The sequence below is a fragment of the Phocoena sinus genome, chromosome 10 (genome assembly GCF_008692025.1).
Source record: "Phocoena sinus isolate mPhoSin1 chromosome 10, mPhoSin1.pri, whole genome shotgun sequence".
In the NCBI taxonomy this organism is placed as follows: Eukaryota; Metazoa; Chordata; class Mammalia; order Artiodactyla; family Phocoenidae; genus Phocoena; species Phocoena sinus.
The window spans coordinates 77685110-77757198 of NC_045772.1; the positions used below are offsets into that span (position 1 = coordinate 77685110).

The 72089-nt window shown below is 41.0% G+C and overlaps 1 protein-coding gene across 1 annotated transcript; it reads left to right on the forward strand.

The window, feature by feature from the left end:
* Positions 1 to 23909: 23909 nt before the first annotated feature.
* Positions 23910 to 47367, forward strand: LOC116761205 (histone-lysine N-methyltransferase SETD2-like). Its single transcript, XM_032646960.1, is given in 4 exon segments — positions 23910 to 23917; positions 42094 to 42177; positions 42179 to 44857; positions 44859 to 47367. Coding segments are annotated over 4 exon segments (5280 nt in total).
* Positions 47368 to 72089: the final 24722 nt, after the last annotated feature.

The following is a 72089-nucleotide window of genomic DNA, read 5'->3' on the forward strand; positions in this document are numbered from 1 at the left end:
TGGCTCACACCTGGCTCTGTCTCTAGCCCCTGACTCTCCAGCTCCACCTCCCACCAACATGATAGATGCCAGCACACCCCAGGGGAAGATGTGACCCATAGTCATTTCAGATTCAGCTATCCCAACAAAGCCACTGGGGACATGAAGACTTCATAGGGATGCTCCCACACAGGACACCCCTTCAAGACTGGGATAGGTAAGTGTTTCACCTAATTTCATAGAGAGAGAGAAAGATAAACAGAGAAGACAGAGGAATATGTTTCAAATGAAAGAACAAGAACCACACCCCCCTCCCTGGAAGAATGCTTAATGAAAGAGATGTAAATAATTTACCAGATAAAGAATTCAAAGCATTAGTAATAAGAATGCTAATTGGAGCAGAGTTAAGATGGTGGTGTGGGAAGATGCAGAGTTATCGTCTCCCCACAACTAGGGTGCCTGCCAGCCGCTGGTGGGGGACTCTGACGCCCAAGGAGACAGGAGGAACCTCAAAGTGAACCGGTAGGATGTAGGGGGATTGAGGAGGGAGGAGAAGCAGACACCAGACAGGATCTGCGCCCCTGAAGCCGGGAGATCAGGAGAGGCAGGAGGGAGGGACTCTCTGGGAAGAGCGGGAGAGGGGCAGAGGGCGATCGCCTGGCCCAATGGGCCGGGGAGCCTGCTGAGCTCCCAGGCCAGTCCCCTGCCCTCCAAGGCCCCCTCCAGGCTGCATGGGTCCTTGAGGGCATTGGAGAGATGCTGGGGAGATCAGGAGAAGCATGTGGGAGGAGCCATCCAGGAAGAGCGGGAGAGGAACGGAGGGCGATTGCCCCACCCACTCGGGCCTGGGGAGACTGCTGAGATCCCAGGCTGATTCCCTGCTCTCCAAGGACCCCTCCAGGCTGCGTGGGTCCATGAGGGCATAGGAGGAAGGCTGGGGAGATCAAGAGAGGCAGGCAGGAGGGGCCATCCAGGAGGAGAGGGAGAGGAGCAGAGGGCTATTACCCTACCCACTCAGGCATGGGGAGCTTGCTGAGCTCAAGGCTGGTCCTCTGCCCTCCAAAGACCCCTCCAGGCCACGTAGGTCTTTGGAGGCATAGGAGGGAAACCAGGGAGATCAGGAGAGGCAGGTGGGAGGGGCCCTCCCAGACTGGAGGAGCAGAAGAGGAGAGGAGGGAGTTTGCTCTGCCCACTTGGGCCCAGGAAGCCTGCTGGGCTCCCAGCTGAGGTCCCCTGCCCTCTGAGACCCGGGGTGGGGGGCACGCCTAGGCCCTTTCTGTTCCTTGAGCCTAAGCCCCACCTCCCCAGCCTCCAGAGCCTTTTCCAGCTCTGTGGATCCTGGACATTGATCCACCACCCAAACTTTGCCCCTGCTTAGGACCCTCCCTCCACAGCCGGCCTTACCCCCCCTTTTTTCTTTTCTTTTCCCTCCTCCTCTTTTTGTTATTGTGGTACTGATGTACCTTCCAGTTGTTGATTCATCTATATTTTTGTTTTTATATTCTTCCTAACATATCTGTTAGTTTCCTAGTCTAATTTTATTTTTACTTTATTATTTTATTTTTCACTGCCTCAGGCGGCTTGTGAGATCTTGGTTCACAAGCCCAGGGTCAGGCTGAAGTTCCTGTGGTGGGAGCTCCAAGTCTGAACCACTGGACTAACAGAGAACCTCAGACCCCAGGGAATATTCAGCAGAGTGAGGTCTCACAGAGTTCCTCATCTCAGTACCAAGACCCAGCTCTACCCAATAGCCTATGAACTCCAATTTTGGAAGACTCAGGCCAAACAACTAGTAAAACAGGAACACAATCCCACTCATTAAAAAAAAAAAAAAAAAAAGAGACAGCAAAAACCTTTGTCACAGATGAAGGAGCATGGAAAAAACCTCCAAGACCAAATAAATGAAGGGGAAATAGGCAATCTACCTGAAAAAGAATTCAGAGTAATGATAGTAAAGATGATCCAGAATCTCGGAAATAGAATGGAAGCACAGGTTGAGAAAATACAAGAAATGTTTAACTAAGATCTAGAAGAACTAAAGAACAAACAAACAGAGATGAACAACACAATAACTGAAATGAAAAATACACTAGAAGGAATCAATAACAGAATAACTGAGGCAGAAGAACAAATAAGTGATCTGGAAGGCAAAATGGTGGAAATAACTGCTGAGGAGTGGAATAAAGAAAAAAGAATGAAAAGAGTTGAAGACAATCTCAGAGACCTCTGGGACAACACTAAATGCACAAACATTCAAATTATAGGGGTCTCAGAAAAAGAAGAGAAAAAGAAAGGGTCTGAGAAAATATTTGAGGAGATTATAATTGAAAACTTCCCTAACATGGGAAAGGAAATATTCACCCAAGGAAGCACAGAGAGTCCCATACAGGATAAACCCTAGGAAAAACACACTGAGACACATATTAATCAAACTCACAAAAATTAAATTCAAAGAAAAAGTATTAAAAGCAGCAAGTGAAAAACAAAATGTAACATACAAAGGAATCCCCATAAGGTTATCAGCTGATTTTTCAGCAGAAACTCTGCAGACCAGAAGGGAGTGGCAGAATAAAGTAATGAAAGAGAAAAACCTACAACCAAGATTACTCTACCCAGCAAGGATCTCCGTCAGATTTGATGGAGAAGTCAAAAGATTTTCAGACAAGCAAAAGCTAAGAGAATTCACCACCACCAAACCAGCTTTACAAGAAATGCTAAAGAAATTTCTCTAGGTGGGAAACACAAGAGAAGAAAAAGACCCACAAAAGAAACCCAAACAAAACAATTAAGAAAATGGTAATAGGAACATACATATTGATTATAATCTCGAATGTAAATGGATTAAATGCCCCAACCAAAAGACATAGACTGACTGAATGGATACAAAAACAAGACCCATATATATGCTGTCTACAAGAGACCCACTTCAGACCTAGGGACACATACAGACTGAAAATGAAAGGATAGAAAAAGATATTCCATGCAAATGGAAATCAAAAGAAAGCTGGAGTAGCAATACTTCTATCAGATAAAGTAGACTTTAAAATAAAGACTGTTACAAGAGATAAGGAGGGAAACTACATAATGATCAAAGGATGAATCCAAGAAGAAGATATAACAATTATAAATGTTTATGCACACAACATAGGAGCACCTCAATACATAAGGTAAATGCTAACAACAAGGAAAGGAGAAATTGACAGTGACACAATAATAGTAGGAGACGTTAACACCCCACTTACAGCAATGGACAGATCATCCAAACAGAAAATAAATAAGGAAACACAAGCTTTAAATGACACAAGAGACCAGATAGATCTAACTGATATTTATAGAACATACCACCCAAAATTGGCAGAATACACTTTCTTCTCAAGTGCACATGGAACATTCTCCAGGATAGATCACATCTTGGGTCACAAATCAAGGCTTGGTAAATTTAAGAAAATTGAAATCATACCAAGCATCTTTTCTGACCACAATGCTATGAGATTGGAAATCAGTTACAGGAAAAAAAACCTGTAAAAAACAGAAATAAATGGAGGCTAAACAGTGTGCTATTAAATAACCAAGATATCACTGAAGAAATCAAAGAAGAAATAAAAAAATACATAGAAACAAGTCACAATGAAAACACAACCACCCAAAACCTATGGGACACAGCAAAAGCAGTTCTAAGAGGGAAGTTTATAGCAATAAAATCTCATCTCAAAAAACAAGAAAAATCTCAAATAAACAATCTAACCCTACACTTAAAACAACTAGAGAAAGAAGAACAAAGAAAACCAAAATCAGTAGAAGGAAAGAAATAATAAAGATCAGAGCAGAAATAAATGAAATAGAAATGAAGAAAATGATAGCAAAGATCAATAAACCTAAAAGGTGATTATTTGACAAGATAAACTAAATTGATAAACCCTTAGCCAGATTCATCAAGAAAAAAAGGTTGAGGATGCAAATCAATAAAATTAGAAATGAAAAAGGAGAAATCACAACTGACACTGCAGAAATACAAAGGATTATAAGAGACTACTACCAACAATTATATGCCAATAAAATGGACAACCTGGAAGAAATGGACAAATTCTTGGAAAGGTACAACTTTCCAAGACTGAACCAGGAAGAATTAGAAAATATAAACAGACCTATCACAAATATTGAAATTGAAACCATAATTAAAAATCTTCCAGCAAACAAAAGTCCGGGACCAGATGGCTTCACAGGTGAATTCTATCAAACATTTAGAGCAAAGCTAACACTGATCCTTCTCAAACTCTTCCAAAAAATCGAAGAGGGATAGACACTCCCAAATTTATTCTACGAAGCCACTATCACCCTGATACTAAAACCAGAAAAATATATCACAAGAAAAGAAAATTAAAGACTAATATCACTGATGAACATAGATGCAAAAATCCTGAACAAAATACTAGCAAACAGAATCCAGTAGCACATTAAAAGGATCATAAACCATGATCAAGTGGGAGTATCCCAGGGATGCAAGGATTCCTCAATATACACAATACAATCAATGTGATACACCACATTAACAAATTAAGTAATAAAAACCATATGATCATCTTGATAGATGCAGAAAAAGCTTTTGACAAAATTAAACACAAATTTATGATAAAAACTCTCCAGAAAATGGGCATAGAGGGAACCTACCTCAACATAATAAAGGCCATATATGACAAATCGACAGCAAGCCTCAGACTCAATGGTGAAAAACTGAAAGCATTTCCACTAGGATCAGAATGAGACAAGGACGTCCACTCTCACCACTCTTTTTTTTTTTTTTAACATCTTTATTGGGGTATAATTGCTTTACAATGGTGTGTTAGCTTCTGCTTTACAACAAAGTGAATCAGCTATACATATACATATGTTCCCATATGTCTTCCCTCTTGCGTCTCCCTCCCTCCCACTCTCCCCATCCCACCCCTCCAGGCCGTCACAAAGCACCGAGCTAATATCCCTGTGCCTTGCGGCTGCTTCCCCCCAGCTATCTACCTTACTACGTTTGTTAGTGTGTATATGTCCATGACTCTCTCTCGCCCTGTCAAAACTCACCCTTCCCCCTCCCCATATCCTCAAGTCCGTTCTCCAGTAGGTCTGCGTCTTTATTCCTGTTTTACCTCTAGGTTCTTCATGACATTTTTTTCCCCTTAAATTCCATATATATGTGTTAGCATACGGTATTTGTCTTTTTCTTTCTGACTTACTTCACTCTGTATGACAGACTCTAGGTCTATCCATCTCATTACAAATAGCTCAATTTCATTTCTTTTTAAGGCTGAGTAATATTCCATTGTGTATATGTGCCACATCTTCTTTATCCATTCATCCGATGATGGGCGCTTAGGTTGTTTCCATCTCCGGGCTATTGTAAATAAAGCTGCAATGAACATTTTGGTACATGACTCTTTTTGAATTTTGGTTTTCTCAGGGTATATGCCCAGTAGTGGGATTGCTGGATCATATGGTAATTCTATTTGTAGCTTTTTAAGGAACCTCCATACTGTTCTCCATAGTGGCTGAACCAATTCACATTCCCACCAGCAGTGCAAGAGTGTCCCCTTTTCTCCACACCCTCTCCAGCATTTATTGTTTCTAGATTTTTTGATGATGGCCATTCTGACAGGTGTGAGATGATATCTCATTGTAGTTTTGATTTGCATTTCTCTAATGATTAATGATGTTGAGCATTCTTTCATGTGTGTGTTGGCATTCTGTATATCTTCTTTGGAGAAATGTCTATTTAGGTCTTCTGCCCATTTTTGGATGGGGTTGTTTGTTTTTTTGTTATTGAGCTGCATGAGCTGCTTGTAAATTTTGGAGATTAATCCTTTGTCAGTTGCTTCATTTGCAAATGTTTTCTCCCATTCTGAGGGTTGTCTTTTGGTCTTGGTTATGGTTTCCTTTGCTGTGCAAAAGCTTTGAAGTTTCATTAGGTCCCATTTGTTTATTTTGTTTTTATTTCCATTACTCTAGGAGGTGGGTCAGAAAGGATCTTGCTGTGATTTATGTCATAGAATGTTCTTCCTATGTTTTCCTCTAAGAGTTTGATAGTTTCTGGCCTTACATTTAGGTCTTTAATCCATTTTGAGCTTATTTTTGTGTATGGTGTTAGGGAGTGATCTAATCTCATACTTTTACATGTAACTGTCCAGTTTTCCCAGCACCATTTATTGAAGAGGCTGTCCTTTCTCCACTGTACATTCCTGCCTCCTTTATCAAAGATAAGGTGTCCGTATGTGCGTGGGTTTATCTCTGGGCTTTCTATCCTGTTCCACTGATCTATCTTTCTGTTTTTGTGCCAGTACCATACTGTCTTGATTACTGTTGCTTTGTAATATAGTCTGAAGTCAGGGAGCCTGATTCCTCCAGCTCCTTTTTTCGTTCTCAAGATTGCTTTGGCTATTCGGGGTCTTTTGTGTTTCCATACAAATTGCGAAATTTTTTGTTCTAGTTCTGTGAAAAATGCCAGTGGTAGTTTGATAGGGATTGCATTGAATCTGTAGATTGCTTTGGGTAGTAGAGTCATTTTCACAATGTTGATTCTTCCTATCCAAGAACATGGTATATCTCTCCATCTATTTGTATCATCTTTAATTTCTTTCATCAGTGTCTTATAATTTTCTGCATACAGGTCTTTCGTCTCCTTAGGTAGGTTTATTCCTAGATATTTTATTCTTTTTGTTGCAATGGTAAATGGGAGTGCTTTCTTGATTTCACTTTCAGATTTTTCATCATTAGTATACAGGAATGCCAGAGATTTCTGTGCATTCATTTTGTATCCTGCTACTTTACGAAATTCATTGATTAGCTCTAGTAGTTTTCTGGTAGCATCTTTAGGATTCTCTATGTACAGTATCATGTCATCTGCAAACAGTGACAGCTTTACTTCTTCTTGTCTGATTTGGATTCCTTTTATTTCCTTTTCTTCTCTGATTGCTGTAGCTAAAACTTCCAAAACTATGTTGAATAAGAGTGGTGAGAGTGGGCAACCTTGTCTTGTTCCTGATCTTAGTGGAAATGCTTTCAGTTTTTCCCCATTGAGGATGATGTTTGCTGTGGGCTTCTCATATATGGCCCTTATTATGTTTAGGAAAGTTCCCTCTATGCCTACTTTCTGGAGGGTTTTTATCATAAATGGGTGTTGAATTTTGTCAAAAGCTTTCTCTGCATCTATTGAGATGACCATATGGTTTTTCTCCTTCAATTTGTTAATATGGTTTATCACATTGATAGATTTGCGTATATTGAAGAATCCTTGCATTCCTGGAATAAACCCCACTTGATCATGGTGTATGATCCTTTTAATGTGCTGTTGGATTCTGTTTGCTAGTATTTTGTTGAGGATTTTGCATCTATGTTCATCAGTGATATTGGCCTGTAGTTTTCTTTCTTTGTGACATCCTTGTCTGGTTTTGGTATCAAGGTTATGGTGGCCTCGTAGAAGGAATTTGGGAGTGTTCCTCCCTCTGCTATATTTTGGAAGAGTTCGAGAAGGATAGGTGTTAGCTCTTCTCTAAATGTTTGATAGAATTCACCTGTGAAGCCATCTGGTCCTGGGCTTTTGTTTGTTGGAAGATTTTTAATCACAGTTTCAATTTCAGTGCTTGTGATTGGTCTGTTCATATTTTCTATTTCTTCCTGATTCAGTCTTGGCAGGTTATGCATTTCTAAGAATTTGTCCATTTCTTCCAGATTGTCCATTTTATTGGCATAGAGTTGCTTGTAGTAATCTCTCATGATTTTTTTTATTTCTGCCGTGTCAGTTGTTACTTCTCCTTTTTCATTTCTAATTCTATTGATTTGAGTCTTCTCCCTTTTTTTCTTGATGAGTCTGGCTAGTGGTTTATCTATTTTGTTTATCTTCTCAAAGAACCAGCTTTTAGTTTTATTGATCTTTGCAATCGTTTCCTTCATTTCTTTTTCATTTATTTCTGATCTGATTTTTATGATTTCTTTCCTTCTGCTAGCTTTGGGGTATTTTTGTTCTTCTTTCTCTAATTGCTTGAGGTGCAAGGTTAGGTTGTTTATTCGAGATGTTTCCTGCTTCTTAAGGTGGGCTTGTATTGCTATAAACTTCCCCCTTAGAACTGCTTTTGCTGCATCCCATAGGTTTTGGGTCGTTGTGTCTCCATTGTCATTTGTTTCTAGGTATTTTTTTATTTCCTCTTTGATTTCTTCAGTGATCACTTCATTATTAAGTAGTGTATTGTTTAGCCTCCATGTGTTTGTATTTTTTAAAGATCTTTTCCTGTAATTGATATCTAGTCTCATGGCGTTGTGGTCAGAAAAGATACTTGATACAATTTCAGTTTTCTTAAATTTACCAAGGCTTGATTTGTGACCCAAGATATGATCTATCCTGGAGAATGTTCCATGAGCACTTGAGAAAAATGTGTATTCTGTTGTTTTTGGATGGAGTGTCCTATAAATATCAATTAAGTCCATCTTGTTTAATGTATCATTTAAAGCTTGTGTTTCCTTATTTATTTTCATTTTGGATGATCTGTCCATTGGTGAAAGTGGGGTGTTAAAGTCCCCTACTATGAATGTGTTACTGTCGATCTCCCCTTTTATGGCTGTTAGTATTTGCCTTATGTATTGAGGTGCTCCTATGTTGGGTGCATAAATATTTACAATTGTTATATCTTGTTCTTGGATCGATCCCTTGATCATTATGTAGTGTCCTTCTTTGTCCCTTTTAATAGTCCTTATTTTAAAGTCTATTTTGTCTGATATGAGAATTGCTACTCCAGCTTTCTTTTGGTTTCCATTTGCATGGAATATCTTTTTCCATCCCCTTACTTTCAGTCTGTATGTGTCTCTAGGTCTGAAGTGGGTCTCTTGTAGACAGCATATATAAGGGTCTTGTTTTTGTATCCATTCAGCCAATCTGTGTCTTTTGGTGGGAGCATTTAGTCCATTTACATTTAAGGTAATTATCGATATGTATGTTCCTATTGCCATTTTCTATATTGTTTTGGGTTCGGTACTATAGGTCGTTTCCTTCTCTTGTGTTTCTTGTCTAGAGAAGTTCCTTTAGCATTTGTTGTAAAGCTGGTTTGGTGGTGCTGAACTCTCTCAGCTTTTGCTTGTCTGTAAAGGTTTTAATTTCTCCTTCAAATCTGAATGAGATCCTTGCTGGGTAGAGTAGTCTTGGCTGCAGGTTCTTCTCCTTCATCACTTTCAGTATGTCCTGCCACTCCTTTCTGGCTTGTAGGGTTTCTGCTGAGAGATCAGCTGTTAACCTTATGGGGATTCCCTTGTGTGTTATTTGTTGTTTTTCCCTTGCTGCTTTTAATATGCTTTCTTTGTATTTAATTTTTGACAGTTTGATTAATATGTGTCTTGGCATATTTCTCCTTGTATTTATCCTGTATGGGACTCTCTGTGCTTCCTGGACTTGATTAACTATTTCCTTTCCCATATTAGGGAAGTTTTCAACTATAATCTCTTCAAATATTTTCTCAATCCCTTTCTTTCTTTCTTCTTCTTCTGGAACCCCTATAATTCGAATGTTGGTGCGTTTCATGTTGTCCCAGAGGCCTCTGAGACTGTCCTCAGTTCTTTTCATTCTTTTATCTTTATTCTGCTCTGCAGTAGTTATTTCCACTACTTTATCTTCCAGGTCACTTATCCGTTCTTCTGCCTCAGTTATTCTGCTATTGATCCTATCTAGAGTACTTTTTATTTCATTTATTGCATTGTTCATCGTTGCTTGTTTCATCTTTAGTTCTTGTAGGTCCTTGTTAACTGTTTCTTGCATTTTGTCCATTCTACTTCCAAGATTTCTGATCATCCTTACTATCATTATTCTGAATTCTTTTTCAGGTAGATTGCCTATTTCCTCTTCATTTGTTAGGTCTGGTGGGTTTTTATCTTGCTCCTTCATCTGCTGTGTGTTTTTCTGTCTTCTCATTTTGTTTATCTTACTGTGTTTGGGGTCTCCTTTTTGCAGGCTGCACGTTCGTAGTTCCCGTTGTTTTTGATGTCTGTCTCCAGTGGCTAAGGTTGTTTCAGTGGGTTGTGTAGGCTTCCTGGTGGAGGGGACTAGTGCCTGTGTTGTGCTGGATGCGGCTGGATCTTGTCTCTCTAATGGGCAGGTTCACGTCTGGTGGTGTGTTTTGGGATGTCTGTGGCCTTATTATGATTTTAGGCAGCCTCTTTGCTAATGGGTGGGGTTGTGTTCCTGTTTTGCTAGTTGTTTGGCATAGGTTGTCCGCACTGTGGCTTGCTGGTCGTTGAGTGAAGCTGGATGCTGGTGTTAAGATGGAGGTCTCTGGGAGATTTCCACCATTTAATATTATGTGGAGCTGGGAGGTCTCTTGTTGACCAGTGTCCTGAAGTTGGCTCTCCTACCTCAGGGGCAGAGCCCTGACTCCTGGGCTGGAGCACCAAGAGCCTTTCATCCACACAGCTCAGAATAAAAGGGAGAAAAAGTAGAGAGAATTGGTAGAAGTATGAGGAAAGAAAGAGGGAAAGGAGGAAAGGAAGGAAGGAAGAAAGAAGCAAAGAAGGAAAGAAAGGGAGGGAGGGAGGAAGGAAGGAAGGAGGGAAAGAAGGAAAAAAGACAGAAAGAAAGAAGATATAGTAAAAATAAAATAAAGTATAATATAGTTATTGAATTAAAAAATATTTAGAAAAAAAAAAAGGGACGGATAGAACCTTAGGACAAATGTTGGGAGCAAAGCTATACAGAGAAAATCTTACACAGAAGCATACACATACACCTTCACAAAAAGAGGTAAAGGGGGAAAAATCATAAATCTTGCTCTCAGAGACCACCTCCTCAATTTGGGGTGATTCGTTGTCTAAAGGAGGGAAGGAAGGAAGGAAAGAAAGAAAGAAAGAACGAAGGTAAAGTATAATAAATTTATTACAATTAAAATTAATTATTAAGAAAAAAATAAAAAAAAAAACCATGGCCGGATAGAGCCCTAGGACAAATGGTGGAAGCAAGAGTATACAGACAAGATCTCACACAGAAGCATACACGTGCACATTCACAAAAAGAGGAAAAGGGGAAAAAATCATAGATCTTGCTCCTAAATTCCCCCTCTTCAATTTGGATTCATTCCTTGTCTATTCAGGTATTCCACAGATGCAAGGTATATCAAGTTGATTGTGGAGCTTTAATCCGCTGCTCCTGAGGCTGCTGGGAGAGATTTCCCTTCCTCTTCTTTGTTCTCACAGCTCACAGGAGCCCAGCCTTGGATTTGGCCCTGCCCCTGTGTGTAGGTCGCTGGAGGGCGTCTGTTTTTTGCTCCGACAGGACGGGGTTAAAGGAGCTGCTGATTCGGGGGCTCCGCCTCACTCAGGCCGGGGGTTGGGGGATGGGGGAAGGAGGGGCACTGCGTGCGGGGCGGGCCTGCGGCGGCAGAGGCGGCGTAACGTTGCAGCAGAGGCTGGCGTGACGTTGCACCAGCCTGAGGCCCGCCGTGCGCTGTCCCGGGGAAGTTGTCCCTGGATCCCGGGAACCTGGCAGTGGCGGGCTGCACAGGCTCCGCGGAAGAGGGGTGTGGAGAGTGACCTGTGCTCGCACACAGGCCCCTTGGTGGCGGCAGCAGCAGCCCCAGCGTCTCCCGCCCGTCTCTGGGGTCCGCGGTCTCAGCCGCGGCTCGCACCCGTCTCTGGGGTTTGTGTTTTCAGCCGCGGCTCGCGCCCGTCTCTGGGGTTCGCGCTTTTAGCCGCGGCTCGCGCCCGTCTCTGGAGATCCTTTAAGCAGCGCTCTTAAACCCCTCTCCTCGCGCACCAGGAAACAAAGAGGGAAGAAAAAGTCTCTTGCCTCTTCGGCAGGTGCAGGCTTTTCCCCGAACTCCCTCCCGGCTAGTCGTGGTGCACTAACCCCTTCAGGCTATGTTCAAGCCGCCAACCCCAATCCTCTCCCTGAGCTCTGTCCAAAACCGAAACCCGAGCCTCAGCTCGCAGCCCCGCCCGCCCCGGCGGGTGAGCAGACAAGCCTCTTGGGTTGGTGAGTGCCGGTCAGCACCGATCTTCTGTGCAGGAATCTCCCCGCTTTGCCCTCCGCACCCGTCGCTGTGCACTGCTCTGCGGTCCCGAAACTGCCCCCTCCGCCTCCCGCAGTCTCCGCCCGCGGAGGGGCTTCCTAGTGTGTGGAAACTTTTCCTCCTTCACAGCTCCCTCCCACTGGTGCAGGTGCCGCCCTTATTCTTTTGTCTCTGTTTTTTCTTTTGCCCTACCCAAGTACGTGGGGAGTTTCTTGCCTTTTGGGAGGTCTGAGGTCTTCCGCCAGCCTTCAGTAGGTGTTCTGTAGGAGTTGTTCCACGTGTGGATGTATTTCTGGTGTATCCGTGGGGAGGAAGGCGATCTCCACGTCTTACTCTTCCGCCATCTTCAAGGTCCCCCCCCCACTTTCACCACTCTTAATCAACATAGTACTGGAAGTCCAAGCCACAGCAATCAGAGAAGAAAAAGAAATAAAAGGAATACAAATTGGAAAAGAAGAAGTAAAATTGTCACTGTTTGCCAAAGACATGACACTATACATAGAAAATCCTAAAGATGCCACCATAAAACTATTAGAACTAATCAATGAATTTGGTAAGGTTGCAGGATACAAAATTAATGCACAGAAATCTCTTGCATTCCTATACACCAACAATGAAAGATCAGAAAGGGAAATTAAGGAACACTCCCACTTACACTGCAACAAAAAGAATAAAATACCTAGGAATAAACCTACCTAAGGAGGCAAAAGACCTGTACTCAGAAAACTATAAAACACTGATGAAAGAAATCAAAGATGGCATAAACAGATGGAGAAATATACCATTTTCTTGGACTGGAAGAACCAATATTGTGAAAATGACTAAACTACCCAAAGCAATCTACAGATTCAGTACAATCCCTATCAAACTACCAATGACATTTTTCACAGAGTTAAAACAAAAAATCTTATAATTCATATGGGAACACAAAAGACTCCGAATAGCCAAAGCAATCTTGAGAAAGAAAAACGGAGTTGGAGGAATCAGGCTCCCTGACTTCCAAACTATACCACAAAGCTAAAGTAATCAATACATTATGGTACTGGCACAAAAACAGAAATATAGATCAATGGTACAAGATAGAATACCCAGAGATAAACCCACACTCATATGGGGACCTAATTTTTGACAAAGGAGGCAAGAACATACAATGGAGAAAAGAGAGCCTCTTCAACAAGTGGTGCTGGGAAAACTGGACAGCTACATGTAAAAGAATGAAATTAGAACACTACCTAACACCATACAGAAAAAACTCCAAATGGATTAAAGAATTTAATGTAAGACTAGACACTATAAAACTCTTAGAGGAAAACATAGGAAAAACACTCTTTGACATAAACCACAACAAGATCTTTTTTGACCCACCTTCCATAGTAACAGAAATAAAAACAAAAATAAACAAATGGGACTTAATGAAACTTAAAAGCTTTTGCACAGCAAAGGAAACCATAAACAAGACAAAAAGACAATCTTCAGAATGGGAGAATATATTTGCAGATGAAACAACAGACAAAGGATTAATCTCCAAAATATATATACAAATAGCTCATGGAGTTCAATATCAAAAAAGCAAACAATCCAGTTAAAAAATGGATGGAAGACCTAAACAGACATTTCACCAAGGAGGACATACAGATGGCCAAGAGGCCCATGAAAAGATGCTCAACATCACATCATGATTATTAGAGAAATGCAAATCAAAACTACAATGAGGTATCACCTCTTGCCGGGCAGAATGGCCATTATCAAAAAATCTAGAAACAAATGCTGGAAAGGGTATGGTGAAAAGGGAACCCTCTTGCAGTGTTGGTAGGAATGTAAATTGATACAACCACTATGGAAATCAGTATGAAGTTTCCTTAACAATCTAAAAATAGAACTACTATATGACCCAGAAATCCCACTACTGGGCATATACCCTGAGAAAACCATAATTCAAAAAGAGTCATGTACCACAGTGTTCATTGCAGCACTATTTACAATATCCAGGACATGAAAGGAATGTAAATGTCCATTGACAGATGAATGGATAAAGAAGATGTGGCACATATATACAATAGAATATTACTCAGCCATAAAAGGAAATGAAATTGAGTTATTTGCAGTGAGGTGGATGGACTAGAATCTGTCATACAGAATAAAGTAAGTCAGAAAGAGAAAAACAAATACTGTATGCTAACTCATATATATGGAATCTAAAACACAAAAATGGTACTGATGATCCTAGCTGCAGGGCAGGAATAAAGAGGTAGACATAGAAAATGGACATTAGGACATGGGGTGGAAGGGCGAAGCTGGGGCAAAGAGAGAGTAGCCTTGACATATATACACTATGGAATATAAAATAGTTGGCTGGTGGGAAGCAGCAGCATAGCACAGGGAGATCGGCTTGGGGCTTTGCAATGACCTAGAGGGGTGGGGTAGGGAGGATGGGAGGGAGGCTCAAGAGGGAGGGGATATGGGGACATGTGTATGCATATGGCTGATATTCTTTGTTGTGCAACAGAAACTAACACAGTATGTGAAGCAATTATACTCCAATAAAGATCTATTAAAAAAAAAGAATGCTAATTGAACTTGGGAAAATAATAGAGGAATACAGTGAGAATTTTAACAAGGAACTAGAAAATATAAAAAGTACTGGGCCTCCCTGGTGGCACAGTGGTTGAGAGTCCGCCTGCCGATGCAGGTGACATGGGTTCGTGCCCCGGTCTGGGAAGATCCCCCATGCCGCGGAGTGGCTGGGCCCATGAGCCATGGACGCTGAGCTTGCGCGTACGGAGTCTGTGCTTCGCAACGGGAGAGGCCGCAACAATGAGAGGCCTGCGTACCGCAAAACTAAAACAAAAACAAAAAAAAACAACAAAAAAGAGTACTAATGAGGGCTGAAGAATACAATAACTGAAATGAAAAACACACTAGAAGGAATTAATCGTAGACCAGGTGATACAGAAAAACGCATATGTGATCTGGAAGGTGGAATAATGGAAATCACCCAATCACAACAGTGAAAATAAAAACAAATTAAAAAAATGACAGTTTAAGAGACCTCTGGGACAACATCAAGAGTACTAACATTTGCATTATAGAGGTCTCAGAAGGAAAAGACAGAGAGAAAGGGGTCGGAAATGTATTCATGAAATTATGGCTGAAAACTTACTGTTCCTGTAGAAGGAAACAAATTTCCAGCTACAGGAAGTACAAAAGAAGTCCCAAAGAAGATGAACACAAAGAGACCCACACCAAGACATATCATAATTAAAATGGCAAAGTTAAAGATAAAGAGAGAATTCTAAAGGCAGCAAGAGAAAAACAGAGTCACATACAAGGGAAACCAAATAAGGCTATCAGCTGATATTTCTGCAGAAACTTTGCAGGCCCGAAGGGAGTGTAATGATATATTTAAAGTGCTGAAAAGGAGACCCCCACAACCCAGGATACTCTACTCAGCAAGGTTTTCATTCAGAATGGAAGGAGAGGTAAAGAACTTCTCAGACAAACAAAAACTAAAAGGGTTAATCAAACTGAACCGACCCTATAAGCAGTGTTTAAAGAGTCTTCTCTAAGTGGAAAAGAAAAGGCTGCAATGAGAAGTAAGAATTTATAGGAAATGAAAAATCCCACTAGTAAAGGCAAATATATAGTAAATGCTGTGGATCAACCACTTAAATAAGCTAGTATGAAGATTAAAAAACAAAAATTGTAAAATCAACTGTAACTACAATAAACAGTTAAGGGATAAACATGAAGATGTAAAATATGACATCAAAATCACAAAATGTGGAAGAGGGGAGTAGAAAATGTAGATCTTTCGGAATGTACTTGAACTTAGACTTCTATCAGTTTATGGTTTTTCTCTATCTAATGGTTAGGATTTGTGAATTATATGAGATACTAAACATGCTTATATGGAAAATGATGAAGAAGGCAGGTGTGCGTATTTGATTTATTTATTTATTTTTGCTGTGTTGGGTCTTCGTTTCTGTGCGAGGGCTATCTCTAGTTGTGGCAAGCGGGGGTCACTCTTCATCGTGGTGCACGGGTCTCTCACTATCGTGGCCTCTCTTGTTGCGGAGCATAGACTCCAGACGTGCAGGCTCAGTAGTTGTGGCTCACGGGCCTAGTTGCTCCGCGGCATGTGGGATCCTCCCAGACCAGGGCTCAAACCCATGTCCCCTGACTTAGCAGGCAGACTCTCAACCACTGTGCCACCAGGGAAGCCCCAGGTGTGTGTATTTGAACAAACATGTTACCTGCATATGAACAAAATGCCCTTAGCACATACTTAAGGGTTTGTATGTGCCAGAGACACACCTGGAGCCCGAGCACAGCTCTGTCATCTCACCTGAGGCATCTCTGGGAGCACAGCAGGGCCCATCATGCATCCTGAGGGCACATCACACAACCAGGGAATCATACAGCTCTGAATTATCAGGCCAGTCTGGCTTTCCTAATTTAGGGTGCAGTGGGCAGAAGGTGAGGTGAGGTGACACTGGGGCTCCTGCAAAGCTACATGCTGCAGAGGACAATGACAGGCACTCATCCTGCTAGGGGAGCCAGCATTAAGTAAACCCTTTCTTTCTTTCATGTCTATCCATCTACAAGGGGAAGGCTTTTTAATCACAGAGATTTGATGAAATAGCCTAAGTTGATCTTTGTGAGCATGATAAAGAACCAAAGAAAGAGATTAGTGATTTTCATAAAAGGAGAATAACCCATAACCACAACCTCCTCTACAAAGCGTGAGACGAAGCACACTGTGGTGCCCCTTTATTCTCTGCCTCTTCCTTTTAGTCTTTCCCACCAGTCTCATTTCCTTCAGTGTGGGAAACCATGCAGCCGACTTGTGTCTAAGACTCTCTCCCATCCCCTTCCAGCCTGCAAAATCACTGCTTCCTCCTTCCTCTGCACAGTTCTCTTAGGTGCCTGTTGGAAGAAAGACACATTCCAGACCCAGGGGTGTGCATGGGGACTTGGAAAGCTCCTGGATTACTCCACAATGGTGGGTAGTAAAGTCCACTTGCTTGAGAGAATTATCATACGACTGGTCTGGCCAACAAGGCAATCAGTTCCGAGTGAATGGAAGGAGAGGAAAAGGTCGAGGTCTGTGCAGACCAGAGCAGAATCATGAACAGGGGGATATCTCAGAAGTGAGAAGGTCCTGGACAAATTAATTTTCAAGCATTTGAAAATCTGAGTAGTTCACTATATATGCGGGGCCTGCTATGTGCCAAGAACTGTGCTAGGTGCTGGGAACAGAGTTCCCATCCTCAATGAGCTTACAGGAGGTCAGGAAATCTGGGTAATTACAAAACAGCTTGTTACAGTGGTGATCAAAGTGCATGGGAGCACAGAAGAGGAGGCTTATCTCAGATGTGGGGACAAGGGAGAAGTTCCCAGAGGCAGTGATAACTAAGCTGAGAATTTAAGAGTGTATAACAATTAGTTTCCAGAGCAGAAGGGAGATCTGGGAAGGGGCAGAATGTCCTAAGCAGAGGATCTAGAGAAAAGAGAATGTGGGGCTTCTGACAGACTACAAGAATTCAGGGTGGCTGGATCTTAGAGGGCTGAGTCAGGGAGTGCAGAGACCATGAGGGGCTTTGGGGGTCCCATTTAGGCTTTATTTGAAGCAGTGGGGGTCAGTGGAATTGTTGCTGAATGGAATTTGTGTCTGCTCACCCATGTGCAGTAAAACCAATCTACTGACACCAGGTTGTGGCGAAGGCAAGTGTAGTGTTTACTGCAGGTGCCAAACAAGGAATTCTGGTGGCTAATGCTCAGAGGGGCCGAATTCCTTGTTTGGCACCTGCAGTAAATGCTGCACTTTCCTTCACCACAACCCAGTGTCAATAGATTGGCTTCACTGAACGCAGATGAGTGGACCAAAGTTTGGCTCGGTAACAGAATGTTTTAAACAGAGAAGTGAGACCAACAGTTTAATATTTTAGAAAGATTTCTCTGGGAGTTGTTTCAGTAGGGGAGTAGAGAGAGAAGGCTAGGGGCCAGAACTACAGCAGCGGCTAGAGAGAGAAGTGGAAGGATTCAGGAAATATTCAGGAATCAGAAGTGACAAGATTTGCTGATAGATGATTCCTTAGAGAAAAACCCTGTATGTTCACTCAGCTCTCTCCTACCCCTTCCCCCTTTTTCTTTCTTTCTTCCTTCCTTCCTTCTTCCCTCCCCTCCCTCCCTCCTTCCCTCCCCTCCCTCCCTCCTTCCCTCCTTCCTTCCTTTCTTATTAAACTTAGGTTTGGGCTTTAAAGTTGATATAAAGTGACTTTAAAATAAAAATGACTAGGACTAGGTTTTTCATTTAAAGAGATTAAAATTTTTGACTTTACAATAAAATAAGAATAGCAGCTAGCACTCATGAATAGCTACTATGTGTCAGAGGCTGTTCTAAGCACTTTACATATATTAATTCCTTTAATCCTTATAACTTTATTACCCCCAAATTACACATGGGAAACCGATGAACAGAGAGGTTGAGTAACTTGCCCAAGGTCACACAGCTGATAAGTGGCAAAGCTGGGATTTCAACCCAAGTACTTTGGTTCAGTCCCTGCTTTCCCACTTAACTATGGGAATGACCATGGGGAAAAAATTTAAAAAGATTGCCTGAGATCTGTTTGGGATAAGATTGCCTGCACCCCCTGTTGATTAGATAGGAGATGAGTGATCAAATAGGAAGCTGGAAAGAGCTAGAAGAAGAAATTACTGATGATGGTCTAGTTTCTGGGCAGCTGTAATTTCTCCAGGATAACATGTTTTCACTTAATATTTGTAGTGGATTGAATGGTGGCCTCCCAAAAGATAAGTCTACCCAGAAACTGTGAATATGACCTTATTTGGAAAAAAGAGTCTTTGTAGATAGATGTAATTAAGTCATCTTGAAATGAGATCACCCAGGATTATCCAAGTGAGTCCTAATTCAATGAGAAGTGTCCTTACAAGAGAGGAGACACAGTGGAGAAGGCCACGTGGAGATGAAGGCCGATTTGCAGTTACACAGCTGCAAACAAAAAAACCACAAGGACTGTCAGCAGCCACCAGAAGGTAGTAGAAATGTATGAAATGAATGGTCCCTCAGAGCCTCCAGAAGGAATCAAACCTGCTCCTGCTTGATTTCAGACTCCTGGTCTCCAGAACTGTGAAAGAAAAAAATTTCTGTTGTTTTCTAGCCAGAAAAATTCTATCTATCTAAATGTAAAGAGTGCTTGGTAAGATGTAGGTTGAAAAGACAGCATAGGCTAGAAGACCATCTTCTTCTTAAAGTGTTAAGCATTTCAATTACTGCACTGATATGGATACCTTCTTATTGGAATTGATCCTTTACTTCTCATTCAGTTAGCATAGTTACTCTGATTTATGTTTCAAATGAGGAATACACAAATGGTTCTGTGGAAGTGTGACAAGATCGGATCATTGGTCTGTGATGGCAAGAGGCAGTGATATTTATAATAGCCAAGTAAAGGTGGGTGGAGTTAACCCCAAGAACACTGCTTTTCCATCGTATTCTACTGTAAGCTCCTTCTGTAACATTTTCTGCTACTCTTTTCCCATCTTCAGTTTTACAATGAACAAGAAGAATATAAAAATGAGATAAATGCAAAACATTCCATATATCTGCAGCTTCCAAGATTGCTTCTCTCTCCAGAGTCAGGCTTCTGTGTTTGCTTTCTTAATGCCCTAAGTTAGTACTTGTAAGTATTTTAATTGAAATATGCAGTTATCGGCATATTTTTTCCACAAGGAACTGTAAAGATCATAAATTATTTTGGTAGATCCAAAATTGTTAGTATAATTACAGCAAGTCAAGATTACAGTTAAAGCCTTCCTTTTAACTTAGAATCTTCATTCCCATATTTCTTACAACACTTTGTTGTAGAACCGTAAAGATGACAGAAAGACAAGTTCTGTCAACTGTATCTTCAAGTTTTAAAAATATTAAGCTATTCTTTCAACATTACTGGACAGTGGAGCAGGAGGACATCCCTGAGAAAGTAAACATAAATTTTAAAAAATTAAATTAAAACAAAGTAATGTTCAGCTAGAGGCTGAAATGCATTAATTTGTTTCTCTCTAAAATCTGGGTCCTCTTTGACCTGACTTCTAGTTTTGACAATGACTACACTTAAAAGAGCTAGTTCTTAGACAGTACTTACTTATAAATCAAGCTCTGGGCTAAACATAACTTCTCCATGGATTCACTTGTTCAATTCTATCAATGACCCTGTCAAGTGAGCGCTATCATTGTCATCTTCATTTTAAAGATAAAGAATCTGAAGCACAGAGAAGTAAAGCTTTTTTTCCCAAGGTCACAAAGCTAGGAAGTAGCTAGCTGAGTAGGAATTTGAACAAAGCTTCAAGGTTTTAAGACATTAATCTCCTATACTTGAGCAAAATCAGTCTTGAGTTTCTGAGCCAATGCATGATGTGAAGGAAGCACCCCGGGGAAACCAGCTGATTAGGACTTTGCTCTTGCAGGGCTTATATTCACTGTGGTAGGTCTGCTGCTCTCCCTGGCTCAGGAATTCAGAGAACAGCAAAGAGGAGTGTGCTGCCTGTAGAGGGAGAGGATAATTTAGCAAGGGATTGGAAAACTTTATATAAAGGGCCAGAGAGTAAAAGTTTTTGGCTCTGCAGGTCATATGCTCTCTGTCACTCAACTCAGCCATTATAGCATGAAAGCCGCCGTAGAGAAAATATCAGCAAAGGGGCATGGGTGTGTTCGCATAAAACTTCACTTACAAAAGTAGGTGGGGGACTGGATTTGACCCAAAGATGGTAGTTTGCCAACTCCTGGTTTGAAGTGCTATTTGTTGCCCTTAAGCTATAGTGAGATCAACTACCTCAGAAGCCCATCAACTTTCTCCTAACGAAAAATAACCAGGCCTCCAATGTGGCAGAGACATGGCCCCAGTTCTAGTCTCTCCTCCTGATCAAGACCATGGGTTCTTAACCTGTGGTCCGTGGACACTCATAAGCAAGTTTCAGAGAGGCCACAAACTGGATTTAAGAGAAAAGATATTTTATTTTATGTCTTTCTTGGTATTTTGAAGACTGTGGAGGAAAATTTGATCAGTTTGAGTTATTTCAGTGTAGTAAGTCCCCTACATTTGAACGAGTTCCATTCTGAGAGTGTGTTCATAAGTCTTATTTGTTGGTAAGTCCAACAAAGTTAGCCTAGGTACCCAACTTACACAATCGGCTATATAGTACTGTACTGTAATAGGTTTATAATTTTTTTACACAACTACTACATAAAAAGCAAACAAGGGCTTCCCTGGTGGTGCAGTGGTTGAGAGCCCGCCTGCCGATGCAGGGGACACGGGTTCGTGCTCCAGTCTGGGAAGATACCACATGCCATGGAGCGGCCGGGCCCGTGAACCATGGTCGCTGAGCCTGTGCGTCTGGAGCCTGTGCTCCGCAACGGGAGAGGTCACAACAGTGAGAGGCCCGTGTACCACAAAAACAAAAAACCCCCCAAAAAATCAAAACAAAACAACAAACAACCCCCCCCAAAATATAAAGAAATCATTTTTAATCTTATAATATAATACCTTGAAAAGTACAGTAGTACAGTACAACAGCTGGCATACAGGGGCAGGTAGCGAGTGAACAGGCAAGAACAGTTACTGACTGGAGGAGGGATGGGAGATGGGAGATGGTAGAGCTGAAGGATCATCAGCAATAGGAGATGGAGGGCAAGCTGCAAGTTCACTCACGTTAATGGCACAGGGCCTGGTTCCTTGCTCGATTCAACTCCATTTACCATCTTGAAAAAAATGATCCAGTGATGTCTGGGTAGTAGCTCTTTTTTTCTCATTATAGATGACATGGTAGCACTGGATTGCATTCTGAACGGCTGCTGTAGCCTTCGTGTACCATCCTATGTTCAGGTCCTGTGCCTCAAAAACTAACAGTGCCTCCTCAAATAAAGAAAATCCCCTTGCCATTTTCTGTGTCATGAATCTCTTCGTTTCTTCAGTTACTTCTTCTTCCACTTGTCTCTCTTCATCCTTTCTCTGGGCCTCCAATTCCATCAGGTCTTCATTAGTAAGCTCCTCATGTTGCACAGCAAGGAGTTCAATGAAGTCGTCCTCTTGCAGATCTAGCTCCAGCTTCTCACTGAGGGTCTCTAAGTTGCTGAAGACCTCTTTGGACTCCTCATTTACTTTCTCAAATCCATGAAAATTTTGAACAAACTGTGGGCAAAGATTCTTTCAAACAGGAAGAGAGCCCTTGGCTAGGTTTTTGAGGCATCTTGGGTTCTCTGAATGATAAACTAAGAAAGGCTTCAGCTTCATATCGCCAGAAGCATTGCCATGAAACAACAGAGTTACCTTATCTTTTGCTGCTTTATAGCCTGGCATCACCTTTCCCTCCTTACTGATGTAACTTTGGTCTGGCATCCTCTTCCAGTAGAGTCCTGTCTCATGCACATTAAAAACCTGCTCAGGTAAATATGTGCCTTCATCAATAATTTCTCTGTTTCAGGAAATTCCCAGGCAGCTACCACATCTGTACTCGCTCCCTCACCACTTACTTTTACATTGTGAAGGCTGGCTCTAGCCTTGAACCGATGAAACCAGCCATGGCTGGCATTAAAAGATGCACCCTCTGATTCTTAGCCATGTTCCTTCTTCAAGTCTTCATAAAGCCTTTTAGCTCTCTCTTGAATCAGCATTAAGCTGAGTGAAACTCGATGCTGATCCTGCACCCACACACTGAGAAGTTTCTCCATTTCCTCCATTACTTTTCCACGCTTCTTCAATATTATGGTTGACATCAACGGCACAGCAGACGTCACATGTTCCATGATCTTGTCCTCATTCTTTAGAATTGTGCCGGTGGTTGAATGGCTTATGTTATAAGAACGAGTGACGTCTACCATCTTTTCGCCTGACTCCACTCTCTCAATTATTTTCACTTTTGTTTCCATCATTATCGCTTGGTGCTTCTTTAGCAGTACAGCTACATCGTCACTGCTTTTATGCTTGCTTCTGGACATCCTGGGCTTGAAATAAAGACACTGTACTGCTTTACTCTATACAGTACTGCACAGTAAAGTACACAAAAGCACAACCACTTTAGAGGATGCACGCATGTGACAATGTACGCCAGACACGTGAACTAACGCTTGATTGGTCATGCTAAGGCACGTTCACATCTTTGAAAGTCCGCAACTTGAAGGTTCGGATGTAGGGGACTTACTGTAATTAAAACTCTTGTTTTAATCCAGACAAGAGTATGGTAGCATGGGCTGTAACTACAACCAGGTGAAGATGTGTAGTCATTACCCTCCCCAGGTTTAGACATCAGATGATTTCTTGTTAATAGGAATTAAAGAAAATTCCTTCTAACAGGATTATGAATATTTCTCTTTGCTTACACTGGGTCTAGTTTAGGTGTTGGGAACATAAAAACAAGTGTTTATGTATTCTTTGGCTTTAAAATCAGATGTGTGCTCAAATCCTGGCTCCCTTCCTGCTAGCTGGGTCATTTTGTGCAGGTTACTCACTCTCACTGAGCCTCGAATTTCTCAGTGTAAAACGGAATTATAAAGACTGAGTTAAAATTTGTCAACCATTGAGCACAGCATCCCAATAAATGGAAGCCCTCATCAGCTGCGTTGTGAAACATGGTGCTGGGTATTTGTACTTCTTGTGTGTAAGGTTTTTGCCAATGGAAACTGTGGGGGAACCTGTCATCCTGAAATGCACTGGACACTGGGATCTCTTTAGAGCAAAGAAGCTCTTTTGAGAAAGGCTGGAACTTGATCAGAATTTGAATTTTCTCCAAGACAAAGGCCTATATAAGGTATTCTGTAAGGCTGCTTTTGTACCGCCAAGCAAAACCACCCCATATAATTAGGCCTCAGTGAAGCCAGATGTCCTAGGAATGGTCGAGTAAGTTTATAGTTTCAAACTGAGGACAGGGTCTCTGTCAAAACATTATCGTCACCCAAACTGTTGACATTTCTTCTAATTTGCTGAAGTAGATTATGATGAAATTGGCAGTTAGGCCTTTGACACGCAAGTAAATGAAATCACTGACTTAGCGCAGATCTTCCTTGATTTACCATGGGGTTACATCCCAATAGAGCCATTATTAGTTGAAAATATCATACTTTGAAAATGCATTTAAGACACCTAACCCACCGAACATCGTAGCCTACAATTACATGTGCTCAGAACACTTACATTAGGTTACAATTGGCAAAATCATCTGACAAAGAGCCTATTTTATAACAAAGTGTTGAATCTCTCATGTAATTTATGGAATACTGTACTGGAAGTGAAAAGCAGAACGGTTGTCTGGGTACAGATCAGTTGTAGGTGTATCAGTTGTGTACCCTTGTGATCATGTGGCTGGATTTTGCCCATTATGGCCAATTAGGGACTTACTTATTTTTTTGAAGCGTGATGTGGGTCCAAAAGAAAAGCATCTTTGGAGGCCTAGCTTTGTCCTCTGACTGTACAGTCCCTATGCAGACATCACTGGGTTCAGGGGTCTGTACCACCTTCTGCAGCCCCTCTAGGGCAGGACCAGTCTCGCTGTCTCTGTACCTCAGTCCTTAGGTCATAGAAACGATATAACAGCTTGCATGTTTTGTCTTATTTCATCCTTATACCCAATTTACAGATGAGGAAATGGAAGCCAGAATGGTTAGGTATATAATTCTGACACAACTTCAACATGTGTCTGATACCACCAAGCAATTCTCTGACACCAGCTGAATGTCCTATCAGATCCCACAGGTTAAGGGCTCAGTTCTACCATATTGCTCCCTCACCCATTTCAGATGCCAATTGCAAGTCCAGGTTATTAACTGTGCTTCTGACCTACCATAAATCGGAGGTTCCCACTACCCCCTCCTTGGGTTTTATTTATTTGCTAGGATGGCTCACAGAACTTGGGAAACATTCTATATATGAGATTATCAGTTTAATATAAAAGGGTATAACTTAGGAATAGCCAGATGGAAAGATGCATAGTGCAGGGTATGGGGAAATGGTGTAGAGTTTCCATGCCTTCTGCAGTGGTGCATTCTCCCTGAATCTCCATGTGTTCACCAACCTGGAGGCTCTCTGAACACCAACTTTTTTTTTTTTTTTAATGTAGGCTTCATTACACAGGCACAATTGATTAAATCATTGGCCATTGGTGATTGAACTCAATCTCTAGCCCCTTTTCCTACCTGGGAGGTTGTGGGGAGTGGGTAGAAGTGAAAGTTGCAACTATTCTATCACATGGTTGGTTCCCCTGGCAACTAGCTCCCATTCTTAAGTTACCTAGGGGCTTTTTGAAAGTCACCTCATTGACAACAAAAGACAGCTTTATCCCTCTCAACACTTAGGAAACTTCAAGTGTTTTAGGAGCTTTGTGCCTGGACCAGGGATGAAGACCAAATATATATATTTCTTATCATAAATCACAATATCACAGGTAACTTGTCCAAAGTCACCTGCTTAGTAAATGGTAAATGCAGGAGAAGGACTGGAGAAGTGTGGTTTTATGCAGATCCTACATAAGCCAAAGCACTGTGCTGACTCATAGCAGTGACTGTTAAACTCATCCAAACATTATTCAGCATTGACAAATTTATAAACACATCTGGACTTGAGGAAATAAGTATAAACTTAAAGTCTTAGATTCTTAAATGTTCTTTCAGTATAAGGAAAAAAAAGATGATCTCATGGTTTCTAAAAGTAGTGATAGTTTTTCTTAGCATAGAACAAAATTCTTTCAGATGTTCTCCCTTGGCCTCTCAGATTACATAGTGTCTTCCTTCACACAGATGTGATGGTTGTGTTTCAATAATCGAATCTTGACTTACTACACACTCTCTCAGAAGAAGAGTGTCTTTCTAGATGCAAGGTGAAGGAGCTTTCTTTGAATTACTGCCATCTGCTGTTGTTATCGTATCGAACTTGGGTCTGCTCACCCACCACAAAGCAAAGCCAACTTACTGACACTGGGTTGTGGTGAAGGAAAGTACATCATTTATTGCAGGGCCCAGCAAGGAGTATTGGCAGCTCATGCTCAAAAGACTTGAACTCCTTGACGGTTTTCAGGGGAGCATTTTTAAAGGCAACATTTGGAGTGAGGGCTGCAGGATTCATGATTTTCTTCTGATTGGTTGGTGGTGAGGTAACAGGGTGGTGCTTTGGGAATCTCAGTCATCAACCTTCTGGTTCCAACCAGTCTGTGGTCTATGTGTTTGTGGTCACCATGTAATCACTATCCTCCACCTGGGGGGCGGGTGGCAGTGAGTGTCTTAGTTCCTGAAGAATAACTCAAATATATAAGATTTTTATATATATCCATTGAGGAGGAACTAGGACTCTGTTTTATTCAGTGATTTTGTCATTACTTTTTTATTTAATTGTTTTTCCTTTGTTTCTTCATTCCCTCACTTCTCTAATTAGTAACTGCCTGTGCCTGATCTTTGGAACTCAGGGAAGGCCTAGGAGACTAAAGCCTTTTTATACAAACAAGAAACAGGGGACATGGAAGGGCTTTGGTACCTGAGAGTGTTAGGGGAAACACTGACTGAAACTGCTCACCATGGCCAGGCACAAAGGTAACCATTTGCATGAGTTATTTTGTGACAGGAGGCCCTGGTAAGGAACACGAAAAACAAGCCATCACCAACCAGAAGAATTCAGGAAAGATCAAAAGGAGACACCAGTCCATATGTCCTACCAACCTCCCAGAATCCTCCTCACTGGAATCCATCTTGGCTGAGTGATATGTGTGCCACCAGGAAGGACCCTGAGTCAGAATACTTGTCCAGAGACAACCTGGAAACTAATCCCATCACTATAAAACCTGAGACTGTGAGCCATGTGGCAGAGCAGTCCTCCTGGGTTCCATTACCTTCCTGCTCTCCACCCAGGTGCCCCTTCCCAATAAAGTCTCTTGCTTTGTCAGCATGTGTGTCTCCTCAGACAATTCATTTCTGAGTGTTAGACAGGAGCCCACTTTTGGGACCTGGAAGGGGTCCCCCTTCCTGCAACAGGAGAGCCCCATAGGGTACTGTTTGGTTTTAATCCCCCCTTTTCTTTCATACTTCTTAATATTCGGGGGAACAAGTGTGGGACAAGAAAAGTAATAAAGTTTTGGATAGAGAGGTTAATCATACACTCAGCAGAGGAACTCAGTTTCAGGGGCACTTGGTTTCCATGTGAGGGTTTGAACTCCAGCTTGTTATCCTTGGAATAAACTGCTGTCTTTCCAAAGATCCACTACCCAAGGTCACTTAGATGAAGACACAGCTGCTGTTCAGGCAAAGGTTTAATAAAGGGCAGAACTCGAAGTTCTTTATAAAAGTTCTGACAACTGAAATGTGAAAAGAATATTTTGAAGAAAAAAAAGACTTAAAAAAGGACATTACATTACTGGATGTTAAAGTCTGTTTTTACAGAAAGACTTGGCCCTGGGTGGTTAGAGAGAACAGGTCCAGCATGATCTGTGACAATGAAGCCAACCATGTCCTCCTTCCCTGCGTTCTGAAGGGCAGGTTCAAACAGTTGTTAATCAGGGAAGGGAGGGGATGCAGAGACAAGGGAAGAGCAGTCAAGAAACAATAGTGCAGCCTTGGGGCAGGGTCCTGTTTCTGCCTCAAGGGATACACATAACGATATCTTTACGCTCTTCTACAGAACTAAAACTCCCACCAAATGGAAGATGTTCCAGAGAGAAAGTCACAGTTCAATAACCTCAAGAACCACAGATCACAAGACCACCTGACGCCAGAAGATCTCTAGATTGAAGAAATACAGGCCCTGCACGCACACTGATCCTTATCAGCAATCATGCCCCTTGACTACAAAACTACTCACAACCACCCCACCCCACCCAGGTTGGGACACACAGTTTTTGAGGGCACAAGCCCACTCTGTCTCCCTTTGCCTGGCAAAGCAATAAAGCGATTCTTTCCTACTTCACACAAAACTCTGTCTCTGAGACTCGATTCAGCACCAGTGCACAGAGGTTGAGTTTCCAGCAACAGTCATGATGCTGAAGGCAGACTGGTTTGATGGAGATGGAATGAAACTCAAAAGCAAAGGTTGATTTCATTTCATATTTAAAATTTTCACATTTAAAAAACAGAAAGCGTGCATGCAAAACTGAATTTTTATTTTCTATCAAAAAAGTAAAATGGTCATTACAAAATCAGATGAATTTATTTAAAAATGGTTTATCAGAAGCAGAATATTTGTCACTTTTTGGGCATCCCAGCATCTACCCTTAGCCACACCTGGATTTCCTACTGGAAAGTCCCTCTCTACCAGCCATGTACAATTTTGTTGAGATTCAAAGTTTTCTGCTCTCTGCATCAGTCCTCTGATGACTTTGGACAAGCCAGTCATCTCACTAACCTAGGGGGGATGAGGGTACATGACCTTAATCTAAACTCCGCTAATAGGATTCTCTCTACCAAGGACTTTGATGTTGAGACAAAAACAGTGGAAGTTTATCATTTATTCCAGTGACGATTCTCAGATCTTACTGTCAAAACCCCATATTAGTTTGCTCAGGCTGCTATAACAAAAATATCACAGACTAGGTGATTTACACAACAGAAATGTATTTTCTCACAGTTCTGGAAGCTAGAAGTCCATGATCAAGGTGTTGGCAGGTCTGGTTTTCTCTGAGGTCTCTCTCCCAGGCTTGCAGATGGCTGCCTTCTCCTTGGGTTCTCACGTGCTCTTTCCTCTGTGAATGCATCCCTGGTGTCTCTGTGTCCTAATCTCTTCTTCTTATAAGGACACTGGTCAAATTGGATTAGACAACATCCACCCCCCCCACCCCCCCCCCCCCCCCCCGCCCCGCCAATGGCCTTATTTAACTTAATCACCTCTTTAAAGGCCAAAATACAGTCACATTCTGAGGTACTGGGGATTAGGGCTTCAACATTTGAATTTCAAATTCAGCCCATAACATCTCCCATTTCTTGTTTACTAAAAGCCAGCTTCCTCCACATTCCTTTCAATTCTGTGAGCTCCCCCTACCCTCACTGTATAGTCTTCTTATTTAAGTTACCTAAAGTCACTTTTTGTTCTTTTGCTAATGCACACCCAGTGTCGAGCAGACTGACAGACGTTACCATGGGATTATGTAAACCCTGACATGGTGGAGCAGTTTGACATAGAAAGGGTCATTCTGTAGGAACTTCTTTTTTGTTTTTTTTTTGTCTAAAATTTGTTGAATCTTGCAGTCAAAAGGTACAAACTTCGAGTTATAAGATAAATAAGCACTGGGGATGTAACGTGCAACATTAACACTGCTGTATGTTACATGTGACAGTGTGAAGAGGGTAAGTCCTAAGAGTTCTCATCACAAGGAAAAAGGTTTTTAAAAAATATTTCTTTAATTTTTTTTACTTACATGAGATGATGGATGTTCACTAAACATTGTGATAATCACTTTATGATGTATGTAAGTCAAATCATTGTGCTTAATTATCATTAAACTTCTACTGTGCTATATGTCAATTATTTCTCAGTAAAACCGGAAGAAAAAAAAACCAACGTAATTCACACACACAAAGCTGTTGAATCAAAATCTTCTCTCAGAAGCAGCTGGTAAGAGAGACACTGATGAGGCTGGAATGATTAGGATGAGCTAATGAGATGCTGTGATGGGAATTACCGATAAAATTTTATTCTCCAGCATTTGCACTTATGAATTAATTTTGTCATTTATGTGTGTGAATGATAAAAGTTACCTTTTCAGAAACATCCACTGACATTTTACACCATTCATAATAGACACAACTCTTCCTCTGAGACAATAAGAAGGAGGAAGATGAAAAGAAAGTTTGTGAACTAGAGAGCGTCTGAGAGCAGTCACTCCACAGGACCTCACCCTCTCAGCAGAGCGAAGGTGCACCTGTGAACTCTCCTCACAGACTTCAGACACCTCACGTACTTTGATTTCATTTAAAGCTCACAACCAAACTGTGGGAGGAATGAAGGTCACCCACAGGTGCGGTGAAGGGAAATGAGGAACAACTTTGCAACAAGAGCTGGGAAATAAGGACATATCTGGAGCCATCAACTAGAGATGAGCAAATTTCCATTGCAGCACAGCTGAGGACAAAGAAAACACATGTGGGGGAGCAGCCCACTTTAAAGACATTTACCAGCAAAACTTGTGGTTTTTTAACAGGAGAAGGAACATAGATTAGAGGATTTTTTTTGGTAGGATGCCCCATTATTATGTTTTTCTCCTGATAGGACTTGAGTTAAGGGTTTTTGGGAGGAAGACCACAAAGGTAAGGTGTCATAGAGAGTACACACTATCAGCAGATGGTTTATGAATACCAATGCTGACCTTGCTCACCTGGCTGAGGTAGTCGTTGTCAGGTTTCTCCATTGCAAAGTTACTCTTTTTTTCCCTGTACAGTTCTCTTTAGAAGGATGTCACTAGGCACAGCCTGTACCTAAGGAAGGGGGAGAGGATTCTTTTCAAGGTGGAGGATTAGTAAATTAAGCACAAGGGAAATCAAGGGAGGGAGGTAAGGGGTAACATATGGAATGATGGGTGCATGTCTAATAGGACAAACCACTGGCTGAAGAAGGGGAGCAAGAAGAAACAGGCTGACAGAATTGAGGACAGACAGCTAATTTAGCAGGAATAAATAACTGAAATAGAGTATAGACTGGCAGTCTGTTGGAGTTGGGGCATTTAAAAATGGTGTTGAGATATAAACAGAAGCCAGGTGAGGGTCCTTTTTGCTGGAGCAGAAACCCCTGTTCACACAGCATGGTGAGCAATGGCCCCAAAGAGTGTTTATACTTTACTACAAGTATTGGGCTATGAATTAACACTGTTATATTCTACCACGTAAAAGCCTATCAGGATATGAAAGAGTTTTTCACTTCCTTATGAAACAATAAGACTACAGACCACAATTTAATATCCTAGAATATTCTAAAATTCCTTGACTGAACGATGACATCAGGCTTACCAGTTTTTTGTTTACAGTTGATTTTACAGCCCAGCTCATCATTTATACAGTTTCCATCTGAATTCATAGACGAGAAACTTTCCTATGAGCCATCTCTTCATAAATTCACTTTAGAACCATCCCACGTTAGATTTCATATAATATCATTTGAAAAAACTAAAGTAAGACATCAAATAAATTATACCTCCCAGAGACCTTCAAGATGGCGGAAGATTAAGATGCGGAGATCACCTTCCTCCCCACAAATACACCAGAAATACATCTACACGTGGAACAACTCCTACAGAACACCTACTGAAGGCTGGCAGAAGACCTCAGACCTCCCAAAAGGCAAGAAACTCCCCACGTACCTGGGTAGGGCAAAAGAAAAAAGAAAAACAGAGACAAAAGAATAGTGACGGGACCTGCACCAGTGGGAGGGAGCTGTGAAGGAGGAAAGGTTTCCACACACTAGGAAGCCCCTTCATGGGCGGGGACTGCAGGTGGCAGAGTCGGGGGAGCTTTGCAGCCGCGGAGGAGAGCGCAGCAATAGGGGTGCGGAGGGCAAAGCAGAGAGATGCCTGCACAGAGGATCGGTGCCGACCAGCACTCACCAGCACGAGAGTCTTGTCTGCTCACCCTCCGGGACGGGTGGGGGCTGGGAGCTGAGGCTCAGGCTTTGGTTGGAGCCCAGGGAGAGGACTGGGGTTGGCGGAGGAAACACAACCTGCAGGGGTTAGTGCACCACGGCTATCCAAGAGGGAGTCCAGGGAAAAGTCTGGACCTGCCGAAGAGGCAAGAGACTTTTTCTTCCCTCTTTGTTTCCTGGTGCGTGAGGAGAGGGGATTAAGAGCGCTGCTTAAAGGAACTCCACAGACGGGCACGAGCCGCAGCTAAAAGCACGGACCCCAGAGATGAGCATGAGACGCTAAGGCTGCTGCTGCCGCCACAAAGAAGCCTGTGTGTGAGCACAGGTCACTATCCCCAACTCCCCGCCCGGGATCCTGTGCAGTCCGCCACTGCCAGGGTTCCGTGATGCAGGGACAACTTCCCCGGGAGAACACACGGCGTGCCTCAGACTGGTACAATGTAACACTGGCCTCTGCCGCTTCAGGCTCACCCCGAAACCATGCCCCTCCCTCTCCCCGGCCTGAGTGAGCCAGAGCCCCCGAATCAGCGGCTCCTTTAACCCCGTCCTGTCTTGAGTGGGAACAGACGGCCTCAGGCAACATACACGCAGAGGCGGGTCCAAATCCAAAGCTGAACCCCGGGAGCTGTGAGAACAAAGAAGAGAAAGGGAAATCTCTCCCAGCAGCCTCAGGAGCAGCAGATTAAATCTCCACAATGAACATGATGTACCCTGCGTCTGTGGAATACCTGAATAGACAACGAATCATCCCAAATTGAGGCAGTGGACTTTGGGAGAAATGATATATATATTTTTTTCCTTTTTCTCTTTTTGTGTGTATGTGTATGCTTTTGTATGTGATTTTGTCTCTATAGCTTTACTTTTACCATCTGTCCTAGGGATCTGACTGTGTGTGTGTGTGTGTTTTTTTTTTTCTATAGTTTTTAGCACTTGTTGTCCTTGGTGGATTTGTTTTTTGGTTTGGTTGCTCTCTTCTTTATTTCTTTCTTTTTTCTTTTATTACTCTTTATTATTTTCTAATTTTTAATAATTATTTTTTACTTTTTATTTTAACACCTGTCCTTTCGTTCTTTCTTTCTACTCCTACTAATTATTTCTTTCCACTTTTTCTCCCTTTTATTCTGAGCCATGTGGATGAAAGGCTCTTGGTGCTGCAGCCAGGAGTCAGTGCTGTGCCTCTGAGGTGGAAGAGCCAACTTCAGGACACTGGTCCACGAGAGACCTCCCAGCTCCACATAATATCAAGTGGCGAAAACCTCCCAGAGATCTCCATCTTAACACCAAGACCCAGCTTCACTCAACGACCAGCAAGCTACAGTGCTGGACACCCTATGCCAGATTACTAGCAAGACAAGAACACAGCCCCATACATTACCAGAGAGGCTGCCTAAAATCATAATAAGACCACAGACACCCCAAAACACACCACCAGATGAGGACCTGCCCACCAGAAAGACAATATCCAGCCTCATCCACCAGAACACAGGCACTAGTCCCCTCCACCAGGAAGCCTACACAACTCACTGAACCAACCTTAGCCACTGGGGACAGACACCAAAAACAACGGGAACTACAAACCACCAGCCTGCAAAAAGGAGACCCCAAACACAGTAAGATAAGCAAAATGAGAAGACAGAGAAACACAGCAGATGAAGGAGCAAGGTAAAAACCCACCAGACAAAACAAATGAAGAGGAAATAGTCTACCTGAAAACGAATTCAGAATAATGATAGTAAAGATGATCCAAAATCTTGGAAATAGAATAGACAAAATGCAAGAAACATTTAACAAGGACGTAGAAGAACTAAAGAGGAAACAAGCAATGATGAACAACACAATAAATGAAATTAAAAATACTCTAGAAGGGATCAATAGCAGAGTAACTGAGGCAGAAGAACGGATAAGTGACCTGGAAGATAAAATAGTGGAAGCAGAGCAGAATAAAGAAAAAAGAATGAAAAGAACAGAGGACAGTCTCAGAGACCTCTGGGACAACATTAAATGCAACAACATTCGAAGTATAGGGGTTCCAGAAGAAGAAGAGAAAAAGAAAGGGACTGAGAAGATATTTGAAGAGATTATAGTTGAAAACTATCCTAATATGGGAAAGGAAATAGTTAATCAAGTCCAAGAAGCACAGAGAGTCCCATACAGGATAAATCCAAGGAGAAACATGCCAAGACACATGTTAATCAAACTATCAAAAATTAAATACAAAGAAAACATATTAAAAGCAGCAAGGGAAAAACAACAAATAACACACAAGGGAATCCTCATAAGGTTAACAGCTGATCTTTCAGCAGAAACTCTACAAGCCAGAAGGGAGTGGCAGGACATATTTTTTTTTTTTTTTTTTTTTTTTTGCGGTATGCGGGCCTCTAACTGCTGTGGCCTGTCCGTTGCGGAGCACAGGCTCCGGACGCGCAGGCTCAGCAGCCATGGCTCACGGGCCCAGCTGCTCCGCGGCACATGGGATCTTCCCAGACCGGGGCACGAACCCCTGTCCCCTGCATCGGCAGGCAGACTCCCAATCACTGCGCCACCAGGGAAGGCCAGCAGGACATATTTAAAGTGGTGAAGGAGAAAAACCTACAACCAAGATTCCTCTAATCAGTAAGGATCTCATTCAGATTTGAAGGAGAAATTAAAACCTTTACAGACAAGGAAAACCTGAGAGGGTTCAGGACCACCAAACCAGCTTTACAACAAATGCTAAAGGAACTTTTCTAGGCAAGAAACACAAGAGAAGGAAAAGACCTACAATAACAAACCCAAAACAATTAAGAAAATGGGAATAGGAACATACATATCAATAATTACCTTAAATGTAAATGGATTAAATGCTCCCACCAAAAGACACAGATTGGTTGAATGGATACAATAACAAGGCCCATATATATGCTGTCTACAAGAGACCCACTTCAGACCTAGGGACACATACAGACTGAAAGTAAGGGGATGGAAAAAGATATTCCATGCAAATGGAAACCAAAAGAAAACTGGAGTAGCAATTCTCATATTAGACAAAATAGGCTTTAAAATAAAGACTATTACAAGAGACAAAGAAGGACACTACATAATGACCAAGGGATTGATCCAAGAAGAAGATATAACAATTGTAAATATTTATGCACCCAACATAGGAGCACCTCAATACATAAGGCAAATACTAACAGCCATAAAAGGGGAGATCGACAGTAACACATTCATAGTAGGGGACTTTAACACCCCACTTTCACCAATGGACAGATCATCCAAAATGAAAATAAATAAGGAAACACAAGCTTTAAATGATACGTTAAACAAGATGGACTTAATTGATATTTATAGGACATTCCACCAAAAAACAACAGAATACACATTCTTCTCAAGTGCTTATGGAATATTCTCCAGGATAGATCATATCTTGGATCACAAATCAAGCCTTGGTAAATTTAAGAAAACTGAAATTGTATCAAGTATCTTTTCTGACCACAACGCTATGAGTCTAGATATCAATTACAAGAAAAGATATGTAAAAAATACAAACACATGGAGGCTAAACAATACACTACTTAATAACGAAGTGATCACTGAAGAAATCAAAGAGAGGAAATCAAAAAATACCTAGAAACAAATGACAATGGAGACACAACGACCCAAAACCTATGGGATGCAGAAAAAGCAGTTCTAAGAGGGAAGTTTATAGCAATACAAGCCCACCTTAAGAAACAGGAAACATCTTGAATAAACAACCTAACCTTGAACCTAAAGCAACTAGAGAAAGAAGAGCAAAAAAAACCCAAAGTTAGCAGAAGGAAAGAAATCATAAAGATCGGATGAGAAATAAATGAAAAAGAAATGAAGGAAACGATTGCAAAGATCAATAAAACTAAAAGCTGGTTCTTTGAGAATATAAACAAAATTGAAAAACCATCAGCCAGATTCATCAAGAAAAAAAGAGAGAAGACTCAAATCAATAGAATTAGAAATGAAAGAGGAGAAGTAACAACTGACACTGCAGAAATACAGAAGATCACGAGAGATTACTACAAGCAACTCTATGCCAATAAGATGGACAACCTGGAAGAAATGGACAAATTTTTAGAAATGCACAACCTGCCAAGACTGAATCAGGAAGAAATAGAAACTATGAACAGAGCAATCACAAGCACTGAAATTGAAACTGTGATTCAAAATCTTCCAAAAAACAAAAGCCCAGGACCAGATGGCTTCACAGGCGAATCTATCAAACATTTAGAGAAGAGCTAACACCTATCCTTCTCAAACTCTTCCAAAATATAGCAGAAGGAAGAACACTCCCAAATTCATTCTATGAGGCCACCATAACCTTGATACCAAAACCAGACAAGGATGTCAAAAAGAAAGAAAACTACAAGCCAATATCACTGGTGAACATACATGCAAAAATCCTCAACAAAATACTAGCAAACAGAATCCAACAGCACATTAAAAGGATCATACACCATGATCAAGTGGCATTTATTCCAGGAATGCAAGGATTCTTAAAAATATGCAAATCAATCAACGTGATACACCATATTAACAAATTGAAGGAGAAAAACCATATGATTATCTCAATAGATGCAGAGAAAGCTTTTGACAAAATTCAACACCCATTTATGATAAAAACACTGCAGAAAGTAGGCATAGAGGGAACATTCCTCAACATAATAAAGGCCATATATGACAAGCCCACAGCCAACATCATCCTCAATGGGGAAAAACTGAAAGCATTTCCACTAAGATCAGGAACAAGACAAGGTTGCCCACTCTCACCACTCTTATTCAACATAGTTTTGGAAGTTTTAGCTACAGCAATCAGAGAAGAAAAGGAAATAAAAGGAAGCCAAATCGGAAAAGAAGAAGTAAAGCTGTCACTGTTTGCAGATGACATGATATTATACATAGAGAATCCTAAAGATGCTACCAGAAAACTAGTAGAGCTAATCAATGAATTTGGTAAAATAGCAGGATACAAAATTAATGCACAGAAATCTCTTGCATTCCTATACACTAATGATGAAAAATCTGGAAGTGAAATTAAGAAACACTCCCATTTACCATTGCAACAAAAAGAATAAAATACCTAGGAATAAACCTACCTAAGGAGAAAAAATACCTGTATGCATAAAATTATAAGACACTGTTGAAATAAATTAAAATTGATACAAATAGATGGAGAGATATATCATGTTCTTGGATTGGAAGAATCAACATTGTGAAAATGACTCTACTACCCAAAGCAATCTACAGATTCAATGCAATCCCTATCAAACTACCACTGGCATTTTTCACAGAACTAGAACAAAAATTTTCACAATTTGTATCAAAACACAAAAGACCCCGAATAGCCAAAGCAATCTTGAGAAAGAAAAACGGAGCTGGAAGAATCAGGCTGCCTGACTTCAGACTATACAACAAAGCTACAGTAATCAAGACAGTATGGTACTGGCACAAAAACAGAAATATAGATTAATGGAACAGGATAGAAAGTCCAGAGGTAAGCCCACACACATATCGTCACCTTATCTTTAATAAAGCAGGCAGGAATATACAGTGGAGACAGGACAGCCTCTTCAATAAGTGGTGCTGGGTAAACTGGACAGTTACATGTAAAAGTATGAGATTAGAACTCTCCCTAAAAATAAGGTGAAAATGGATGAAAGACCTAAATGTAAGGCCAGAATCTATCAAACTCTTAGAGGAAAACATAGAACACTCTGTGACATAAATCACAGCAAGGTCCTTTTTGACCCACCTCCTAGAGAAATGGAAATAAAAACAAAAATAAACAAATGGGACCTAATGAAACTTCAGAGCTTTTGCACAGCAAAGGAATCCATAAACAATACCAAAAGACAACCCTAAGAATGGGAGAAAATATTTGCAAATGAAGCAACTGACAAAGGATTAAACTCCAAAATTTATAAGCAGCTCATGCAGCTGAATATCAAAATAACGAACAACCCAACCCAAAAATGGGTGGAAGATCTAAATACACATTTCTCCGAAGAAGTTATACAGATTGCCAACAAACACATGAAAGGATGCTCAACATCGCTAATCATTAGAGAAAATGCAAATCAAAACGACAATGTGGTGTCACCTCACACCAGTCACCACAGCCATCATCAAAAAATCTACAAACAATAAATCCGGAGAGGGCGTGGAGAAAAGGGAACACTCTTGCACTTCTTTTGGAAATGTAAATTGATAGAGCCACTATGGAGAACAGTATGGAGGTTTCTTAAAAAAACTACAAATAGAACTTCCATATGACCCAGCAATCCCACTACTGGGCATATACTCTGAGAAAACCATAATTCAAAAAGAGTCATGTACCAAAATGTTCATTGCATCTCTATTTACAATAGCCAGGACATGGAAGCAACCTAAGTGTCCATCACCGGATGAATGGATAAAGAAGATGTGGCACATATATACAATGGAATATTACTCAGCCATAAAAAGAAATGAAATTGAGTTATTTGTAGTGAGGTGGATGGACCTAGAGTCTGTCATACAGAGTGAAGTAAGTCAGAAAGAGAAAGACAAATACCATATGTTAACACATATATATGGAACCTAGGGGGGGAATATGTCATGAAGAACCTAGGGGTAAGACTGGAATAAAGACACAGACCTACTAGAGAATGGACTTGAGGATCTGGGGAGGGGGAAGGGTAAACTGTGACAAAGTGAGAGAGTGGCGTGGACATATATACCCTACCAAACTTTAAATAGATAGCTAGTGGGAAGCAGCCACAGAGCACAGGGAGATCAGCTCGGTGCTTTGTGACAACCTAGAGGGGTGGGATAGGGAGGGGAGGGAGGCTCAAGAGGGAAGAGATATGGGGATATATGTATACATATAGCTAGTTCACTTTGTTATACAGCAGAAACTAAAGCAACATTGTAAAGCCATTATACTCCAATAAAGATGTAAAAATTAAAAAATGTATGTAGCTCATAGGATTCAATGGATTAATTCAAGTAAAGTTCTTAGCACAGTTCCTGGGCCAATAGACATTAGCAGGAGCCAGATCTTATAGGCCATGATGAGGGCTTAAGATTGTATGAGAGACAGTTCTAGTGGTAGTATGGAGAATCAAGTAGAAGACAGGCAAGAAGCAGGGATATTAGCTAGAGAGCTTTCGCAAATATTTGATCAAGAACTTGTGATAGAGCGTGGACCTGGTTAACGGAGTTTGAGGTAGTTCAACTTTGGAGGAAACTAGAGCAGTGTTCATGGAGGGAAAATATTTAAGCTGAGCCTTGAAGGAAGATATTTCCAAGGGAACCTTGGAAAAAAGCACAGATGACATGTCTTGAGCAGTGAATAGTCAATGTGGTAATGGAACAAGAAATGGAAGAGGAAGTTGAAAGACTGAGACCAGAAAGATGAGTACTTTCAGAGCCTTACTTAACCTGCTTATTTGATGCATAAAAGAGCAGTGAGAGAAATTAATAGAACAGAAAGACATGGCTATGTCTTAGGAGTGACAGAGGAAGACCAATCAGATAAGAGGATCAAAGAAAAAGGGGTTACCAACCATGTAAATATTTTGGTAGGATGAAGATTAATGCCACTGATAACTTGAGGCAGATTCAAATTGTAGCGGCTGAAGACAGATTGCAAGCAACTAAGCAGGTGGGGAAAACTACAAGTCTTCATTTCACTACAGGCTCTTGGATTTCAGCAGATAAAGGTAAAGAACTTTAGCTTGAAAAAAGTACTAGGAGTCTAGGAGGGAGTGGAAGTGGCGGAGGCTGACAAAGGGAAAACCAGAACATGACTATAGGAGAATGCTTGAAGATTAAGATGCAGGGCAAGAGAAAAAGAAAAAAAAAAAACCTCTGGAGCTCTGTACCAGAGAATGAACATAAAGTACAGTGTGATCCAAGACAATGATGGAAACCATGCTTTGTGAAAAGGCTATCAAGCTTCAATATATGTTTTTGCCATGGCAATTTTAGAGACTCATGTTTTTATATAAACACCACACTAAAGAAGGAATATCAGGGCTTCCTTGGTGGCGCAGTGGTTGCGAGTCCGCCTGCCGATGCAGGGGACACGGGTTCGTGCCCCGGTCCGGGAGGATCCCACATGCCGCGGAGCGGCTGGGCCCGTGAGCCATGGCCGCTGCCCCTGCGCGTCCGGAGCCTGTGCTCCGCAACGGGAGAGGCCACAGCAGTGAGAGGCCCGCGTACTGCAAAAAAAAAAAAAGAAGGAATATCACAAGTGACTTCATGAATCATCAGAATGAGAATTTGCTCTTGAATGTGAGCACTTTACTGAATATAAAATCCTCTAGATAAAGTTTCACTTTTGTAGCAAGGTCTCCTTGATTATAAGCTCACTTATAGAAATTAAATCATTTCACATTATTTTACCTTTTTATTTTCTAAAAATGTGTTAGGTAACATGAAGAAAATATGTGAATTTTGGGGTTACCTAAAGTCTTAAATTTCTTTGAGTAAATAGGAAATAGACTCTGGAAGTACCTATAATGAATACCTGTTATATGGCTGCCCAGTATCTATTTTTCTTCCTTCTTGGAGTAATAGCCTGAATTTCTTTTCAGTACCTACCCAGTCCCTCCATTCTCACTGTTGTGATTTACATGGAAAATGGGCCTCACCTGCACCAGAGAAAGGCCCTGATTCAGAGGCAATCTGAATGTTTTGGAATTGGCACGATTACCTAATTTGGTCCAATCAGTGACTCTTAAATACTTTTGCTGAATATATGATATAGATTCTCTTTGTTTCACAAAAAGGATTCATGTAATTCTTAGAGTTTCTCAAAGTCAGTTTAGGATTATGAACTGGGGTGTGGGGGGAGGGAGTAAGTTTGTCCAAAAACAGTCAACACCAGGGAAGTGACAGTTAAAAACTGAAAGAAACTAGGTTCTAAGTCACATTATGTGAGCTTCTAGTCTCACTCCTAGCAATATGTATCTCTGTAGTTTCAAAGGAAGTTAATTGGTTCACTCTATGTAAGCCATTCTCAGTTGGGTTTTTCTATTACTTGCTGTACTTGAAAGCTTCCTAGGTGACAGAATCTGTGATCTAGACACTAAAGCCCATGTGTCACTTTTCCATCAGCTGTCTGGATGTTAGTGAACTCGTCTATGGAAATAGATGTCATTTTTATGAAAAGTGAGCATTTTGGGACCCTTATGTATGTTGTATAAGTTCTTTAAAATGTTTAGTTTTACAGAGAAGCTTTTTTTTATAATAAAGATATTCAACTCACCATGAAAAGCATAAGAGACTTAGAAAAATAAATAAAATCTGCTTATAGCTGAAGGCCCAACTACACAAAAGTTGGATTTGAAGGTTGTCCCTTATCTATTTTCTGACAGCAAATATTGCAGGATCGTTTGCTTATATTAATGTAAGTTTCAATATATGTTAATTATGAATAGAACAAGCCTAGAAAGTGATAAAACCAATTCACACTCAACTTGTCAAAAGAAATAGTAATAAGCTTCTTCCCTTAAGTGAAGCATGTTAACCTCTTCTCCACCCAGGTTCTAAAGTAATTCATAAGTAGACAAGAGGTATGTGGAACATGATATATTATCTTTATTACTAATAACCCTCAATCTCTAATTTCAGCCTTATATCTGTGTAAAAGAGGGCTTCCTTACACTGAGCCCCATAATGATACAGACATACGCATCCAGCCGCAGACAGCACCGGACCCAGACTATTTTGCCGCCTGCCCTTGTAAGACTTATGGAGAAATTGGGCCCAACGCATGCTTTCTGTGAGCAGCTTATTCCCAAAGAGGGGGGAGAAAGTGCTAGTTATGCTCACTTCTTTGTCCCAAACTCAAGCAAGTCATCACACCTCTACCAATCTAGGTCCAACCAGGAGACAGAACACGGTAAATTTAACCAGAATTGTTAAGCTATAATAGAGTGAAATAAATACAATTACCCCTCTGTATCCACGGGTTCTGCACCCCGGATTCAACCAGCTGTAAACTGAATTGAAGTAGATTGAATCTTCGGATGCAGAATCCTCCAATGTGGAGCCCCGGGGTACTGAGGGCAGACTGTACTACTCCATTTTATATAAGAGACTTCAGCAATCGCAGGGGACTGGGGGTGCAGGGGGAGCCTTAGAACCAATTCTTTGCTCATGCTGAGAGATGACTGCGTGTTGAGAACTCTTAACAGTACCCTAGGGCAGAGGGAGAGTACCCAAGGAAAGGCAAGCTTGGAAGAGGATCCCCCGCTGGCATTCATACCTCTGATGGAATAAAATTTAAAGGCAGGACAAAAAAAGTTAAACACAGAATTCTGTTTGGACCTTCTCCCTCCCTAATGTCCAGTGTGCATCTGCATTACACATTAAGCAGAGGTCCTCACATCTTCACGATCTAAAACAGAGAGAGATGATAAGTATTTTAGCTACTCAAAATTTGAAAGAGATACTCCTTACATATCTCCTTGCTGTAGATCAGAGAGAGCGCGAAGGCGGAGCAGGTCTCGTTTATTCAAGATTTCTTCAAATAGCTTTATGAATGTGCATTTGAAATCAAAAAGTTATATGTGATAATGGAAGTCTGACAGATCAGCACTCAAAATTTGCATGTGGAGAATATAAGCAGAGTGTTGGTAGTACTAGTTCAGCTTCTGTTAATCATTTTGATGATTTATATCCACCTACAGGGAGCTCATGTATTGCTTCATCTCTTCAGAGTCTTCCACCAGGGACAAAAGTAGACAGTTTAACTCTCTTGCAATGTGGAGAGAATACATCTCCAGTTTTGGATGCTGTGCTGAAGAGTAAAAGCTCAGAGTTTTTAAAGCATGCAGAGAAAGAAATAATAGAAGTAGCTAGTGGCCTTCCTGATTCAGGAAGAGGATTTTCTTCCTGGGAAAACAGGCATAATAATGGACTATCTGGGAAATGTGTGCAAGAGGCTCAAGAAGAAGGGAATTCCATACTGCCTGATAGAAGAGGAAGACCAGAAATCTCTTTAGATGAAGAAGGTAGAAGAGGACATACACATACTTCTGATGACTCAGAACTTGTATTTTCTTCTTGTGATTTGAATTTAATCATGGAGGACAGTGATGGTGTAACATATACCTTAAAATGTGACAATAGTGGTCATGCCTCAGAGATTGTATCCACTGTCCATGAAGATTATTCTGGTTCTTCCGAAAGTTCAAGTGATGAAAGTGATTCAGAAGATACAGATTCTGATGATAGCAGTATTCCAAGAAACCGTCTTCAGTCTGTTGTGGTTGTGCCAAAGAATTCTACTTTGCCCATGGAAGAAACAAGTCCTTGTTCTTCTCGGAGCAGTCAAAGTTACAGACACTATTCTGACCACTGGGAAGATGAGCGATTGGAGCCAAGGAGGCATTCATATGAGGAAAAATTTGAGAGTATAGCAAGTAAAGCCTGTCCTCAAACCGAGAAGTTCTTCTTTCATAAAGCAACAGAAGAATTCAGAAATCTCTTTTATACAGCCCAGACAAAAACAGATAATCACCTGTCTGAAATTGCTCATCCTCAGAGTGCTGGGGTTGATAGTACAAGTCATACAGACATAAAATCTGACCCTCTAGGTCATCCAAATTCTGAGGAAGCAGTGAAGGCCAAAATAACTTCTAGGCAGCAAGAAGAGCTGCCAGTTTATTCTTCTGATGATTTTGAAGATGTCTCAAGTAAGTCTCGGCAACAGACCACTTTCCCTAACAGGCCAGATAGTAGACTGGGTAAAACAGAGTCAAATTTTTCTTCTTGTGAGATCTCCCAAGTGGATGGTTTCCGTTCATCATCAGAAGAGCTCAGAAATCTAGGGTGGGACTTCTCTCAACAAAAGCCTACTACCACATATCAGCAACCTGACAGCAGCTATGGAGCCTGTGGTGGACACAAGTATCAGCAAAGTGCAGAACAACATAGTGGAACATGTAAATACTGGCAAGGCAATGGCTACTGGGATCCAAGATCAGCAGGTAGACTGCCTGGAACTGGGGTTGTGTATGATCGAATTCAAGGGCAGGTACCAGATTCCTTAACAGATGACCATGAAGAGGAGGAGAATTGGGATCAACGTGGAGGATCTCACTTTTCAGGCCAGTCCAATAATTTTTTTCTGTCCCTTCAGAAGGAGAAGGGGTCAGTGCAAGCACCTGAAATAAGCAGCAATTCCATTAAGGACTCTTTAGCTGTGAATGAGGAGAAAGATCTTTTGAAAAACTTAGAAAAAAATGATATGAAAGATAAAGGGCCTCTTTAAAAAAGGAGACAGGAATTGGAGAGTGATTCTGAAAGTGATGGTGAGCTTCAGGACAGAAAGAAAGTTAGAGTGGAGGTAGAGCAGGGAGAGACAGCAGTGCCTCTAAGCTCAGCATTGGTTGGGTCTTCGTGTGTCATGGAGGACTTCAGGGACCCAGAGCGGTAGAAGGAATGTACCAAACAAGGGAAGATGCCTTGTTACTTTGATCTGATTGAAGAAAATGTTTATTTAACAGAAAGAAAGAAGAATAAATCCCATCAGGATATTAAGCGAATGCAGTGTGAGTGTACACCTCTTTCTAAAGATGAAAGAGCTCAAGGTGAAATAGCATGTGGGGAAGACTGTCTTAATCGTCTCCTCATGATTGAATGTTCTTCTCATTGTCCAAATGGGAATTATTGTTCCAATAGACGGTTTCAAAGAAAACAGCATGCAGATGTGGAAGTCATATTCACAGAAAAGAAAGGCTGGGGCTTGAGAGCTGCTAAAGACCTTCCTTCAAACACATTTGTCCTGGAATATTGTGGAGAGGTACTTGATCATAAAGAGTTTAAAGCCCAGGTAAAGGAGTATGCACGAAACAAAAACATCCCCTACTATTTCATGGCCCTGAAGAATGATGAGATAATAGATGCCACTCAGAAAGGAAATTGCTCCCGGTTCATGAATCACAGCTGTGAACCAAACTGTGAGACTCAAAAATGGACTGTGAACGGACAACTGCGAGTTGGGATTTTTACCACCAAACTGGTTCCTTCAGGCTCAGAGTTAACATTTGACTATCAGTTCCAAAGATATGGGAAGGAAGGACAGAAATGTTTCTGTGGGTCGGCTAATTGCAGGGGTTACCTGGGAGGAGAGAACAGAGTCAGCCTCAGAGCAGCAGGAGGGAAAATGAAGAAAGAACGATCTCGGAAGAAGGATTCGGTGGATGGAGAGCTAGAAGCTCTGTTGGAGAATGGTGAGTGTCTCTGATAAAAACCAGGTGCTCAGCTTATCCTGGCTAATGGTTAGAATTGAAACTTTGGAAAAGAAACTTACCTGTCTCAAGCTCATACAGAACACACATTCACAGTCTTGCCTGAAGTCCTTTCTGGAACGTCATGGGCTGCCTTTGTTGTGGATCTGGATGGCAGAACTACGTGATGGCCATGAAAGTAACCAGAAGCTTCAGGAAGAGATTATAAAGACTTTGGAACGTTTACCCATTCCTACTAAAAATATGTTGGAGGAAAGCAAAGTACTTCCGATTATTCAATGTTGGTCTCAAACTAAGACTGCTGTCCCTCAGCTGAGCGAAGGAGATGGGTATTCTAGCAAGAATGCATTATGTGCTTACACACTGCTCAACACACCTGATCCTTCCACCAAGCTGAGCATAGAAGCTGACACAGACACCCCCAAGGAGCTAATGTTTCGCAGACTTAAAATTATAAGTGAAAATGGCATGGACAGTGTGATCTCTGATGCTACCAGTGAGCTAGAAGGCAAAGATGGCAAAGAGGACCTTGACCAGTTAGAAAATGTCCCTCTAGAAGAAGAGGAAGAGTCACAGTCACAACAGCTACTCACACAACAGCTGCCTGAATCTAAAGTTGATAGTGAAATTGCTGTGGAGGCCATTAAGGTACCCACATCTGAACCAGAGGCTGACACTGAAATAGAGCTTAAAAAGAGCAATGGCACAAAACTAGACGAACCTATTGCTGAGGAAACACCATCCCAAGATGAAGAGGAGGGTGTATCTGATGTGGAGAGTGAGAGGAGCCAGGAATAGCCACATAAAACAGTAGATATAAGTGATTTGGCCACCAAGCTCCTGGACAGTTGGAAAGACCTAAAGGAGGTATATCGAATTCCAAAGAAAAGGTAAACTGAAAAGGAGAGCACAATAAACGAACAAGGAAGGGATGCTGTTGGCTTCAGAGATCAAACAGTTGCCCCAAAGACTCCTGACAGGTCAAGAGAAAGAGACCCAGACAAACAAACTCAAAATAAAGAGAAAAGGAAATGAAGGGGCTCCCTCTCACCACCTTCTTCTGCCTATGAGTGGGGAACAAAAAGGCCAGGTGGCAGATATGATACACCAACTTCTAAAAAGAAAGTACGAATTAAAGATCACAATCAACTTTCTACAGAGGAGTGCCGAAAGTTGTTTGAGCAGGAGGTAGCTCAGCGGGAGGCTCAAAAACAACAGCAGCAGATGCAGAACCTGGGAATGACGTCTCCACTGTCCTATGACTCTCTTGGCTACCATGCCCCTCATCACCCCTTTGCTGACTACCCACCAGGTTACCCCATGCAGGCCTATGTGGATCCCAGCAATCCTAATGCTGGAAAGGTGCTCCTCCCCACACCCAGCATGGATCCTGTGTGTTCTCCTTCTCCTTATGATTATTCTCAGCCCTTGGTGGGACATTCTACAGAACCCCTTGCTGCCCCTCCACCTGTGCCAGTGGTCCCACATGTGGCAGCCCCTGTGGAAGTTTCCAGTTCACAGTATGTGGCCCAAAGTGATGGTGTGGTACACCAAGACTCCAGTGTCACCGCCCTGCCAGTGCCAGCCCCAGGCCCAGTCCAGGGACAGAATTATGGCGTTTGGGATTCAAACCAACAGTCTGTGAGTGTACAGCAGCAGTACTCTCCTGCACAGTCTCAAGCAACCATATATTATCAAGGACAGGCTGCTCCAACTCTCTATGGTGTGACGTCACCCTATTCACAGACAACTCCACCAATTGTACAGAGTTATGCCCAGCCAAGTCTTCAGTACATCCAGGGACAACAGATTTTCACAGCTCACCCACAAGGAGTGGTGGTATAGCCAGCCACAGCCGTGACTACAATAGTTGCACCAGGGCAGCCTCAGCCCTTACAGCCACCTGAAATGGTTGTGACAAATAACCTCTTGGATTTACCACCCCCATCTCCTCCCAAACCAAAAACCATTGTCTTACCTCCCAACTGGAAGACAGCCCGAGACCCAGAAGGGAAGATTTACTACTACCATGTGATCACAAGGCAGACTCAGTGGGATCCTCCTACTTGGGAAAGCCCAGGAGATGATGCCAGCCTTGAGCATGAAGCTGAGATGGACCTGGGAACCCCAACATATGATGAAAATCCCATGAAGACCTCAAAAAAGCCTAAGACAGCAGAAGCAGACGCCTCCAGTGAGCTGGCTAAGGAAAGCAAAGAAGTATTCAGAAAAGAGATGTCCCAGTTCATTGCCCAGTGCCTGAACCCTTACTGGAAAACTGACTGCAAAGTGGGAAGAATTACCACAACTGAAGATTTCAAACACCTAGCTCGCAGGCTGACTCATGGCGTTATGAATAAGGAGCTGAAGTACTAGAACCCCGAGGACCTGGAGTGCAATGAGAATGTGAGACACAAAACCAAGGAGTACATTAAGAAGTACATGCAGAAGTTTGGGGCTGTTTACAAACCCAAACGGGACACTGAATTAGAGTGACCTTCAGGGCCAGTGTGGGAGGACGGGCAAGCTGGTAGGAGAGACTCTGGGGAGAAGAAATCCCGTGGGCCCTCTCTCCCCACCCCATTGTCAGGGCTGTGCTACTGATGGCACATCACCCTGGGGAATTCAAACCTGCAGAATGAGCTCACATAAATGAGCTCCATCTACAGCAAGTGGTCCCTGGTTGTGAGCTGTTGGTAGAGGCCATCTGAGGCAAGGGTTTAGGCCCTTGAGACCTTACCTTCTGAGACCCCGGCCAGGCCTGACCCCACTCTCAAGGCTGTGTCTCCTCCTTGGCGGTGCTGTCAGCACACAGACTCATGTGCATCCACACCCACGACCCCTTACCCTGACGATCGGTATTATATTTTAATGTATATGTGAATATATTGAAAATAATTTGTCTTTCCTGGTTTTTGGCTTTTGTTTTGCTTTTAAGCCTCTGCATGCTAGGATCACAGAAGACTTTGTAAGGATGGTTTAAGTTCTCCTGCAAGGTTTAATGTGTTATCATGTAAATATTCCAGAGCAGCCTGCCTTGTGGTTTCGGCCAGCCTTGTGCTATGTAGATAAGATTGATTTACTGCTTAAAATCACTTTACTTGGGCTTCCCTGGTGGCACAGTGGTTGAGAGTCCACCTGCGGATGCAGGGGACGCAGGTTCGTGCCCCGGTCCGGGAGGATCCCACATGTCACGGAGCGGCTGTGCCCATGAGCCATGGCCGCTGAGCCTGCGCATCCAGAGCCTATGCTTCGCAACGGGAGAGACCACAACAGTGAGAGGCCCGCGTACCGAAAAAAAAAAAAATCACTTTACTTTATCCAATTTTTACTGAACTTTTTATGTAAAAAATAGAATCAATTAAAGAAAAAAAAAAAGGATAAGTCTATGCCTTCAACTTCTAACACGTGGAAGAGTTCTCAGTGCTTTCTGAGAATCTGCTTCCCAGGTTATAATACTCAGTTTGGCTCCAACCGAATTCCCTTTTTCTTAACTTGATGGTTAATTGAATTTTGGAGAAGGTGCGGTTGCAGACAACCACTGGCTGGTGAGAAAGTTTGCTAGGTTAGGGTCATCTGATAAACAGGAAACAATCACCTAGGGCACAGACAAGCCAAGGCATGTAAGCAGGCTGCTGAGGAAGCTGGGATGTTTCTGCAGGTACCAAGCCAGAGCGAACATCGCCCACCTTGGAAAGGTCTCAGGAACATCCCTGCAGGGGGCAGGAAAGTCAGGCCTGGTCATGCTTGGGAGTGTGCGTGGTGAGGGTTGTGGGTTGCTACAGCATGAAGCCAGAAGCATGCGGTGTGCCTCTTAAGACAGCAGCAAGGTGATCACCAAGGCTCCTGGGCTGGGGCTACAAGGTAGTCAAAGGACTGAGCACTCTGGGTGTGCAATTGGAGAATGAATTTGGAGCTGGGAAGCAATAAGTTCATAAGCAGCTCAGTCGACCCCTTTGACTTCTCAGCTTTCATATGCACCATTCTACACACATTTCAATGCCTGCCCAGCAAAGAAACTACATTTTAGCAAGAAACAGCTAACCCTCTGATAAGTGAAGTTCTTGCCCTTCCCCCAGGTAAACCACAAAGCCCCAATAGTCATTGAATCCATTGCTGCCTATATTAATTAGGCCTCAATTTCAGTCTTAGGTCCTACTAAAGACTACATTGTAAAGTTGACCTCCACCTAGTGTTATATAAAATTAAAATGGGAAGGAGAATTTAGAATAAACACATACATATAACAGAAAATATGCAAAGCTACCAGTCCTGGTTTCTGTAGTTATTCACAAGGTCAGAGTTGACATCTATAGCTTCCACCTTCACCCACTTATTCCCTGTTTTCCTTGCCCATAGCCAGAACCCACAGCTCCATCCAGATTCTTTACTGGTAGAATGATTCAATCCTTCCCTTCTGAATGGTCTGAATCCTCAATTGTCCTGCCTTTTTCCAGTTCCTGTAGCTTTCCATTGATCTTTACTGTTGGCATGGAAGTATTGAAGGGAACCTCAGAAAATCTCCTGGGTTCCAGAAAAAATCCTCCTTGCTTCCATTAAAAAGGCAAACAATTTCCTGCAGTAACTGAGATCATAACACCAGTAGATTAACCTTTTTCACCTGCTGGTTCAGTGGTATAAGGAGTGTAAGGTGGCCAGGGAGCAGTCTGTGGTAGGCAGAATTCTAAGATGGATCCCACAATTCCTGCCCCCTGGGGTAAACACCAGTGTAATTTCCTTTGAGCATTGTACAGACCTGTAAATACAATTGGATATCACCTTCATGATTATACAACAATATGGCACAAGGAATTTTGCAGATGAAATTAGGGTCCCTAATCAGTTGACTATAATTCAAAGGGAGATTATCCTGGGTGGGTCCAACCTGTCTAATCAGGCAAGTCTTTTAAAAGCAAAAGTTCTATTCTCCAGGATAGATCACATGCTAGGCCACAAGACAAGTCTCAGTAAATTGAGGATTAAAATCATATGTTGGGCTGCACCACACAGGCCTGCGAGGCTTGTAGTTGCCAGCCTCAAGACTGAAGAAAGAGCCTAGAGACAGCAACAGAGACATCAGTGACTTATTGGACAAGGGATCTTACACACTTGAAACAAGGTCCTGGAGCAACACCTCACTGTTTGTGGCAGGCAGCAAGCAGGACATGGCAGCAGTCTGCTACCCGGGGGAAGAGGAGGCTACCATTTATAGGGGGAATTAACGGTCAGGTTGGCTCATAAATCACCAGAGAGACCAGCAGCTGGGGCAGGAAACAAGCACATAGGCAGTTACTAATTAAGCCCTATAATTAAGAGATTGGATAGTCATGTGAGTGAAGCAGGCACTGGCTGAACAGGGGATATACAGAGCAAGAGGACAGTCATCTTGAATGGCGTGGTCAAACACTCCACCCTTACGTACCCTGTACGACCTCTATAATCTTGGCCCATACTTCTTCTGCTATATCCCCGAGGACAGGTAGGTAGAAGTGCAACTGCAACCAAATACCACAAAAGCAGTAGAGACAGTCCAACAGGTGGGCAAGCTTTGGAACCAGGAGCTTATCAAGTCAATTTTTCATGGACTCTCAGAGGTTGACAGTGGCATTTGCCAGCAATCAAACTCATTTCTCAGTGAGGCCACCATCGTCACCCAGTCCACAAACAGATTCCCTTCACTCAGAGTAGGACAAGCTGCAAGATGTCTAACAGGCACAATATAGGGAAGGTCATGACCATTAAGCAAAATACAAGCAGTAACGTCATTCTGAGGTAATGTCACCCCTGTCTATGCGTTTTGTCCTGGCCTGCAATACCATACCACCTGCCCACCCTCAGTCTCCATAGCCAGTGCCGAATACTGGAGAGGTGGTGTAACAGTACACAGGGTTAGTATAATGGTGCCTTTCTACAGTAGAGGCCTGGATTAATTACCTTAGTAATCTGAGGTGGGGCTGGGTAGAAGACAGGTGAAATCTGTAAATCCCTTTCTGATCCTATTCCCCAATGGACAGCAAACCCAAACCACTGAGGACTTACCTGCCAGTCCTAAGGGCTATTTATAATATGTTCCCCCGGGGATAGATCCTGTGAAGGGCAAAAATGAGTTGCTGTCCTGACCTGTAGTTGGCAACAGTCCTTCGGTGGTCAACAGTTGAACTCGAATGGTGTTGACTAGTTACCTCCAGGTTAACATGGCTTTGGCACTGGGATAACTGCTCCTGGGATGTGTCCACGTGTTAAGAGTGAGTTTCCCACCTCAACTGTTGTTTAAGTAGTCTCTTCGTAGCCCGGTAACAGTGGGGTTGTAAGGCAGGTGGAAATGCCCCTGTATATCCTTTGTATCGGCCCATTCCTGAACTTCATGGCCAATAAAGTAGATTCCTTGGTCACTATTGATGTCCACGGGGATCCTATATGTTGCATACAAATGAATAGTGGTTTTTTGCATGCTCAAAGAATCGGGTAGGTTTTTTTGTAATGTCTTCCACCTGTTGTAATGTATCGTAGACTGCATATAGCTGTTGTTCTATCACACTCTATCATTGCTCTGCCCCCTTCCATAGTCGGGACCAGAAGCCCAAGGGCACTCATTATTTTGCTGTTGCCACAGACCTCAACCAGACACTCCCGGGTAACGGGTCATGTTAATTCACAAGTCTGTCTCTGAATTCATATCCCTAAAGCCTGTATCTCTAATTGTTTAGGGGTGGTAGGTCAGGGGTATGCTTGTATTTTATAGCTAATCCAGGTCCTTGAGTTTTGTCTCTATTCACCAGCCACCCCCGTGCAGTCAGATGAATGAGGAGCACTGGGCTGCTACTTTTAAACAGGGAAAAGACTGAGGTTAACAGGATATCATCAACATAATGGAAGAAAAAGGCATCTCTCATGGTACACAGCTACCACAAGGCCCCACATGTTAGTAGACGGCCTCCTCCTGATCACCTCCACAACTTTCTGTTTCCCGTCCTTATGTCCTGACATCTCAGTTCCCAGGAGTTTTCTCACCCAGAGACAGCAAGAGAGACATCAGGGATTTATTGGACAAGAGAAACTTACACATGAAGCAAGGTCCTGGAGCAACACCTCACTGTGTGTGGCAGACAGCAGGCAGGACATGGCAGCAATCTTCACCACTCCGGGGAGAAGGCAGCTACCATTTATAGGGTAAATTGATGCCAGATTAGCTCATCAATTACCAGGGAAACCAGCAACTGGGGCAGGGGGCAAGTAGGTAGGCAGTTACTAATTAAGCCCTATAATTAAGAGGATTAGAGAGTCATGTGAGTAAAGGAGGGACTGGTTGATCAGGGGAGGTACGGAGAGCAAGAGAACAGCTGTCTTGAGGGCCTGACCATACATCATAGCAAGCATCTTTTCTGACCACAGCAAGCATCTTTTCTGACCACATTTCTAGCAAGCTATGAGACTAGAAATCAACTACAAGGAAAAAACTATCCAAAACACAAACACGTGGAAGCTAAACAATATGCTACTAAACAACCAATCAGCCATTGAAGACATCAAAGAGGAAATAAGAAAATACCTGGAGACAAATGAAAATGAAAACACAATCCAAAATCTATGAAATGCAGCAAAAGCTGTTCTAAGAGAGAATTTTATAGTGATACAAGTCTACCTCAGAAAGCAAGAAAAATATCAAATCAACAATCTAACCTTACATCTAAAGGAACAACAAACAATACCCAAAGTTAGTTAAGGAAAGATATCAAGATCAGAGCAGAAATAAATGAAATAGTGACTAAAAAAAAAATAGAAAAGATCAATGAAATTAAGACCTGGTTCTTTGAAAAGATAAACAAAATCAATAAACCTTTAGCCAGACTCATCAAGAAAAAAAGAGAAGACCCCCCAAAATAAAATCATAAACAAAAAGGGGCAGTTACAACAAACACTACAGAAGTACAAAGGATCATAAGAGATTACAATGAGCAACTATATGTCAATAAAGTGGACAAACTAGAAGAAGAAAAATTCCAATAAAGGTACAATCTCCTGACTGAATCAGGAAGAAGTAGAAAATATGAACAGATGAATGACCAGGAATGAAATTGAGTCTGTAGTAAAAAATCTCCCAACAAACAAAAAATCCCAGGCCAGATGGCTTCACAGGTGAATTCTACCAAACATTTAAAGAAGAGTTAACATCTATCCTTCTCAAACTAGTTCCAAAAATTGCAGAGGAAGGAACTCTTCCGAACTTATTCTATGAGGCCAGCATCACCCTGATACCAAAACTAGATAAAGAAAACACAAGAAAACAAAATTACAGGCCAATATCACTCATGAACACAGATGCAAAAATACTCAACAAAATATTAGCAAACTGAATTCAACAACACATTAAGAGGATCATACACCATGATCAAGTGGGATTTATTCCAGGGATGAAAGAGATTCAATATCTACCAGCCAATCAGTGTGACAGACCACATTAACAAACTGAAGAATAGAAATCATATGATCAGCTCAATAGATGAAGAAAAATCTTTTGACAAAATTGAACATCTATTCACGAAAAAGAAAAAGGACACCTATTGAATGAAAGATATTTACAAAGACAAATATTGTTTGGTTTTACTTATATGTGCAATCCAAAAAACAAAACAAATGAACAAGCACAACAAAACAGAAACAGAGTCAGATTCAGAAAACAAACAGCTGGTTGCCAATCAGATTTATCATGGCGATTATTTTGAAATGTATAGAAATATCGAATCACTATATTGTGCAAAAGGAACTAACATAGTGTTGTAGGTCAATTAGGTTTCAAAAAGAAACAGCAAACTTATGGAAAAAGAGATCAGATTTATGGTTACTAGAGGTGGGGATTGAGGGGAGGGAGAAGTGGATGAAAATAGTCAAAAGGTACAAACTTCCAGTTATAGAAATAAGTACCAGGGATGGAATGTACATGATAAATGTAATTAACACTGCTGTATGTTATCTGTGAAGGCTGTTAAGAAAGTAAATTCTAAGTTCTCATCCGAAGGAGAAAAAAATTTTTTTCTCTTTCTTTTATTTCGTATCTATATGAGATGATGGAGGTTCACTAAACTTATTGTGATAATCATTTCAAGATGTACTTAAGCCAAATCATTATGCCATGTACCTTAAACTTATACAGTGCTGTATGTCAGTTATATCTCAAGGAAACTGGAAGGAAAAAAAAGTTTCATAATATCCCATGCTGGCTAGGGTAGGGAGAACAGAAATTCTCCAACACTATTGGCAGGAGTGAAAATTGTCATAATAATTGAGGGTAAGCCAGTAATATACCAAAATTTGAAACATGCTTCCTCTTGGATACAGGGATAATTTGCCCTACAGGCACTCTTGCAGAAATGCCCCAGGACATACTGTGTGTGCAAGGAAATTTCACTGCAGCATTGTTTGAAACAGCAGGAATAGAAAGCAATGTTAACAGTCAGTCAGTCACTAGGGTCTAGCTAAATAAATGATGATCTATTACTACAATGGAATGCTGTGCAGCTGTTTATGAGGATGAGGTAAACATACATTTGTCTACATGAAAAGACATTCTTGGGACTTCCCTGGTGATCCAGTGGTTAAGACTCTGTGCTTCCACGGCAGGGGGAAACGGGTTCAATCCCTGGTTGGGGAACTAAGATCCTGCATGCTGCACTAGCGGCCAAAAAAACCCCCCAAAAAACAAAAATAATCCCACCAAAACAACAACAACAACAAAGATGTTCTTAATGTTAAATGAAAGATAAAAACATGTTTCAGAACAATAAAAAAGCAGAAGAATTCTCTTGCTAGTCTGGAAGCAAAACAGCCATGTTGAGATAGGAGGGGCCGCATGGCAAGGCCCTGAGAACGACCTCCAAGTGCTGAGAGCCATCCCCAGCTGACAGCAAGAGAACAGGGACGTTAATCACGCAGCTGCAAGGCACTGAGTTCTGCTAACAACCACATGACCTGTGCAGAGGACCCTGAGCCCCAGATGAGATTGCAGCCTCAGCCAACACTTTGATTTCAGCACGGTGACACCCTGAGCAGAGGACTCAGCTAACCTGTGCCTAGATCCTTGACCCACAGAAACCATGGGATAAAGACATTTCTGTTATTTTTAAACACATAGTCTCATCTTCCAATTCAGTGGAAACATTGTTGTATCCCCTGGCAGAAGCATTCCCTTACTGGATACTTAGATATCCAAACAAGCAGAGCTCAAAGTTGTCAGGACAGGAAGCAAAAATCTGCAAATGGGTTATAAGATGTAATAGTGAGAGAAGCCACTTCCACTTCTGCCACTTGTATTCTGGCTATAGGAGAGAGAATACCATGTAATGCTTTCTGATCCAAAGCATATACTGCACCTGTAAGACAGAACTCTATTCTTTCAGGATGTTTTCTACCAACTGGTACCATCAACGAGTCCTCAGTAAGCCATTTCCCCTCTCATTTAGGCCAGTCACTTCCAGGTGATGGGGGATGTGGAAAGACAAGTTAATTCCATGGGACAAGCCCTATCGCTGCACTTCTTCACTGTGACATGAAGTTTCTTGATCAGAAACAATGCTGTTTAGAGACTTACCTGGTGGTCCAACAGTTAAGACTCCGTGATGCCAATGCAGGGGGGCCTGGGTTCAATCCCTGGTCAGGGAACTAGATCCTGCACGTCACAACTAAAGATCCCACACGCGGCAATGAAGATCCCACATGCTGCAAGTAAGAAACAGCACAGCCAAATAAATAAATTAAAAAAAATATATAAAAGAAACAGTCCTGTTTTCAATGTAAGGTGGTGGATAAGGCATTCTTGTGAGTCCATGAATGGTAGGTCTAGCAGAAGCATTAAGGGCAGGGAAGACAAATCTGTATCCAGAATATATGTCTATTTCCATGTGAACAAATCTCTGCCTCTCCATGATAGAAGTCCAGGGTAATCAGCCTGCTGCTAGGTGACTGGCTTGTCCCCCTGGGAATGATGCCATATTAGAGACTCAAGGCTGGACTCTCTGTTGGCCCATCAGGCACTCAGCAGAAGCACTAGCCAGGCCAGCCTTAGTAAGGGAAATTACATGTTGTCGAATCCATATATAACTTCCATCCTTGCCACCTCAGCCTTTTTGTTTAGGGGTCTATTGAACTAGCACTGGAGTGCTGGGGAAAGAAGCTGACTCACATCCATAGTGAGTTATTTTGTCCACCTCATCATTAAGAGCCTCTTGTGCAGTTGATGGCCTTTGGTGGGCATCCACATGGGACACAAATACCTTCACAGTCTGTGTCAATTCAAAGAGGTCTTAACTAATGTTCTGGTCTCCACTCAATATGTCCTTAATTCCAGTCCCCATCTGTCACAATATTTACCCATTTTGGTTAACTTCTACCTATCTTCAACATTATTTCATCTAGACTCCCTCTCACCCACTTTTCCTTTCCAGGTTATTCTGAAGCAAATTCCAGACATCATATCACTTTATCTTGAATATTTCTCTATCTCTAAAATATAAGTGCCATTTTAAAATAACCACAATACTACACACCAAAACCCCAAATCATTTTATTTCAAATATCTATCAATGTTTAAATGTCCTGAACTACCTCAAGCATCCAAATAAAGTCCAAACACTGAAAAGTGTTAATATCTATTAAATCTTCTAATCCATGTTTTCCTTTTTCTCTTTTGTTGCAGTACATTTGTTGAAGAAACCCAGTTGTCTTTCAAGTGTCCCATAGTCCTGATTTGCTGATTATAAACCTGATATGTTAATTAACATATTCTTCTATCCCCTGTATTGTCGAAAATTTAATGGTTGTATCTGGAGGCTAAATCAGATCCAGTTTTATTGTTTTTGTTTTTGTTTTTTTACATCTTTATTAGAGTATAATTGCTTTACAATGGTGTGTTAGTTTCTGCTTTATAACAAAGTGAATCAGTTATACATATACATATGTTCCCATATCTCTTCCCTCTTACGTCTCCCTCCCTCCCACCCTCCCTATCCCACCCCTCCAGGTGGGCACAAAGAACTGAGCTGATCTCCCTGTGCTATGCACCTGCTTCCCACTAGCTATCTACCTTACGTTTGGTAGTGTATATACATCCATGCCTCTCTCTCACTTTGTCACAGCTTACCCTTCCCCCTCCCCATATCCTCAAGTCCATTCTCTAGTAGGTCTGTGTCTTTATTTCTGTCTTACCCCTATGTTCTTCATGACATTTTTTTCCTTAAATTCCATATATATGTGTTAGCATACGGTATTTGTCTTTCTCTTTCTGATTTACTTCACTCCGTATGACAGACTCTAGGTCTATCCACCTCATTACAAATAGCTCAATTTCATTTCTTTTTATGGCTGAGTAATATTCCATTGTATATATGTGCCACATCTTCTTTATCCATTCATCCGGTGATGGACACTTAGGTTGTTTCCATGTCCTGGCTATTGTAAATAGAGCTGCAATGAAAATTTTGGTACATGACTCCTTTTGAATTATGGGTATAATGCCCAGTAGTGGGATTGCTGGGTCATATGGTAGTTCTATTTGTAGTTTTTAAGGAACCTCCATACTGTTTTCCATAGTGGCTGTACCAATTCACATTCCCACCAGCAGTGCAAGAGTGTTCCCTTTTCTCCACACCCTCTCCAGCATTTACTGTTTCTAGATTTTTTGATGATGGCCATTCTGACAGGTGTGAGATGATATCTCACTGTAGTTTTGACTTGCATTTCTCTAATGATTAATGATGTTGAGCATTCTTTCATGTGTTTGTTGGCAGTCTGTATATCTTTGGAGAAATGTCTATTTAGGTCTTCTGCCCATTTTTGGATTGGGTTGTTTGTTTTTTTGTTATTGAGCTGCATGAGCTGCTTATAAATTTTGGAGATTAATCCTTTGTCAGTTGCTTCATTTGCAAATATTTTCTCCCATTCTGAGGGTTGTCTTTTCGTCTTGTTTATGGTTTCCTTTGCTGGGCAAAAGCTTTGAAGTTTCATTAGGTCCCATTTGTTTATTTTTGTTTTTATTTCCATTTCTGTATGAGCTGGGTCAAAAAGGATCTTGCTGTGATTTATGTCATAGAGTGTTCTGCCTATGTTTTCCTCTAAGAGTTTGATAGTTTCTGGCCTTACATGTAGGTCTTTAACCCATTTTGAGCTTATTTTTGTGTATGGTGTTAGGGAGTGATCTAATCTCATACTTTTACGTGTACCTATCCAGTTTTCCCAGCACCACTTATTGAAGAGGCTGTCCTTTCTCCACTGTACATTCCTGCCTCCTTTATCAAAGATAAGGTGACCATATGTGCGTGGGTCTATCTCTGGGCTTTCTATCCTGTTCCATTGATCTATCTTTCTGTTTTTGTGTCAGTACCATACTGTCTTGATTACTGTAGTTTTGTAGTATAGTCAGGGAGCCTTATTCCTCCAGCTCCATTTTTCGTTCTCAAGATTGCTTTGGCTATTCAGGGTCTTTTGTGTTTCCATACAAATTGTGAAATATTTTGTTCTTGTTCTGTGAAAAATGCCAGTGGTAGTTTGATAGGGATTGCATTGAATCTGTAGTTTGCTTTGGGTATTAGAGTCATTTTCACAATGTTGATTCTTCCAATCCAAGAACATGGTATATCTCTCCATCTATTTGTATCATCTTTAATTTCTTTCATCAATGTCTTATAATTTTCTGCATACAGGTCTTCTGTCTCCTTAAGTAGGTTTATTCCTAGATATTTTATTCTTTTTGTTGCAATGGTAAATGGGAGTGTTTCCTTAATTTCACTTTCAGATTTTTCATCATTTGTGTATAGGAATGCCAGAGATTTCTGTGCATTAATTTTGTATCCCGCTACTTTACCAAATTCATTGATTAGCTCTAGTAGTTTTCTGGTATCAGCTTTAGTTTCCTCTATGTATAGTATCCTGTCATCTGCCATCAGTGACAGCTTTATTTCTTCTTTTCCGATTTGGCCTCCTTTTATTTCCTTTTATTTTCTGATTGCTGTGGCTAAAACTTCCAAAACTATATTGAATAAGAGTGGTGAGAGTGGGCAACCTTGTCTTGTTCCTGATCTTAGTGGAAATGCTTTCAGTTTTTCCCCATTGAGGATGATGTTGGCTGTGGATTTGTCATATATGGCCTTTATTATGTTGAGGAAAGTTCCCTCTATGCCTACTTTCTGCAGGGTTTTTATCATAAATGGGTGTTGAATTTTGTCGAAAGCTTTCTCTGAATCTATTGAGATGATCATATGGTTTTTCTCCTTCAATTTTTTAATATGGTTTATCACATTGATTGTTTTGCGTATATTGAAGAATCCTTGCATTCCTGGAATAAACCCCACTTGATCATGGTGTATGATCCTTTTAATGTGCTGTTGGATTCTGTTTGCTAAGATTTTGTTGAGGATTTTTGTATGTATATTCATCAGTGATATTGGTCTGTAGTTTTCTTTCTTTTTGACATCCTTGTCTGGTTTTGGTATCAAGGTGATGGTGACCTTGTAGAATGAGTTTGGGAGTGTTCCTCCCTTTGCTATATTTTGGAAGAGTTTGAGAAGGATAGGTGTTAGCTCTTCTCTAAATGTTTGATAGAATTTGCCTGTGAAGCCATCTGGTCCTGGGCTTTTGTTTGTTGGAAGATTTTGAAATAGGTTCAGGACTTTTCTCTTGCAGTCTTTGGATGTGAGCTCTCATGAAATTCCAGTATTATCCTTGTGCTTTACATCCAAACAGCCAGCTTTCCAAACTGTAGGAAATGTCTCCCTGCTTTAGAGCCTAGGTGTCAGCTCTCTATATACCTGGGGAGTTTGCTTTGATCTTCAGGCCTGCCTTAGTTTTTCTGTGCCCAGGAAGATCTCATTCTTCTGGAAATGCTTGTGAGGTGTTTTACTTGGCTGTCCTGCCTGACTTTCAGTCCCTGCCATCTGAAAGTCTGGAGTGCCTGGAGGAGAGTAAGAGTTTCTGCCAGCTCTCCTACTCCACATGGAATATCTTCAGTTGATGTTTCTCAGCTGTCTCTTCTTTCCCAACAACCAGTCAAAGAACTGGGGAAGGTATATAGATGCTAAATATTCATTAAAATATTAGCTGATTTCTCCTGTTCTCATGGACTGCAGACTCTCATGGTAAGCTGTCTGTTCCATCACCTCTTAATAAGGAGGGTCTTGTCACCTTCCCTGTGACCAGGGCCTCACTTCCTCCTGACCCACATTCCTTGTTGTTGTTTGCCCATGTGAACTCCTAAGCTTCTCCTGTTTCTGTTGCTTATGAGGACACCTCCATACCTCACAGAGGAGGTCACATACCCATGCCTACTGACCACTTTCTGTCACCCTCATGAGAGAGCTTGTCCTCATGGCAGATGCACTGCCTCCCTGCCCAGCCCCACCCACCCAACTCCTGGGATGCATCTGCTTCTCCTTACTGGACCCATCCTTCTGACTTAGCAGACCTAGGCAGTCATGCTCCAAAACATGAAAACTTTTGCATAAAAACTTTTTGGGAACCTTGCACATATTTTCTATGACATTAGTTTGACTCACAAAACAATGGAAATTTAAAGGTAGTTGAAATCTTAGAAATCACGTAACCTGATTTTTTAAATGCTGAGCCAAAGTTTTTTAAATTAAATGCAAAAAACAGTTGTATCATGTAGTCGGGCGGCCTATTAATATTGTCAGGAAAAAAAAAACAGGTCAATACTCAGCATCTGCCATGAAAAAAATTAATTGAAAAACAAGTAGAATTTAAATTTTGAAGTAACCAAAATAATGGAAATTATCTGTTTCATGGTGTATATATTATGAATAAAGTCACACTTTCTTGACATTTCTCAAAATGTCCTTACCTTTCTGATAGATCTTCATATTAGATTACTAAATTATGCTTGTGTATATTTTAGTTAACTGAATCAAAACTCTCATTTAAAGATCCATTAAAAATTTTCAAATGTAGATTAAAAAAAAAGGCAGCACTGCCTATTTAGTGGCACCAGAATTTTAGGTTTCTAAGAAACACTGTGGGAGAATGTCAGGGGGTTGTCTAGTAATGTTATTAATAATTATTAAGAACCTTTAATTTTGTGAAGTAAAATATTAATAAATAAAATTACCATCTGCTTTTATTATCATTTCATAAAAGAAAGGACATCCTAACAGCAACAAAATAGAACCTACATAATTTAAAACTACTTAGCTTTAGTTTTATGAGAAACATTATACCGTCTTCCTTTATTTTCCATGTGACCATAGGTCAGTAAAAACTGTCATGGACCAGCAGTACACAATGTTCCTCCAACTCTATTTGGAAGTCATTGAGGGAAGCTAACCCTCTCATTTTATAGATCAGAAAGTGGTCATGTGGCAAATTTCAATGATTTTCCAAGGTTTTCAGCTATTTCAATGTTCTTCTTACTACTTTGCTAGATTAGGTTTCTGATAACATAAATGCCTTCCCTGTCAATGGTAACATCGGCAACTATTAGATTCAGGATCAGTTAGCCATCTCTGTTTCCCAGTGACTCTGAAGCATGAGAGATTCACACTCACAGATAACACATCAGAATGGATCCCACATATTGTGGGATTCCTCAAGAAATAAATATGGAACTTCATTTTTATTGAGATTGTTATTTGATTAAAATTTTAATTTCATATTAATAGATAGGATTTAAAATTTTTACTCATAATAGAAAATAACAGAAGGTCCCTCTTTAAATTCCTCATGTCTCAAGCATCTATAAGTTTATAGAGAGCATCTCTTTTTAAGTTTACAGTCAATTTAAATTTTTCCTTTCTTTCTCTGACTATCCAATTTCTCTGTATTCTCAGTTATTCTAATAATTTCTATCGCACATATTATTTCTACCATTGCTAATTCTGTCTACTTTCCCCCCATTCCAATCCATTCATGTTTTCTATTAGTTTAGGATTTGCTCTTTAGTACTAAAGTGAATAAATTATCATTTTCTGGCATGTAAATGATCAGAATCTATTACTTATTCTGATATCTCTCATTAACTAGTCCAACTTCTTCAATTGTAAGAAATTCTAGTCATTTGAAATTTGACTGGAACATGGAAAAAAGAGTCATGAAATTATATATATCATTCTAGATAAAAATAAGAGGACAAAAAATTTGTAATAGATCAATTTAAGCCATAAATATGTTTGCCTAGTCAGAAAGGACACTCATAAAACTGGCATTTGTCATCAAAATAAAAGATTATTCCCATATATTTTAATGATGAAATTCTGACCCTAAAACTATACAGTGCTAAGTAGGCGGTCAATGATAAGTAAAAATTCCCATTCTCTTTATCCAGATTTCAGAGTGCAACAGAGAGGAGGGTAGTATTGGGGCACCTTTGAGTTAAGGGTGGAAGGAAAACAGATGGCACATATAGAATATCTAGAATTATTGACTAATTTTTATTCTTATAAAATAAAGAATACTATCAAATAGTTTTTGCTGAGCAATAATGAACTGTTTCTCAAATTGTTCTGGAGCCTTATAAAGCAAATAATGGGCTCGACTGCTCCTTTAGTCAACTGAAAACAATATTTTGAGACATCTCAAGAAAGCTACCAAGTACTTGGTTCTTAATGGCTTGACAATTTTGAAATCCATTTCTAATAAAAATGTATGATTTTTTTTTTTTTTTTCGGTACACGGGCCTCTCACTGCTGTGGCCTCTCCCGTTGCGGAGCACAGGCTCCAGACGCGCAGGCTCAGCGGCCATGGCTCACGGGCCCAGCCACTCCGCGGCATGTGGGATCATCCCAGACCGGGGCACGAACCCGCGTCCCCTGCATCGGCAGGCGGACTCTCAACCACTGCGCCACCAGGGAAGCCCAAAAATGTATGATTTATTGCTAGCTCAAAATCATAAAAAATAATTTCTTGATACTTTGGCTACTGATAATTGACTTTCAGAAAATGATTATTCTTATATATCATTTCTAAAATGGCATAATTTCAGAGACTGTTTAATCAAATCCAGAGATCATTTAGTCAAATGAGAAAACCTGGCCCAAAGAAGCTTTGTGTCTCTCTCCAGGACAAGTGACTGAAAATAGGTGGAACAAATACTCTATTCCTTGATTCAGGGTCATTTCCAGGTATCCAAAAGGAAATGTGGCCTTGGAATGCTGACATTTAAGACAAGAGATGAGACAGGCTCTAGTACAGTTTAAATATTCAGAGCCAATTGGCATTATGTAATCTCACATGTTTGAATGCCTTTATATTTTTTAAACCAATTTTTTTCAAGAACAGATTTCTTGAGACTGTTCCCATTGTAATTTTATTTTAATTAATAAAAAATTTCATTTATTTATATATTTAAAATAAAAATTGTGTAATTCAAGGTGTACAACATGATGCTTCAATACACATATACATAGTGAGATGGATTTTATAGTCAAGCCAATTAACATATCTCCTTACATAGTTATCATTTTTGTGTGTGATGAGTACCCCTGAAATTTACTCTCAGTATATTTCCCATTTTTAAATTAAGTAAAAAAGAAAGAGGGAAAGAAAGAAGGGAGAAGATAGGAAGAAGTTAATTACAATCATTCTACTTAACATAGTTAATAATTTTATGCAAATCAACAAATATTCCTAGAAAATTGCTATAATTAAGTTTAATAAACACAGACACTTGGACTAAGAAGTCATGGTAAATGATTGCTGTGAAAATCCTGAATATATTCCACTCAATATTTCACATGGAGCCATCGAGCTTTCACCTGGAAGTAAACGCTGTAAACTGGAGTGAATGTGTGTAAACTTGATATCACCCAACCTCCTCTGCAGCTGTTTTTAAAGCTAGGGTAATAAACACCTTAGGTCCACAAAGATCTGTCATATAGGCAAAGAACGGTCCCTCTGGAGCCATCTGTGTTGGTGACAGAGGGCATGTCTCGTAAAGAGGAGACCAGGACCAATTTACATTCCCATTAATAGTGTAGGAGGGTTCCTTTTTCTCCACACCCTCTCCAGCGTTTATTGTTTGTTGACTTTTTGACGATGACCATTTTGACTGGTGTGAGGTGATACCTCATTGTAGTTTATTTATTTATTTATGGCTGCGTTGGGTCTTTGTTGCTGCATGCGGGCTTTCTAGTTGCAGTGAGCAGGGGCTACTTTTTGTTGTGGTGTGCGGGCTTCTCATTTCAGTGGCTTCTCTAGTTGTGGAGCACGGGCTCTAGGCATGTGGGCTTCCGTAGTTGTGGCACGAGGGCTCAGTAGTTGTGACTGGCGGGCTCTAGAGTGCAGGTTCAGTAGTTGTGGCTCACGGGCTTAGTTGCTCCGTGGCATGTGGGATCTTCCCGGACCAGAGATCGAACCCGTGTTCCCTGCATTGTCAGGCAGATTCTTAACCACTGCGCCACCAGGGAAGTCCCTCATTGTAGTTTTGATTTGCATTTCTCTAATAATTAGCGCTGTTGAGCAAGTTTTCATGTGTTTGTTGGCCATCTGGATGTCTTCTTTGGAGAAATGTCTATTTAGATCTTCTGCTTATATTTTGATTAGTTTGTTTGTTTTTTGATATTAAGTTGGATGAGCTGTTTGTATATTTTGGAAATTAATCCCTTTTTGTTGCATTATTTGCAAATAATTTCTCCCATTCTGTGGGTTGTCTTTCATTTTGTTTATGGTTTCCTTTGCTGTGCAAAAGCTTGTAAGTTTGATTAGGTCTCATTTGTTTACTCTTGTTTTTATTTCCATTACTCTAGGAGACAGATCCAAAAAAATATTGCTGTGACTTATGTCAAAGAGTGTTCTGCCTATGTTATCCTCTAGGAGTTTTATAGTATACAGTCTTACATTTAGGTATGGAGGATCCTTAAAAACTAAAAATAGAGTTACCATATGATCCAGTGATCCCACTCCTGGGCATATATTCAGAGAAAACTATAATTTGAAGAGATACATGCACCCCAATGTTCACAGCAGCACTATTTACAAAACACAAGACACGGAAGCAACCTAAGTGTCCATTGGCAGATGAATGGATAAAGAAGATGTGGTATATATACACAATGGAATACTACTTAGACATAAAAAAGAATGAAATAATGCCATTTGCAGCACCATGGATGGACCTAGAGATGATCATATTAAGTGAATTAAGTTAGACAGAGAAAGACAAATATCATATGATATCACTTATATGTGGAATCTAAAAAAATGATACAAATGAACTTATTTACAAAACAGAAATAGACTCACAGACAAAGAAAACAAATGGTTACCAAAGGGGAAGGGGGTATAAATTAGGAGTTTGGGATTAGAATACTTACACTCCTATATATAAAATAGATAACCAACAAGGACCGACTGTATAGCACAGTATATTACAATATCTTGTAATAACCTATAATGGAAAAGAATTTTAAAAAGAATATATATATGTATATATATATACACACACACATATATCTGAATCACTTTGCTGTACACTGGAAACTATCACAACATTGTAAATCAACTGTATTTCAATAAAAATAAAAAACAAAAAAAAATATAAAAATAAAATTAATTAAAAAAGGAAGAAACCAGAAGCAGTAATTACCTAGGCATGTATAGGACTCTCTCGGCCACCAAGAAACCCACCCTGAAGAAGAGGTTGCTGGCTGGGATGAACAGGAAAACCAGGAACAACAAGCCCACCAAAACTTCCCTGTGCTCCAATCTCTGAAACACACAATAGTGGAGGACAAATTAATCTGGGTTTAATTCCACTTCTGTCAGCATTTAACCATCTTTCATTTTCAACTTCTCATTGAAGGAATGAATAAATTAGAACAATGTAAACCTTTTGATCAGTGTGCTGAATTCATCAGAGAAAGCCCTTAGGCTAAAACCTCTGGCTTGTGGAAATATTTACATGTATCCCTGATACACATTTGCCACCCAGAACATCTGCTATTTGCATAACATGATCAGTGACCATTATTTCTTATTCTGGGCTGGCCTTACAGCCATCCTGCTTCTTGGCCTGGCTCCTTTTAGAGTCCCTGTGCCCCCAGGCAACTCATTCCAGGGAGCAAAGCAGCTGGATAAGGATCAAGCCCACTAAGGCATCATGGAGAATTATTGTCCTCTCAGAAACAGAATGCATTAAAAGCAAAACAAATTAAAAAAAAAAAAAAGAACCCCCCCCCCACAAAACCCACCAGGAGAGGCAAAGCTGAGCATGAATTAAATTAAATGAAAATGGTGAAATGTGGGGCACCAATGAGGGAGATCATTTGAGCTGAGGTGTTTTTAGCATCTTTCCAAATAAGCCAGTAAACAAGTATTTATTCCATGAAATTTTTTGGAATCAAAATTCATTACAATAAATCATTAAACTGACAGAACACCTTTCTCTTACATTGTATATATTAATTTGTAAAGATTTTTGTCACTTATAGTTAACATAAAATATTTCTATTTATTACTAATAATATGTTGTAATGGGCACTGTAAAAGCTAGTGTGTATTTCCAAATAGACATATTTGAAGGAAAGCCTATATAAAACAAACCTAAATGTATTGGATGGTATTACTTTTTTCTTTTTAAAAAAAGTTTAGGGCTTCCCTGGTGGCGCAGTGGTTGAGAGTCCGCCTGCCGATGCAGGGGACGCCGGTTCGTGCCCCGGTCCAGGAAGATCCCACATGCCGCGGAGCGGCTGGGCCCATGAGCCATGGCCGCTAAGCCTGCGCGTCCGGAGCCTGTGTTCCGCGATGGGAGAGGCCACAACAGTGAGAGGCCCGCGTACCACACAAAAAAAAAAAAAAAAAAAAAAAAAAAAAAAAAAGTTTAAGGGGAAAACCAAATAGAATTTTCCATGTTACAGTTTTAAATTTTTTCTTATAAATAGCCTATTACTTTTAATAATTGTGAAAGACTAAACAGAAGAATTTCAAAAACATAAATAAGATTCCCTAATACAAACTACTAATACTTTAAGTAGACAAAGTAAAAGATTTCAAACATATTGAGACATTTGTCACCTGGATTTTATTAAAATCTTTGTTTTGCTGACTACAATATATTGAATAATAGAATTTCTAAGAGCAGTTCCATATGAACAAATGTGATTTGGACAATTTCCTTTAAAAGTAAGGGAACATAACTAATGATCTCATTTTTTACCTAGAGTAATCATACTCTTTAGAATTAAAAGGTGAAAGAAGAAGAAGAAAAAATTTTGCATAACAAGCCTTCAATTCAAATGGATGCAATAATGTTATATTTTCTATGACCCACTTAAATTGAAGAAATAAAACAGGTGAGAAGTAACAAGTTCATTATATTTAAAAACTGCAAGCTATCTTTGTAATTTAGATTTTTCTTTCAGTTTACAGAGTATATTTCAGTCCAAGAATTTAAAGTTTATAGAATTTTTAAAAGAACAAACACCTTCATAAGAATTATGTAATATGAAGGCAAATATTTCTTGACAAAGCTGAAAATAAACCCCAGAGAGTGAGCATCACGTCAAGCGTTGCTCATGAGCTCTGAGCCTATTATTGATGTTCTCTTTTTATAAGCGCATTTTTATTTTTCAGAGATAGTTGACTTTTTTGGACACTTTTCAAAAACTGCAATACTTTTACAAAAGTATTCATGTGTCTTCCCAGAAAGATTTGTAAAGAGAATGTAATACCCCCTATTAATTAATCCTAAGCATGAAGGCAAGGGCAGGGGTTAAGAGAATTCTGACCAGGTCACCATCCAGGTCCCTGGATCGTGTTTTACCCCGTGAGGCGCCTCCCCACGTCATTGCGGTTATTGGAGATCAGCCCTCACTGCGGATCTGAAAGAGGCGTCACCTTCACACCCCCAGTGTCACCCCTTGCTGCCTGACCGAAGGCCCTTCCTTACTGTAGTGTCGTATGTTTCCGGCCTTTACCCAGCAGAAGCCCAAGCTGGGGAGCCAGTAGGTTGGGAGGAGCCGGTGTCTGGGGAGCACAGAGGCGCCCTCGGGCTCCTCCCTTCCTGGTCCCGAGAGCTGCCGCCGCTGCTGGAGGTGCGGAGATGGGGCTGCAGGCTCCAGGCATGGCCTGTATTCCCTTCCTGGCCCTCATCCCAGTTGTGATTACGTATTTATCTATGTGCTCACTGTCATTAATTAATGTCTCCAGCAGACTGTAAGCTCCATGAGGACAGGAGCTGCTCAGTTGTGTTCAGTGGCGCGTGATTTGTGCTCAGCTCAGTGCCTGGCACTTAGTGTTTAGAAATATTTGTTGAATAAATCAATAAATGAATAAATGTTCCACGTGAGACAGAAAACTGGGTGTGAGAAGGGCAGAGGATAGAGAGGGCTTCCTGGTGGAGGCAACAATCTGGGTTTGAAAAATGAGTGAATACTCACAAAGCAGAAAACGTTGAGGAAGGGTCAAGACAAGGGTCTTTCCAGGCAGAAGGTACAGAAGGTAGGAGACAGGTAGGTGTCGAATGCCACACAGTGTATTTCAGAGGCAATCTGTACCTCTGAGTGTAAAGTGCAGGGCAAGACTGATGGGAAATAAGACTAAACAAGTGGGCAGGAGAAAGATCGTGAGGGTTTCTATGGTCTTTTGTGAGCTGACCTTTACCTTGAGGCAAAGGGGAGCTGCTGGAGGGTCCTTCCTGCACAGAAAATAAAGCCTCGTATTGGGAGTTGCTGTCTGGACTTCAGTTGTGGCCTGCCACTAATATACCATTGGTCACCCTGGGCAGGCATGTTAGCCTTTCCACCTTCAAGGGCCTGAACTATAAAATGTGACAAGTGAGGCTTAGGGCTCAGAGCTCAGCCCAGTTGGGCTGGGTTCCAGAAGTTCCTCCAACTCTGAAAGACGTTGTCATCTGAATTACGTTACCCTGTGATATGTGGCCACTGGAGAGAGGAGAAAGGGGAGACTTCTGAGTGGGAGCTTTGACACGTGGAGGGAGGCCACCACTCCCTGTTTCTACTAGGGAGTGCTGATCTGAAAAGGGAGGAAGCAGGCCTGTGTTTCTCTTTATTTTAAAAACATCTCACTTAAGCCCAGGGCAAACTATCTAATTTCCATGAAGGTAATTTTGAAAACAATAATATTCACAAATGATTCTTTAACCTAAATTTTAATTGTCCATACTATTTGTTCTCTCTCCTTTCCAAACAGCTTAGTTAGATTCAAAATATGTAAAAAGATATTTCTTTAAAATATGAGTGAATATGCCAAGCAGAAAATTGGGAAGTTAGGAAAAAAACTTTCATTAGGACATGGCTAAATTTCCTAGGACAAGAAAAGCTAGGAGGCAGTCCAATTGTGGATCTGGGGGATCCAGATATGACAAAATTTGCTAAAGAGTGCATAGCTTATTTCAGCCTAATAGGTGCAGATGAAACTCAGAAAGAATAAGGACTAGAAAGAGGGATTTGGGGACATTGCCAAAGGAAGTGCTTAATTTCCTAAGAGACTACTTTAATTTTTAGGAAAAGAGTCCAGTGGAAACTGACTTATTCCTAATTACATGAGGAAAGGGAATAGAGATTAGAATGAAAGTACCTAATAATATAGCTACTAATAGCCTGTTATTCTACGCATGAGCAACTGTGTGACTTCAAGAAAATTACTTTTTTTTTTTTTTTTTTTTTGTGGTACGCCGGCCTCTCACTGGTGTGGCCTCTCCCGTTGCAGAGCACAGGATCTGGATGCGCAGGCTCAGTGGCCATGGCTCACTGGCCTAGCTGCTCTGCGGCATGTGGGATCTTCCCGGACCGGGGCACGAACCCGTGTCCCCTGCATCGGCAGGCGGACTCTCAACCACTGCGCCACCAGGGAAGCCCAAGAAAATTACTTTTTTTGTGCTTTAACTGGATGATCAGTTAAAAACAAAGGTGTTGATATCTGACCAAGCCTGTCTCATAACGTACTTGTGAAAACAGAGGTGGGATATTAATATATTCCCCGCGGCAGCTATTACTGGCTTGAATCTTCTTTTCTGTCTTGGGAAGATATAGAAGAGCCTCCTCCTGAGCTGCAAAGAGGTAAACAAATACCTTCTCTCAATACCTGAGTAGAAGTCTCCATGGTGACTGAGTGTAAGCCCAGAGTCACTCAACTTCTGCACAGCTGCACATCTGCCAAGCCACTAATGGAAGAGTAACAGTTTTTTTCAATGCTATAAATTACAGCAGATGAGTTTCAGCTCTGGGGTCGAAGTGTAACCTGGGAGCTCCTGGCTGTTCCTTCCACTTTTACTCTGATCTCAGCTTCCAGAGCATGGGGCATAGCTGAGGAAACAAAGATCTGCACACAGATACAGGACATAAACACATACACAGACAGACCCAGGCAGCAACATGGGGCAAGAAAATCTGGGGCAATCTTAAGGTAAGAAAAGTTAAAAGCTGATTTTGAAAGCAGAATCACTTCTGCCTTATCTCTTAATGATTTTGTACTCTGCTGTGTCTCTGATTCAGGATTGAACTGCCATAACACTATGCTACAGAGGGGTTAGGACAGTTCTCCCACAACTTGAGCACAGGCCATATCTGTAGCTCAGATGCAGACATGGTCGACCAGATGACCCATTTAGCTTTTTCTTTCCTCTAAAGGCAACAGGACAAAGCTGAACTGGAGTGGAAAATGATTGTTACAGGACCTCATACAGCATGGCTGCCAGCCCACACTCTACTTGGCTTAAGTTAGCAATTCATTTGATAACTTTCATAAGCTCTAAAATTCACTGATAAAAGTTAAATGAGAAAGCGAAATAGTTGGGAGACAAAAGTAGATTTATACAATCCAGTCTTCTCTCAGCCAATTCAAAACTTGCTTTTCCAAAGCTGAGCTTTCTTCCCCAAGAGGTATCAATGATAGACAGGTGAAGGCAGATTAAAATCAGCGTATTTATAAAATTATAAGACATAATATCTCATTCTTCTTTCACTTATTTATTGTCACCTAGACGATGGTGCTTTTGCTCTGTAATCTGAAATCAGTAAGGAAAAGAAACTCAGTATAATCGACAGAGTTTCACTCACTTGGTGAAGATTCAAATGTTTTAGACCTGCATATCATAAAGGTAGTCAAATGTTCACCATACTTTATCAAAAAAATATGGTGAGAAATTTCTGGCTTACTTCATGACATATGAAAGTAACAATAAATCCAGTAAGCTTCTATTTTAGCAGCTAAAAAGAAGGAAAAGATTTAGTTGCATAACAACTTTTGAAGGAGCTCCTATTGATAGATTTGATTCCTGCAATCATGCTGCATTTATCCAAAGCAAAATATCTTCCATCATCAAAATATGCTGCATGTCCTTGGACAGGACCCAATTTCCTGCTTCTGAGACATATGGTTATAAAGTGTGATGGATTATTTTGCTTTTTAAGAGATGTTTAAAAAGCTACTTTCACAAATAACTCACCTAAAAGAATAGTTCCACTTCCCTCATAATTAATACATAATACATTCAAACAGCCAACCTCCATCATTTAAAAGGGCAATTGTAATTGACTGTTAAAATGTAGCAATGGATAGATAAAGAAGCCTTTATTTAAAAATGACACCAAGTGCCTGTATTTCTATGAGCTCAGCAGATGCATCAACACACACATGCATCAAGACATGGAAGGGACTGCTTTCCATCAAATGGTGTCAACCTAAATCTTTAAAGTATATCCAAGAAAGAAGAAACTATTTGATCCACATGAAGCTTGAAAATGTAGTAAAGACACAGTAAAATCTCAGCCCAATGATCACTAACTGGGAGTTGTTTTTTCCTAGAAAATTCCTTGGAGATGACAAAAACAAATGTGTTTGGCTAAAAAAACCCAGTAAAATTGGTTTTCCAGTAGTATTTGGCATTAAATTGTTACCCAAAAAAGACCTTGTTAAAGGCTCATGTCTGTCTATATATAGTATCTGTATATAGATGATTAAAATACACTGGCCAAATTACGAATGGCAAAAGAGATTGTGACAGCTTTGAATAAGTAGAATTTTCTAGTGATTCCAGGAAGGCTGATATTAAAGATATTCCTTTCATTGGGTTACTTTTTAATAAAAAATATCAGAGTCCTGGTGTTGGAAATTGACCTAAGCCAATTTGGTTGCTTAAAGATTGCTGGATCCTTTTTGAACATGAGTGGTCCCTGGTGTTTAGAGCCAGAGGGGATGTAACACTGATAGCAAGTTTTGGCTAAAATACAGCTGGAAATACAAACATTTATCAGCAAGCAAGTAAA